The sequence below is a fragment of the Caretta caretta genome, chromosome 2 (assembly GCF_965140235.1).
Source record: "Caretta caretta isolate rCarCar2 chromosome 2, rCarCar1.hap1, whole genome shotgun sequence".
Taxonomy (NCBI): domain Eukaryota; kingdom Metazoa; phylum Chordata; order Testudines; family Cheloniidae; genus Caretta; species Caretta caretta.
The window spans coordinates 169,774,094-169,846,182 of record NC_134207.1 but is presented as its reverse complement, the minus strand read 5'-3'; the positions used below and the strand labels follow the sequence as shown (position 1 = coordinate 169,846,182).

The following is a 72,089-nucleotide window of genomic DNA, read 5'->3' as shown; positions in this document are numbered from 1 at the left end:
CTGCAGCAAATCCACTGTCTCTTCAGTCCTTGTGGAACTTAAACACACAGCCCTTTTTTCTTTACTGCACCATTAGGCCCATTGAAAAATTGCTGCTTGTCTTGCACATATTTTGAAAACAAAACAATACAAAGCAGCCATAGTCTATCATGTTATTTTGTCAAAATATTTAACAGATAGAACAAGCAGGGAGCTGGTAAAGCGGGCTCCAGTAAACAAAGCCACACTCAAATAAGGAACCATAGATGTTCTTTTAACTATCATGAAATTCACATGATTTGTGACTTGCTATTTATTTATTTTTAGTGTAACTGAACTATTTGTCTTTTCTTGAATTTATTCCAAAACTATACAGTGCTGTAGACGTGTGGATTTGCAGTTGCAAGCCAACTTTAGTGAGTGAAAGGGAGAACCACAAGCTGCCTCATGAGATTTCTAGTACTTTTTGCTTCCCATTGTGCCAGAAATGCCAGAAAACCTACATTAACATAGTATTTTGGCTCCTTCATATCTAGTCCCAGTTGGAACCTGAAAGTGCAGAGATGCACACAATGAAAAACAATGGGGCTGAAAAGTTCTGTTCATATTTTTGATGAAAGCTTGAGACAGGATTATATTTTTGTGAACCTATTCATCTTCGAGTACTAACCCCGCCCCCATACACACACCATTTTATACATTTCCCACTGCCTTTTGATAGATTTGAAAATGACCTGTAATAAATGATAAGTTAATTTTTCCATAGTAGGTTAAAAATATAATATAACCCACTTTCTGCATTACCAAAACATTATTATATGGGGGAAATAATATGTTTTTACACCATGGGCCAAATTCTTTCCACTTCACTACGGTGAGAAAAAGACAAGCAAGATTCACCTCATAACCTCATATGTACGTTTAATTAAACAAAGGCAATGATGTGCTTATATTTGACATATATTGATATATATTTTAAAAATATATTATGTGTTTATGCCAAAATGTTATAATTTTCCTTTAGACTGAGAACATTTCTTCCTTAATTGTTTTTTAACAATAAATGAAGAAAAATCAGTTGTTTATGTTTTATTGCTTTTATTTCTAAGAACCCTGTCACACTGGTGCTAGCTGTTAAAGGGTGCTGTTTCATGAAGCTGTTTTGTTCCAGTCTGTTGGCTGAAACTGTACACTGTATTGATTCACTAACAAGTTACAATATGCACTCAGAATATTTCAAATATACTTTATTTTATTTTTATGTGAATTTGGTGCTTATGGAAGTTGATGGACTGACAGCCTTGAGAATCAAAGTATTTTCTTTGGCCTCAATCCTAAGCCCACTGAAGTCAAAGGAAGTCCTTCCACTTAAGTTTCCTCATTGCCATCAATGGATGTTCGATCACGCCCTTTATGAAAAGAGCTGGTAGAGCATGGGCAGCAGCCGTAAAGGTTTCCCCCTACTATGCTGCTACCATGCATTAATCCTGACATGAAAGCATTACTGTGTGAGGCTCTCTCAGTCTCCAAAGCCAATTCAGTTAGTGGGCATTTCTACTAAATCTGTCATTGAGGTAGTCAAGTAGGAACAGTTGCAGTGATTATGTGTAATTTGAACTCTTGACTCAGACGCATTACCACTAGGCTCCCTCTTTTCTCAGAAACAACCAAAGAACCATCCAGATGGTAACAACTTTCAGCCACCTGGGCTTGAGTAGAACTATTGACATGGAAATAAAGGGACTAAATCCTGAAGAGCCAGTAAGTTTTGAATCAGTTGGAGTTTCACATGAGTAAAGCCTGACCAAAGACTATGCTATGGTCCAATACCCAAGAAGAAAGCAATAAATAAATCGATTTTTAAGATCAGAAGCAGCCATTATGATAATCCAGTCTGAACTCCAGCGTAACACAGACCGTAGAACCTCACTCATTAATGGCTGCATCATTCTCATTACTTCTGTTTGAACTGTTTTAGAAAGAGCCTCCCATCTTGATTTAAAGATGGAGAATCCACCATATTGTAGAGTTTCGAAAAAATTTTATAGAATACTGTCAAATGATGCAAAACACTAAACAACACAGGGTTAGCAAAGAAGCCATGTTCGAAATGTAATAGGTTTGCAAGGCTGGCAGTTAGAAAGATCACCCTTTGAATTGCATATTGGCAAATATAATATAGAAATTATTGAAAGAATCAGTATAGAAACACACAATGACATTCTTATACAGCAAGTTTTCTGAGGGAGTTTAAGAGGCAGATCTTCAAGTTGGTGTGTTAAAGATTTTCATTTTCCTTGATCTTAGTCCTGTAACCCAGGCAAAGAGGAATGAAGTAAAGGGTTCTCCAGAATAAGAGTCAAAGCAGCTGTTTCGTTCCTGACTAAGATACGGGTCAGCTTTAGTAAAAGTAATTAAATAAATACATAAATAAACAAACAAGAAAAGAAAGTCATCTTCTTGGACTTCAAATCAGCCTTCTGATTAGGGTGAAAAGGATAATGGTGGTTTTAATTCCACATGGTAACTAACAGTTGTTCATATCACTGACTTGAACTTATTTCCCCTTAAATCTCTTGTTGGCTACTGCTGTCTTCCCTCAAGTGTTTGCTGACTGTCTGACATAAGCATACAGGGATAACATAATCCATATCAATAATATTATCAATGTCTGGTTGAAATGTGTCTATTTTATTGCCACATTATCTATATAGCACCGAACCACCAACATTAACAATGTGGGTAATCCAGTTTTAGTTGGGAAACTGATCCAAACATAGTCCTAAACTTGACACTATGGGAGAACTGGACCATCTTCCCTCAATTAGTTAAAAAGCAATGAACTTTAGTCATTACCATGTTTGTGTGCTCATTTTAAGAGTGATTTTGTGCTTATGAAAGGTGGTGGATTGAAAGTGCAAACCTTCCCCTTCTTTGCTAATATACTTCAATTCTGACTTTGAGGAACTACTTCCAAAGGTGAAAGAGTAATTCATTCTACATGCCCATAGCCTTCTGTCTGCCAACAAAGGGTGCACATTGTGACGGTGCTTTTTGTGACTGGAATCTGTTCACCTGGACATGGACTGAGACCAGACTCCCATTTCATTTTGGCTTCAAACAGCCATCTAGCTGTATTGACTTGGCTCCACTACTGAGATTGGTTCAAAATCGAGCCTATGCCCTAGAAGCAAAAGGTGCTATCCCCTCAATGTTTCTATTTATAAATTAGGACTAACTGCTGCTCAATTCTTCGAAAGCTATTACTCTATAAGGTTTCTCTCCTGCATTTGAAAGCATGAACAATTTAACATGTAACATAGCCCATTAACCCTTTGAAAATATCACCACTGTCAAGATGTTTTATTAACAAAACAAAAACCAACCACCAGTTGTGTTTTAAATGTTGTTGGTCAAATTCAAACCTACCGTAAATGAGTGCAACTCCAGAGAAGTGGATGAGAGTTCAGACCACCGATATTGGGGGGAATATGACATTGTATGTTTCAAAAAGGTTGTAATAAGCTGTACTATGGCTTGGTGAATTAGTATTAAGAACCAAGTATAATCTCAAAAAAAGGTCAAGGTTCTCCCATTTCACCATCACTGGTATGTAGATTCATCAGCTCCTGTCTGAATCAGTAACACAAGCAATATGGAAAGACATGCATATGTAACAGAATATCAGAAAGAGAGATGAGCAAATAATTCCCTACAAATAATATATTATTCAAAATTAGTTTTCAAATAATATATGGAAATAATTATTTGTTCATAGATTGGATATTAAAAGCTTCCTGCCAGTATTTGATATCTGAGCTGTAACAATTTTTTAATTCTATACAAAGAAGAATTGGCAGGCCTATCATCAGACCGGATCCAGAGAAAAAGAATAGTGTTTTCTTTGCCAGGAGCAAGGATATGAAATGTGGACATGATGTTGAAAAGTATCCTGGTGGGAGCAGGGAAAAATCCATTGATTGTGCTGCATACTGGGACAAATGATATTGCTAGATTCCCACTGGAATGGATTAAGGATGATTACACACCGGACTAGGTAAGATGCTTAAAGAAATAGAAGCTCAGGTAATCCTCAGTGGAATATTTTGGTCCCTAGAGAAGGAGGGTGAAGGAGTAAGAAGATAATGAAGATCAACAGATGGATCAGGGATTGGTGCTCTATGGAAAGATTTGTAATGATCAACCATGGGACACATTTATGGAAAAAAACTCTTTCTCAACTGATGGACTCCACTTGAGTACCTGGGGTATTAACTTTCTGGAATCAAGGCTGACATGATTGATAAGAAGGGATTTAAACAAGGAGATGAGAAGAGTAAATTGAGAGAGACTCATGAAATCTCCAGTCCTTCAGTACACAGGGGGAGCAAAGTTTCAGAGTAGCAGAGGAGCAAAATCATCCAAATGACTATATAGTAAGGGATAAAAGAGCATCAGTAGGTAAGAGTATGGACAGTAAGGAGAAAGATAGTACAAATATTGATCAGTGTAGTAATCAGGTAGATGCTACAGTTAGTGAAAGGACTATATCCACTCTGGCTAGAAAACTGGGTGAAGTCTGAGAGAAACAACTGAAATGTTTGTTCATGAATGCAAAGAGTCTAGTATTAAATGGAGGAACTGGAACTACTGGTGCAGGGAGTCAAACCAAATATTACAGAAACATATACTACAAAAGATTTTCTCTCCCCCCAACCCACTCTCCTGCTGGTAATAGTTTATGTAAATTACATAAGCTATCCCCCACCCCAGTCTCCTGCTGGTAATAGCTTATATAAATTACATAAGCTATTACCAGCAGGAGACTGGGGTGGGGGGATAGAAAACCTTTTGTAGTGATAATCACTCATTTTTTCATGGTTTGTGTGTATAAAAACGTCTTCTGTACTTTCCACAGTATGCATCCGATGAAGTGAGCTGTAGCTCATGAAAGCTTATGCTCAAATAAATTGGTTAGTCTCTAAGGTGCCACAAGTACTCCTTTTCTTTTTGCAAATACAGACTAACACGGCTGTTACTCTGAAACCAGATATTGCAGTGTATATGCTCTTTAGAAGACATGGTTAAAGGAGGTTGGATAGTGTTGTATATCAATGATATGGTAAACTGTAAAGAAATAAGAAGGCATAGTATGGACTAAACAGATCTGTTTGGGGGGTCAAAATCACTTTCGGAAAGGATTGTAAAAGAGTTTCTGTTGGGATAGTGCTAGAGGTCTGCTATAGATCCTCAGAGTCAGATCTGGATATGGATAGAGATCTCTGTAATATTACTAGAGAGATAAGTACTACTGGGAATTGTGTCATAATCAAAGTCTTTAACTTCCCAGATATAGATTGGACAATAAATGCTATTAATACTGGCAGGGCCCAGTTATTCCTGGATGTGATAGACAACAGATTTCTTCATCAAATCATCACTGAACAAACAAGAGGAGATAGAGACTTGGTTTTATTAAGTAGTGAGATTATCATAGAAGAATTGATGTTTGGAAATAACCTTGGATTGAGTGATCATAAATTGATTCAGTTTATATTAAATAGAAGGAAAATCAAAACCCAGGTAACAATATATTTTATTTCAAAAGGCACACTCTAGGAAACTAATTGAATTAGTTAAAGAAATCAACTGGATTGAAAAGTTCATGGTGAAATGTGGAGGAGGCTTGGAATTTCTTTAAATCAACCATACAAAAACCATCTGCAATTTCCATATCAAACAAGGGGAAAAAAACTTGTAGAGAAAGGCTCCCAGACCCAGCTGAATGAATAACCACCACAAAAAGATGATTAGGAGTAAGCAGAGAGCCTATAGGGAATGGGAAAAGTAATTGATAAGCAAACAAAGCTACATCCTGGAGCTTAAGAAATGTAGGAATAAAGTGAGACTTGCTAAAAAACTGAAATAGCCAAAGAAATTAAAATACATAAGAATTTTTTTAGTTGTATAAATAAAAAGAGGTAAGGATGAGGTTGGGCAGCTATGCAGCATGGTTGGAGAGGAGATTAAAGTTAATTTAGGTATGGCACAAAAATGAAATGAATACTTTGCTTCAGTTTTCATTAAAGATGATAATGTGGAACATGGGCTTGGAGGCTGCTTGCTGATGGTAATGAGAATATAGAAATGGAAATTGCCATATCTGAAGTTGGAAAGAACCTCTCAAAGAGCGTGATTTGTTCAAATCAGGGGGACTGAATAATTTCCATCTAGGAATACTGAAAGAACCAGTAAAAGAGATTGCTAATCCAGTGGCAATGTTATTTCAATAAATCTGTCTATTCAGGGGTAATACTATATGATACGGACCTGTTAGTTTAACCTCAGTAGTATGCAAGACTGAAACAAATTGTGAAAGAAAGAATAATTAAATTAATGGAGGTAAATGGAAAAGAGGATGTAAAGCTGTCACGTTCCTTCCCCACTCTGAACTCTAGGGTACAGATGTGGGGACCTGCATGAAAACCCGCTAAGCTTATTTTTACCAGCTTAGGTTAAAACTTCCCCAAGGTACAAACTATTTTCCTTTTTCCCTTGGACTTTATTGCTGTCACCACCAAGCATCTAACAGATATATAACTGGGAAAGAGCCCACTTGGAAACGTTTTTTCCCCCCAAATCCTCCCCAAACCCTACACCCCCTTTCCTGGGGAAAGCTTGATAAAAATCCTCACCAATTTGCATAGGTGAACACAGACGCAAACCCTTGGATCTTAAGAACAATGCAAAAGCAATCAGGTTCTTAAAAGAAGAATTTTAATAGAAGAAAAAGTAAAAGAATCACCTCTGTAAAATCAGGATGGTAAATACCTTACAGGGTAATCAGATTCGAAACATAGAGAATCCCTCTAGGCAAAACCTTAAGTTACAAAAAGACACAAAAACAGGAATCTACATTCCATTCAGCACAGCTTATTTTATCAGCCATTTAAACAAAACAGAATCTAACACATATCTAGCTAGATTACTTACTAAGTTCTAAGACTCCATTCCTTTCTGTTCCCAGCAAAAGCATCACACAGACAGAGAGAGCCTTTGTTTCCCCCACCCTCCCCTCCAGCTTTGAAAATATTCTTGTCTCCTCATTGGTCATTTTGGTCAGGTGCCAGCGAGGTTATCCTAGCTTCTTAACCCTTTACAGGTGAAAGGGTTTTTCCTCTGGCCAGGAGGGATTTTAAAGGTGTTTACCCTTCCCTTTATATTTATGACAAAAGCAATATGGATTTACCAAAGGTAGATTATGCCAGACTTGCCTGTTTTCCTTTTTTGGGAAAATACCTGATTTTTTAGGTAATGAAAATGTGGTATATCTAATATTCTTGGACTTCAGTGATGAATTTGACACAGTACCACCTGGGACATTATTAGTTATATTAGAGAAGATGGGGATTAGTAGAAAACATGCATGATGGATAAGGACCTGGCTAAAGAGGAGAAAGCAGGTTGTGCTCAAGGGTGAGCTTTCAGACTTAGGGAGGTTATAAATGGAATTCTTCAAGGACTGGTCTTAGGAACAACTTTATTCAATATTTTAATTAATTATCTTGGCACAAAACATAGAAGTTTGCTAATGAAGTTTGCTGGTGATATTAAGTTGGGAGGTATCAGCAATACAGAGGAGGACTGGAACATTATACAAGGCCTGGATGACCTCGAAGACTGGAGTAAAATGTGCAGAAATTCAATAGTACACAATCTAAGTCAGGTCGAAGAATAAGAATTTCTGCTGCAAGCAGAGAGCCATCTGTTGATGATTGGGGAATACAGGGCCTATTTTATGAGAGGAGACTGGAAAAGTTTGGCTATTTTGGCCTAGAAAAAAAGGCAGCTGAGAAGGAATATGAATACGCTACATAAATACATGAGGATGTGAATACCAGGGAGGATGAAGAGTTATTTAAGCTAAAGGACAATGTTGGCACAAGAACAAATGGGTATAAAATGGCCAAGAACAAATTCAGGATGGAAATTAGAAGTTTTCTAACCATCAGAAGAATGAGGTTCTGGAACAGCTACCCAAGAGGACTTGTAGAGGCAAACTCATTTAGTTTAAGAAAGATCTGGACAATTTTTTGAGAGGGATTGCGTGGCAGGGTGGCTGGTGATGGGGGGGCAGGGAGGGGGTGGGGCGGAAGGCAGGGCTCAGCAGTCCTGGGAGTCCCTTGCAGTTTATGTCTCATGTTTCTAAAGCTCATGCTTTGGTAATTCAGCCAGACACCTGCAGTGGTCAGAATGGGACATTTCCCCCCAATTGTATTCTGTGTTTTGTTTTGTCTCCTTTGTCTGAAGCATCAGGGAAGGCCACAGCTGGAGTTGGCATAGTGGACGAGGCAGGCCAGGGCTCTGAGGTGGCACCGAGCATTCTCTCTCTCAAGTGCTTGGCTGGCTGGCTCGTTCTTGCTATACATTCAGGGTCTAACTAATCACAATATGTGGGAAGGAATTTTCACCCAGGTCAGATTGGCTGTGACCTTGGGTTTTTTCCCCTTCCTCTGCAGCATGGAGTGCAGGTCACTTGGTGGGATTATGTGGGTATATCTCACTTAATCAATTCCCTCCCATTGCAGGTTCCTCAGGGACTGATTCACCTCGGTCCCTCCTATTCTTGACCTGCGGCACATAATGGTTTAGTCTCCTGGGAGCAGTTATATTTTGGCCTAAGTTTGGTTGTTGGGTTTAGTGTGCAGTTGCTGGATGGTGTTGTGATATACAGGAGATCAGACTAGATGATCTGGTGGTCCTTCTGGCCTTAAACTTTATGACATGGTATTGTTTTTGTTTCCTGATTAGAAGAGTTTGATTCTTGGATTAAAATTTCTTATGTGAAGTTTTAGGATTACAAATTCAAAATTTTCCTTTAATTCACTGTGCCCCTTGTATCTTTTGTGCAAATGTGCAAAAACGGTGATTACAATTAAATGCGCAAAAATAGGAACTGCCAAAAAAAAAAAAAGACAAATGACAAGAGAAAAAGTTATCTTGCCATTAGTCACAAAGCTCACCACTGCAAAAAAGTTCAATTCTGTCACAAAGTAGTATCCTGATTTATATCAATATCATTTTAAGAATCAAAGTCTGAAAGTAAATTACAAATGTAAAAATCAAATCCTTTAATATAAATGTATCCTCATGGTGATCAGATAAGATTTTTTTTAATTAAGGAGTATCTAAAATAATTTAAAGAAAAAACATTTAAAAAATATTTCATACTTTGATTCTTAAAGCTAAATATATGGACGTAAAATAGAATCTTACTACTGACAATATTTTTTTGCATCTAACACACTGTCATGCCCTATCTCAAACATGAGTTTACTCCTTGCCCTGAAGGTCAACAAACTCAGCCTTTGTCAGACTAACCGCGGAATTGTGTTTCTCAGTTCAGTTTGAGTTCACGACTGAACCCAGTAGTGAGGGTCAAATCCAGTGACAGCTAATAACATTGTTGAATAAACACAGTCCTGTTAATTTCAGCCTGTATTTCAGACATACGGTGTGATTAATAATTGCCAAATGGAAAAGGACAAAAGGCTTGATCATGTACCATACATGGAACCCTCATCTCCCAATGACTTTAATGAGAATTGAAGGAGTTCAACTCCTTGTAAGGTTGGGCCCCAAATCAGTGAGACAACTATTTTCAAGGGCAGTTTTTTGAGAAGGCAATTTTCCTTTAATGCCTTCTCATGAAAAGATTCAGTAAATCCCCCTCTGCCTCTCTGCCCCAAATAAAACTTACTCATGATTTTTCTGGTAAAGGGTTGAAAATGTCGTCTTTGCGATGAGTCCCAAGATAGCTGAATTGAAATTTACTTGGATTTCAGAATTCCAATGGAAGGAGGTCAGGATGACATCCACCTTACACATAATGTGTTTGCCAAGATTATTATTTACAGCATTTTGCTGTTGCAGGAGTCATTCGGCCACAGAATAAAGAGAAGTTCCAACAAGTTGGAGGCTCTTGCTTCAGGTGGCAAGCTGTCTTCCAACCTAGAATTTTTCTAGCCTAACAAAACTTTCCTATGACATTTTCCAACATATTTTCAATGTTCCAGTTATCACAATGAAAAGTACATTATGAACAAGTTTCAGCAGCATGCTATTCAGAATTATAATTTAACAACCAGTTTTAATCCACTGTCTGATACAATTAACGTGGGTGAGGTTTTCTGCTTTTTAATCACTGTATGCCATATGTTTCTTGAAGAGAAGTGGGTGATTTTTTTTTTAAGAATATTTGCTTAAATGTAAAACTCAGTTTGCTTATTTTCCCTTTTTCTGTCTTTATTTCCTCATTATTTTCTATTCTATTATTGACTGGAATGTTTGTAGAAAGAGTGAGCCAGATGATTAGTTTATGTAAATTAGCACAAATGTGTTGATTTCAAGTCAGTTTATGCCAGCTGAGGATCTGCCAGTTTAAGCTTTGTCAGTTTATGCCAGCTGAGGATCTGGCCCAGTGAATTTAGAAAACTATTAGTAAAAAGCAAACTGTGAATATCTAATCCTAATTCCATTTTGTTTTAAATTTGGTAGATCAAATTCAGACTTGCTGTAAATGAACGTAACTCAAGTGAAGTAAATGGAGACCAGCCACATATTCTAATAGGAAACTTGATAGGGCTGGTGCTAAAACAAGAATTCTGTTTCACAAAACATTCTGAGGTTTCAAAATTTGTTGTTTTTTTCCCTTCATCCGAATAAAAGCAAGACCTTTCTAGATTTTACTTGGGAAAAAAAAACAAACCATAAGACAGGGAGCCCCCCCCACCACCACCAACAGAACAGTGAATAGCCCAGTGGTTAGAGCACTCATCTTGGATGGCAGAGACCCAAGATCAGTCCCTGCTCTGGATCAGACCCCAGTCAAGTGCCCTGATCACTGGAGTAGCTCTCTCTTGTGAAATTTCATCCCAGACCTGAGAAACTTTTAAAAAATTTCCAGACCAGATCTAAAATGTGACCTTGCATGTTTAGAAATGGTAGTAATAAGCTTTAAGATGGCCTGGTAAATTTACATTGGGGAGCAAGGTTTTTAAGCGTGTGTCTAACTCAAGCACGTAAGTCATTCTGCTGCAATCAATGGTATTACTCACATGCTTAAAGTTGTGCAGGTGTTTAAACTATATTACTGAATCAGGGTCAGCGAGAATTTCACTTAAACTGGACTATTCATGTGCTCAAATTTTTCTGGGATCAGGACCTACGACCCCTCACACTAAAATATTCTGGGGTCAGTACTGAAGATTACTCTTTTTGCTTTCTGGTCTATTCTATCCTCCTCATTGAACACAACACATTCTAGGATTTTTAAACCTTGACATAATCTGCTTTAAATTTTATACAATTTATTATTTTTAACACATAAAGAATTTTTTAAAAATTGATATACCTACTTTTGTTTTTTTTTGTTTGAACGCTTCTGTGGAAACACATATTCAAAACTATGGAATGAATGCCAGCGTACAATAAATCATAGTAAGTACTTAAATCATGTCTGGCATGAAGTATTTAATGTAAAATTTTTGGAAGATTAATTTCTATCACTGAGGATATAAATTAATTCAAATAGCAGGCATGGCACATATTCAGTAGATGTGCTTTTATCCCTCCAGAATTTATCACCTTGCCCAAACATAAGGCATACACTTTGAAGTAGCTTGCTCTGGCATCCCTGTAGATGACCAGCTGTGCTGGAAAAAAACAAATGAAATACATGGTATTTAGGGATTCAAAAGGCATATTTTGGTCATTCATGTGTGTAACACTAGGTTGCTTGCCAGCTTCAAGGAGTTAAAGCAAATAGGAACTGGTGACATAAAAGAATATCCACAACTGTCAAAGAGAATAATCAAAGACCTGCTACTTTTATAAAAAAAAGAAAAAACAAGATGTATGAAAATTCTCTCACTGGCAATGCAAATATTGTATAAGCAACAAATGCACACTTTGGACCCAATCCACTACATGGATTTCTTTCACTTGCACCAGTCGAAGTCAGACTCTGAAAGAAATGGGGTCTGGAACACCCACTCCACTCTAGAGCTCAGAGCTGGCTGGTACAGCTCCAAAACAAGGTGTGGCTAACATGGGAAGGAGAGAGGGCCACCCAGCTATCCTCCTCTTCTCCCCAGACACCCCAACTTCCTACCCAAGTGTTCAATTCTCCCCAGAAACCTCCCCCCTCCCCAGCTCCCATAAAGCCCCTCTCCCCAGCAAGCCCCATCTTCTCTCAGCCCTCACACCCAGTTTCCACACAGACAAGCCAACAAAGCTAGCTGACCCAGTTTCCCACAACCCAAAACTCTGAAAAACCTTCAGTGTCCACCTATGGGGAACAGTACCTTTAAGAAGCTCATGTTATGTAACTCAGAGGGCAGCTCCATGTTCTACTCCCATCACTGTTTGGGACGGAGTGTATCAACCTTAAGCAGATGTTTATACCAATATAAAAATGATCTGCAACTATGCACATTATTCAGTGAACTTATTTGCACATTTTAAAATACAGTAATTTTCATAAAATGACAGAGTTGTACAAAGTGACAAATACATGCACTTCCTGATTACATTTAAGTGAGACTGGTCCATATAACTGAACTAATCAAATACTGCAGTCCCTATGCAATTTTTTAAGTTTCTAGAAATCATGTTGGATGCCTATACTTTCCCTCACCCTCTGCTGTTATTTATTATATTTACTATATATATTTATGTATTATTTATATCTCAGGAGAATTGGAAGATAGTGTTTGGGAAGCCTTTTGAGATCCAAAGATGAAAGAAACCACATACAAGAAAAGTAATAATATTTGCTCTGTAATTATATATAACTTTGTAACACTTTTTAAGAAACATTTTGTGTATAAATGAGAAGTCCTTGTGGCACCTTAGAGACTAACAAATTTATTTGGGCATCAGCTTTCATGGGCTAGAACCCACTTCATCAGATGCATGGAGTGGAAAATACAGGAGCAGGTATAAATACATGAAAAGATGGGAGTTGCCTTACCAAGTCTGAGGTCAGTCTAACAAGACAATTCAATTAACAGTAGGATACCAAGGGAGGAAATATAACTTTTGAAGTAGTAATGAGAGTGGCCCATTTGAAACAGACGGTGTGAGTAACAGTAGGCGGAAATTAAGTTTAGGTTTTGTAATGACCCAAGCACTCCCAGTCTTTATTGAGGCCTAATTTGATGCTGTCTAGTTTGCAAATTAATTCCAGTTCTGCAGTTTCATGTTGGAGTCTGTTTTTGACAATTTTTGGTTGAAGAATTGCCACTTTTAGGTCTGTTATTGAGTGACCAGGGAGATTGAAGTGTTCTCCTACTGGTTTTTGAATATTATAATTCCTGATGTCAGATTTGTGTCCATTTACTCTTGTGCGTAGAGACTGTCCAGTTTGGCCAATGTACATGGCAGAGGGGCATTGCTGGCACATGATGGCATATATCACATTGGTAGACGTGCAGTTGAATGAGCCCCTGATGGTGTAGCTGATGTAGTTAGGTCCTATGATGGTGTCCATTGAATAGATATGTGGACAGAGTTGGCATCAGAGTTTATTCCCTGGGTTGGTGTTTTTGTTGTGAGGTGTGTAGTTACTGGTGAGTATTTACTTCAGGTTGTGGGGCTGTCTGTAAGCGAGGACCGGCTTGTCTCCCAAGGTCTGTGAGAGTAAGGGATCGTCCTTCAGGATAGGTTGTAGATCCTTGATGATGTGCTGGAGAGGTTTTAGTTGGGGGCTGTAAGTGATGGCTAGTGGCGTTCTGTTACTTTGTTTGTTGGCCTGTTTTGTAGTAGGTGACTTCTGGGTACCCTTCTGGCTCTGTCAATCTGTTTCTTCACTTCACAAGGTGGGTATTATAGTTTTAAGAATGCTTGATAGAGATCCTGTAGGTGTTTGTCTCTGTCTGAGAGACCGGAGCAAATGCAGTTGTATCTTAGAGCTTGGCTGTAGACAATGGATTGTGTGATGTGGTCTGGATGAAAGATGGAGGCAGGTAGGTAAGTATAGCGGTCAGTAGGTTTCCAGTACAGAGTTGTGTTTATGTGACCATCGCTTATTAGCACTGTAGTGTCTAGGAAGTGGACCTCTTGTGTGGTCCAGGCTGAGGATGATGGTGGGGTGGAAACTATTGAAATTCTGGTGGAATTCCTCAAGGGCCACCTTCCCATGGGTCCAGATGATGAAGAAGTCATCTATGTAGTGCAAGTAGAGTGGGGACATTAGGGAACGATAGCTGTATAGTGTATTTCATGCAAATTCAGTCCCTCATCCTGCAATTAGATCCACAAGGAAAGACCCACATGCCCATCTGCAGTCCTGCTGACTTCAGTGGGACTTTGCACAGACATAAGGATGAACAAGCATGGGTTCACTTGCAGGATGAGTGCCTGGTGTAATATTCATGTCCTTGGAAAGACTTGAATTTTCTGTGAAAAGATTCCTGTCTCTTTTCCTCTGCCATGCCACCCCACCAATATTCCTGACTTTAAAATAACCAAAGCACAGATAGCTCTGAGATTTTAGTTAGAGCCATGTAGCCTTTCTGTCAAAAATGATGTATTTTAATAACTATGACAGCTCTTCACATCTTATACTTACTGTTATTGTATTAATTCCAGGCTACAAGAATTCAAACATACAATAGGAAGGAAAAATGACAGTGAATCACTCTAAATCATGATGCAATGCTTAGGCCATTTGGCAAAAACAAACAGTGAAACATACCCATTTCTAGTGTATATATTACACTACAAAAGCTGTTCAACTAAAATGCTGCACTAAAGCACCACAAATGTAGAATAAAGTCTGAGAACTGCTGATTTATATAGAGATTCTCCAGGTCTCACCAAGCAGAACCTGTTCATGAGGCATGTCCCATCAGAAACCAATGACACAGAGGAAAAAAGACCCACTAACTTAGGATCATGCAAGTACCGCATGAGCTTTGATGAAAAAAGACTACCTTACATTTCCTCATATCTTTCCAGCAGCTGCAGTTTTGCCAGGACACTATGAATGAAGAGTGCATTAGTTAATAACAGCTATTTCACTATTTATTAACATTCACACTTTTGAACACCACGTAACTAAAGCTGTGCACTTCTTTGCTAAAATGTAACCAGCATGCACCAGCTCAGAAGACAGGGGCCCTTAGCTACTACATGACACTGCAACTCTGTCAGATGCTTTGTACAAACTATACTACACTGTGGTTACAGCACTTCTTTTTAATACTCAGAACACTTAATGTTCATAGTGGGCATGGCTTTTGAAAACCGACATGCTCTGAATTCAGTTAAACCAATTATTTATTCTACTTCTCAATGTGTCCAGCGCTAGCATTCTGATTCCCCTGCTCATGAACACACACTCTCACTAGCTCTCCTTGAGCGAGTGTGAGTATCAATAGCAGTGTAGCCATAGCAACAGAACGGAGGCATGGCTGCGCTATCCTGAGTACAAACCAGCCCGAAACCGGTGAGCATATTCTCAGCATCGCTCAGCTGTGCCTCCGTTGCCGTTATTTGTGCTACCGCAGCTAAACAGATATTGTCACTTGTGCTAGGTTGGTGAGATCTACATGAGCAGAGGAATTACACTGCCAGCACATACTGCAGACATAGCCTTTGCTAGAGGGGAACTGGAAAGGGTGATCCAGAAAATATTCAGCTAATAAAAAGTATTCCACTAATTCTTGAGGGATAGAAAAAAGTTTAATTATGAGCTCAAATTATTGCTCAACACAGACATTTGTTTTGTTTTGTTACATAGCAACAGTTTTCACATCGATAGCACCTTCCTTCAGAAAATTTCAATATGGTCAATCTCAAGTATTCAAAAATCATGAGTCAGGCTCAAACAATCATAAATTTTTTAATTTGTGTATTCTGCTTTCTGGTGTTTAAGCCATTAAGTATTCATGTTTTGAAGCTTTTCTCTGTGAACATGAGGATTAGAAACGTACTTTTTAAAAAAGAGCTGATGCTTTAAGAAGAACACAAAATAATATGGGACTCATGATAAAACTACAACAGTTGGCAACCATGGGATTTCTAAGTTATTTAGGCCATTAGTGAGATAGAGGAAGTGTTATTCCCTTTTTACTAATAGGGAAAATGAGGCGTCAAGAGGTCAAATGTGACTCTGGGCAAGTCAAAGTTAATATCTGAAAAACAAACAAACAAACAGGAATTAGACACCTTGTCTCTTCACTTCAACTCCTTTGCTTTAGCTACAAGATCATCATGATGCTTTGTTGTATGCCACTCAAAGTAATTTTATATGTACTGTGGCTAGCAAATAATTATGTGAGTCAAACTTGTAAATAAAGACTTTATTTGCCCCTCATCAAGTGATTTTTTTTATAATCCCAATAAGACAAGTAAAATAGATAGACACCATCAGTATTGCAAAGTACTGTACATCAGCTAAGCATTTGGTAATATAATATACTTTAACAGTCAACAGTTAATTGTTATCTACCAATGAACTTTTCCATGAACCACCTTACACTTGAGATAAAAATGAGTTAGTGGGTTTAAGAGAAGCTTGTTCAGTTTGGCTTCCCCTCTGTGAATATAGGATGCAGGAAAATATGGGGGGGTGGGGAGAGACAGTGTATGTGCAGAGTCGGATTGAACTCTGTGTGTGTTGATTCAGGTGAGCAGTGGTACTAAAAAGTCAGACAACCATAGATGCTGGAACTATGGGTGCTGAGTGCTCTGCCGTACCCCCTGGCTTCAAGTAGATTCCATTATATACAGGGTTTATAATTTGGTTCATTGGCTCTCAGCACCCCCACTATAAAAATTGTTCCAGCACCCCTACGGACAACACAAGGTGAGGATCCTATGACTAGGAGGTGGAGGAATTAGGAACTAATTTTTCCTTCTTATGGCTGCTTTACGTGATTCTGCTCTGGTTGGTATCCTAAACCAGAAAGAGCTTGTTTTTTAGATTTGGTTGAATTTGTTCAAGAACAGCCGCTTTTCCTTTTGATCTCACGCCACAATCCTGGAGCATATTTTCATTAGAAAAACTTGTGAGAATTTGGCACTGGTGAATTCAAAGCCAAACACGAGCCTTGATTAGACCTTAAACCTAAACTCTAGTTGAAATCTAATGTAATGTGCCTGGAGATCCAACCACTGCTTTTGTCAGCCAATCTATGATAAAGACTGGCTTGATTTGTAAATCCTGTTTTATCTACTTTAATGGTAAACTTATAAAGCTTAATCCTTTAAGATCTTCATTTGGGTATTTTATTATGAAGATGAATAGATATTGTCACAAAAATTATTTCCATGATGCTGTGATTAAATTCCATATGCTTGGGCTTTACTGTAGAACTATAAGATGGATGACCATGGACTATAGCAGAGAGCTGGAAGTGTAAGTTATTGCATGCAGCTTTTTCTTTGAAAACAAAGGTAGCTTTGTTCGCCAGTATCCCTTCAACTCAATTTCTACATATGTGTTAAAAAACCAGCACTACTTCCAAAGTTACAACTATAAAACCATTTCCAATGGCACAGAGGCCTCACAGACTTTCCTTGAGCCCTGTTGGTCAATGAAAATGAAACTTTACTATGTTGAAAGAGTTGAGTTTACCAGCTGAACAACACCTTGCTATTGTCTCTCTTCTTCCCACAAAACACATGCAAAATTACTTTAAAAATGTAACCACAACATAATTTCTTAACACACCTTCCATCTCATTAATATCATGTTTCAATGGCCAAGGATGGTGGGGAAAAAAGTTGTATAAATGATGACAAAGTTTCTCCCAAAAAAGCCAAAATGATACAACATTGTTGAAAGCTGGCTGACAGAAAACCTTTTTTCCTCCCAAATATGTAACTACTTTCGAATTGCTGTAGGGCACACTTATTAAAGTGCCTGTTTCTTATGTACTTTTCTATAATAATAGAACAGAAAAGTTCAGACTAAAACAGAAAAATGTCACTGCTCTGGCAAGATCTTCACAATTTTTATACTATTCAGGAGCAAGAAGAAATATTTTCCAGCTTTTGTGGTGCAGAAGCACACCTGAGGTTGAGGAAGGTGTAAAAATGGGCTCTACTCCTGGCTTCTGAGTCAGCAAGAAATAGATATGCCCTTATGGAAGTCTTTCTTCTCCTTCTCATGTGGCTGAATGTAATGCTAAGATGCAAAAAGTTATGGACTAGGCTAGCAGATAGAGAGACTGTGCTAACGAGCTTTCCTTCTGCCCCACACCTCATACATCTAGATATTTAATTATCCTTTCAGATTCATGCTATTCATTATTTCTGAGCCTAACATGAGGATTAGGAAAGGGACTCTGGGAATGGAGTCAGCTACTGTTATTTTGCTGTTTCCAGAATTATGCAAGCCTCAGCATTCCTATTGATTCAAGTTAATATTTAAAGTCTGTTTCTGTCCCTCATGAATTAATTTAATACATTTTATTATTTGAATAGTATTTTGGGGGGGATCATCCTTTCCCGTTCCAGTCTATCAAAGGCTATATTTACATGACAAGCTAGGTCTATGATTCCCTGTTCATTGAACTAGCACGACCATAAATAGCAGTGTAGCCACTGTAGCATGGATTGCAGCAGTGGGGGCATGGCTGAGCTGTGCCAAATACATATTCACTGGTTCCAGGCAGGTTTTTAACTCATCACAGCTCAGCCATGCCTCCACTACTGCTAACCATGCTCTTTGAGGATGAAATGCAGCCCTGTGCACAGAGCCAGCATAAGACCTATGCCCCACATAAATTCCACTTAAGCCCTATTTTGATGCCTTAAGTATGATTTAAGTAGTACATAGGCTTTGTGCTATAGGCCTTAATGCATTTCTTGTCCCTTTCAGATAATTCATACATTATAACACATACATCACGTTTCAATTTTATTTCTCAAAAGTGAATGGATACACTGGGTCAAGACCCCATCAGAATGAGTGAATATTGTAATAAACCCAGTGTTGTTCCCCTTTGCTACCTCTCCTTTCTTTACACCTTCCCCCACCCCTTCCTTCCAGCTGTTCTAATTTTAACTTTGTTGGTCACAGTTCACTTGTGCTTACTTCCAGGTCACCTACTCTACACTGAGTCTGTGCAAACTCAAGCTTTGTGCAACTCCATGTGTAATTTTTTTTTTGAAAATTACTTTAATTATTCAAATACAAAGGGCAGAGTTAAATTTACAAAAAGAAAAGGAGTACTTGTGGCACCTTAGAGACTAACCAATTTATTTGAGCATAAGCTTTTGTGAGCTACAGCTCACTTCATCGGATGCATACTGTGGAAAATACAGCAGCTGTTTCACAAATCATGAAAAAATGGGTATTTATCACTACAAAAGGTTTTCTCTCCCCCCACCCCACTCTCCTGCTGGTAATAGCTTATGTAAAATGATCACTCTCCTTATAATGTGTATGATAATCAAGGTGGGCCATTTCCAGCACAAATCCAGGTTTTCTCTCCCCCTTCCCCCCACAAACCCACTCTCCTGTTGGTAATAGCTTATCTAAAGTGATCACACTCCTTACAATGCATATGATAATCAAGGTGGGCCATTTCCAGCACAAATCCAGGGTTTAACAAGAACGTCTGAGGAGGGGGGAGGGAGGGTTAGGAAAACAAGGGGAAATAGGTTACCTTACATAATGACTTAGCCACTCCCAGTCTCTATTCAAGCCTAAGTTAATTGTATCCAATTTGCAAATGAATTCCAATTCAGCAGTCTCTCGCTGGAGTCTGGTTTTGAAGTTTTTCTGTTGTAATATCGCAACTTTCATGTCTGTAATCGCGTGACCAGAGAGATTGAAGTGTTCTCCGACTGGTTTATGAATGTTATAATTCTTGACATCTGATTTGTGTCCATTTATTCTTTTACGTAGAGACTGTCCAGTTTGACCAATGTACATGGCAGAGGGGCATTGCTGGCACATGATGGCATATATCACATTGGTAGATGTGCAGGTGAACGAGCCTCTGATAGCGTGGCTGATGTTATTAGGCCCTGTGATGGTGTCCCCTGAATAGATATGTGGGCACAGTTGGCAACGGGCTTTGTTGCAAGGAGAGGTTCCTGGGTTAGTGATTTTGTTGTGTGGTATGTGGTTGCTGGTGAGTATTTGCTTCAGGTTGGGGGGCTGTCTGTAAGCAAGGACTGGCCTGTCTCCCAAGATTTGTGAGAGTGTTGGGTCATCCTTCAGGATAGGTTGTAGATCCTTAATAATGCATTGGAGGGGTTTTAGTTGGGGGCTGAAGGTGACGGCTAGTGGCGTTCTGTTATTTTCTTTGTTAGGCCTGTCCTGTAGTAGGTGACTTCTGGGAACTCTTCTGGCTCTATCAATCTGTTTCTTCACTTCTGCAGGTGGGTATTGTAGTTGTAAGAATGCTTTCAACCTTACCATTGTTTCTCTACTTTTCAGTGCTTGACTTAACCCCCACACTTCATCTCATGAAATATATCAGTTATTGAATGGTAACTGATTCAATGTGTGATCTGGGGCAAATCACAGTCTTTCTGTGCCTGTTTCTCATCTGTAAAATTGGGAAAATAATACAGACCTAGGGCTGTCTTGTACAAATTGCACAACCCCCCATGTAGCATCTCATAGGGATGTTGTTAGGGTCAGTTACAGCCAAAATTCTGCTCTCAATTACACAGACACAACTTCCACTAGCACAGTGGTTCTCAAACTATGGGTCGGGACCCCAAAGTGGGTCACAACCCCATTTAGTGGGGTCACAAAGGACTGGTGTTAGACTTGGTGGGGCCCAGGGCTGAAGCCAAAGCCTGGGAGCTTCAGCTGTAGGTGGTGGGGATCAGGTTATAGGCCCCCCTGCCTGGGATGGCAGGGCTCGTGCTCCCCCCATCACCACCAAGTGTGGCGGGGCTAAAGTGGCCTCAGGCTTGGGTCCTCCCTCCTAAGGTCATGTAGTAATTTTTGTTGTAAGAAGGGGTCTTGGTGCAATGAAGTTTGAGAACCCCTGCACTAGCAGGTAGATACAAGATAACAGCAGAAATTAAAACTGGAAAATGGACTTTGATAAGAAGAAGAAATTAGCGTGTGGTTTGCGGCATAGTGTAAAAAGACTCCTGTATAGCTCGGCTATATTTAAAGGTAATTATTATTACCTTAACCAAAAGACATTTGTCATGGTATATCAACCTCAGTCAAACAATGTAGATTTAGCAATGCTCTGAAAGTATATAAGTGCTCACAAAGTTCAGCTATAATCTCAACAAGACAACAAGCCTGGACGGATTATCAATTTAGTTCCGTAAAACCGCTGAAATACGCCATGCCTCTGCTATGCAAAGTTGTCACGTTGGTGCTATTGACTAGGTCTTCTCCTGAACAGTTTATGTTATGTAATCTCAGCATTATGTCACGATGGGAGTAAGAGCAACAAGGTGGGTGAGGTAATATCTTTTATTGGACAAACTCCATTGTTGAGAGCCCCACGCTTTTGAGTTTACACAGAGCTCTTCTTCAGATCCGACCTGGAGAAACAGACCTGAAGAAGAGTTGGGTGTAAGCTCGGAAGCTTGTCTTTCTCACCAACTGAAGTTGGTCCAATAAAAGATATTACCTCACCCACCTTGTATCTCTAATATTCTTGGACTGACACAGCTACAAAAAACACAGCATATAACTATGGGAGTAAGTCACTTAATGAGTGTTCAAACTATAGCCAATACTTTTCAGTCATAGATAAAAAAAATATTAGCCACGTTAGCAGCAAACAGACATGGAATGAATGTATATGCCCTAATTAAAGTGACTGAATAAGGCCAGGTGGATAATGTTTGTTATGAACTAAATGTAGTTACTTCACATGGCATAGGTGCGGGTAACTCCATCATGACTCTGTCATTAGATATTAAAAAGGCCTTTGAGTGCAACAAATGGGCATTCTTATTTGAGACTATGTGGAGTATGAGATCCAAAGTAAGATCATGAATAGGAAAATGACTTTTTGTAATCATCCACATGTATCCAATTGTATAAACAGAGAGATTTAATACATCCTCTACCACTCCCAATGTTGATCCTACTCTGAAAGACTCACTGGACTGAAATTTATAGTTAAAACACATCCTTTTGTGTCTTCTGGATAGCAGATATGGACAACAAAAATTAAAAAGCACATATAGTTCTCACATTCTTTCTATTAGATTGTCATGAATGGCACCGAATTGCAATCAATGTGCTTAAACTCTGTTTAGTTATTTTAAAACAAATCTCTTCTGTTAAAGGGCCCAGTTATTTATAGAAAAGCAATTCTGAAATATTGAACTTCTCCATTAGCTTAAGAAAAATCAGCTCTCCATTTTCCAGAACACAAAACATTTAGTGTGCAATCCAATAAATAAATACGTTTAATTTTAATTAGTATTGCTTGCTTTATTGAGGTGGTAGCTCTAACATCCAGCATTCAGAAGGGATACTCAAAAAACAAACACGGAATAGCACATGACAGGCAAATGGATCTGATCATCTGTCCTGGAGTCTTTAAATATGTCATCACCGATGCTTGTTTAAATAAAATATAATACCTATAGTTTGTTTTCTACAAGGCAGAGGTAGACGTGTCTATGTCAAGAATAGATTAAAGTTACTTATTTCAAAACTACACTGTAAACTGTATATATACAAAATACTACAGATTATGTAGAACAGCAGAGCACAAGTTTGCTTATGTGCATACAGGCTAATTAGGCTTTGGTCCAAGCCATTTTGTAAGCTTTGGTTTGAGTCATGCCATATCTCCTGATTTACACTTTAAAAAACAGTTACATCAGTGTTGTCGCATGACCGTTCAGGTACATTTACTTTATTGTACAGTGCCTCACAGGAAAAAGCAGATGTACCACAATTCATTGAAAGAGGAAAAACAGGCAAGGCCAAAGAGTGGTGATGGAAACTGGGGCACAGTTACCGTAAAAGGGGGTCAGGATGCCTTAAGGCTGTATTTTCATAGAGCAAAGTATCAAATTAATCTAGAGTGTGCTAGTCTAAAATTCTAGTATGGTTTTATTTTCTTAAGTTACTGATATGAGCTTACCATTTAACTCCAGCCAAGCAAAGGGTCTCCCACCCACACGCACCCTGCAGCCACTTTTGGTCTGGAAATGTAATCAGAATGGTTTGTACAGAAAAAGACACATTCTTTGGCCAACAGAGCCCGTTATAAAATCTAAAGCGTGGTGGTTTTTATTAATAGTTCAAAGCAAAATAAGCTTGTTGCACCTGCTAACATTATTTAATGCTTTTTCAGTCAGATCTATTTGCAGGAAACCAAAGTCCCAGAGCCAACCTGGCAGCAGAATGTGTTATAAAACTTCAAACTCACAGTGTGTCTTTAAACAGAAGATTAAATATAAGAGGAAATCCATTTTTTTCAGAGGTCAAAACTTGCCTTTGGCCCGTACTTGGCACAGAAGAGCAACGTCTATATACGTAGGTCCAGTGACTTTTCCTCTTCTATCTTGTATTGTCTCCATGCACAATCTCAGACTCTGATCTCCCTGGGTACCAAAAAAAAAAAGCAAAAAAAAAAAAGCAAAAAAAAAAAAAGCAGCTAGCTTCCATTTTCTGAAGAAAGCCAAAAGATGGCAAAATAGAATCAGAAAAATATCTTTTTTAAATGTTTGTCTAAAATTCATATACAGAAAATGTTTGCTTTAAACACCTTTCCAAAAATGACTTAAAGTATGCTTAGGCATCAGCCAGCTGACTTGATTAGCTCCACTGTATCTCTGACATAAATAAAACTTGTGTGCAACATCCATTCTTACTCTTAAGCAATCACCTCAAACCCCATCCCTGTTTGGCCTGTAGCCCTGTCTTTGATTGGGCACTGAGGTTCAGCCCTGAAGAAGGGTCATGTCACTATCTCGACTGCTGCAGGAGAAGCCCAGGAGGTATTGTGACATAGAGATACCTCCTCTGAAGCACAATTACTCTAGAAAGCCTGTCTCCCATTGGAAAGTTGGAGGCAGGATATGTTTTTACAGAGCACAGTTCATCTCCTTACAACCTCCTTTGGGCCTAGTCAGCTCCACTGGCTGATGCACACAGAGAGGGAAATGGAGCCATGCCTCTACCGCGTTCTACTCCCTCCCTGAAAACTTACTCAATAAGGGTGGAGGTGAAAATACTGGGCAAGCAAGACCCTGCTCTTCCCCACAGTCCCAACATTCAAAATCTATGTGGTTCTGCTTCACAAGTAGGCAGGATGCAGAGACCTCCTTCTCAGCTGGGATGCAAGGTATTATGGCAGATGATCAATAAATCCATAACTATGCAGCTCCACCAGCTAATTCCCACAAAATTGCACAGCTGCTGAAGAAGAGCTTTGTGGCCTGAAGAGATTCCAGTCCACACACAATTTCTTTGTGTACATCCACTTTATTCATTTCATGCACAGAAACCAGAATTTGGTCCTATGGAAAGATTTCAGCCGCACGACTCAAGTTCTGATGGGTTATACTGTTGTAACTCATTGTATAGTTGATAGTGACACTACTTAACTAACATGAAATATTTCAGCTCTTCCCATCTTCCACATTCAGGGCAAGTCTACACTATAAAATTAAGTCAATCTAAGTCATGTTGATGTACAGCCACCACAGTAATTAATTTGCTTTCGCATGTCCACACTATACGCCTTGTGTCGGCTCAAATGAAAGAAACAAGCAACAAAAACAGAACATTATTTTTAAAATATCAAGGCCACCACAAAGAAAAACATCTGTCGTGCAATTCTTTAGAAAGTTTCTTCTTTTATGATTTCTTTCTAGGAAATGCATAACCCAAACAATGTTTTATTATGTGGGAATAATTGGTTTCACATTACAGTGAAGTGAGAAAATGGTCTAGAACTGTTTGGTTCAGTAAAAAAGTGATCTTTCCAATGTGGGAAATACACTGCTTAAAAAAACGTCAAACCCAGTTAAGTCAACATGTAATGACTTGTTTTTGGAAAATGGTTAACGTATAAGGATATCGCCATCACTGTAACTCAGGTTGCTTCTATCTTCCCTCCTGTGCCTTAAACACACACATTATATCAAGTGTAAATGTTTAGGACCACATTTTACCACCCTTACTCAAGCTGGGTAGTATCTTAATCTTCAAGTAGTCCCATTGAAATGAAATATTGTTATCCTTTTTTGACCCAAGCAGTAAGCCAGTTTTCAGGGTCTAGTGGGTTGTTTTCATTAACACAAGAAATACAGGATAGTCAGGTATTTTTGATGCACAGAAATGTACAAAGTCCTGCAAACAGCAGGAATCAGACAATAGGAGATAGCTTCTTTGCTCACAGTGCCAATCCTCTTTCAAATCAACACTTTACTCCAAAGTTCTCTCTCTCTCAGCTTTTTTTCTTCAGAGTCACGCCACCAGGGCTTCTCTGGCTGTTTCTGGGGCTTCTTTGCTCCTCTGTTTGTTTCTGCTGCTACTCTCCCACACATAGCACCACCAATCAACACCCCAGCCCCTGCATTTGCTATGTCAGTCTCATGAGGGCCACATCATTCAGCTTCTCCTCATGCCATGTCATATGCCTGTAGTTTGGTCCTTCCTAAAGTTGCAGATATCTGATTAAATGTTTCTTATATTTATCCTAAATGAAGGGCAGCAGTTATGTCCACCACCTTCAATGAGGTTTCCCCCAGCATAACATTATTTATATTAGAGTAGTGCCTAGAGGCCCCACTTAAGATCTAGGCCCCAGTGTGCTGGGCATTGTATAAAGACATAGTAAGAGACAGTCCCTGCCCTGAAAAACTTATAGTCAAATTACACAAGACAGTGTGGGAAGGGATAGCAGAGACTTGGAAAGATGAGGAGACTTGCCCAAGGTCATACAACAGTTCAGTGGCAGAGCCAGGAAAAGAACTAGATCTCCTGATTCTTAGGCTATGTCTACACTGGCACTCATACTCAAGTACTGGACCATGTACTTGCTCCCACATGTTCCCTGTACTAACACTAAGTGTCCATGTTATGCTGTGCTGGACATGTGTTCCTACATCCACGCTGCCGCTGTTGTTACATGACATTAGCACTATCATTTCAGAGGCGGTATCCCTGGGTTCTGTTTGTCCCAGCGAGACTCTATATACCACTTTGCTGTGTTTTGCTTCCTTCACACATTTGTTGATGGCATTTCCTGATCATGTCTCCCACCTAGCTGTTATTCCCTGCAAAAGTAGGTGGAAGACCGGTAACAATGGGATGATGATCTGGTTCTGGATCTGCTTCTGCTCCTTATTGTGGGACAAATGGTCATGTAGTGGAGTAAGTGAGATGTTGGATGGAATTTGGGCACAATTTTCTGATACATTGAAGGTGGCTGACCTTGAGACTCAAAGACAATTCATTCAGCTCCCATGATACAGATATGGTGAATGCAAGTATTGCCATGGTATGTCCTTGTGTGGACCACTGCTTCCGGCGCAGGATACCCAGCAAAGCATGGTGAGATCACATCATTTTGGAAACCTGGGATGACCGGCAGTGGCTTCAGAACTTCTGAATGAGGAAACAGGCCTTCACGGAACTGTGTGAGGAGTCTGCAACAAACCTCCAGTGTCAGAGCACTCGATTCAGGGAAGTCATAAGTGGTGCATAAGTGGGTTGTTTGTCAGAGCTCCTTCTCTGCCTCCATGGGTTCCGCGCTTCCTCTTAGTGGCGTGTTGGGGGGGATTCCTCTCTCCCTGAGAATTTCCCCAAAGCCCTGGGTTTACTGTCCCCACCTTGTCGGAGCGAGGGTTCCTCCCAGCCTCCCTGACAGGGGAGGGGGAGGGGAGCCTCTTAGTCTCTGGTAACTCCTCCGGGCATAGTGGCGGCAGGCCAGACACCCAGTTCAGTCTCTCCCTTATGGCAGGGTCTCTTCTCCCAAATCTCTGGGGCCAGGAGGGCTGTATGGCCTGTTGGGCAGGGCTTCCCCTGCTCTTCACCTCTAGCATCTGGGTGATCCCTCCTGGCATTTGTCAATGTCTGCCCTGTCCAGCTCTCCAGTAGCATGGCTGCTCCCCACAGCTCCTATTGCGCGCACCTATCTGAGTGGAGGAGAGGCTTTCAACAGGTTCTGGCAGGTCCTTGATTAGCCACAGGTGTCCTAATTAACCGGGAGTAACCCCTTTTCAATTCCCAGGGGAAAAGGGACCTGCTTATCCTGCGGCTAATATACCTGCCTTCTGTCACTCTCCTACAGGCATCTGGCCTGACCCAATCACAGTTGCTAGTGCCCTGTGGAAGCTGGCAACACCAGACAGCTAGACATCCATTGCAAACACCTTTGGAGTCGAAAAGGTCACTGTCAGGGTCAGGGTTGTGCAGGTCTGCAAGGCAATAAACACTGTAATTTACCCACAGGTGGTTGCCATAAGAAAAGTTTCTGAACTGTGCCGGGGTCATCAATGGTATTTATGTCCCAATACTTTGCCCACCACAAAGGGCAGGTGAGTATGTGAACAGAAAAGGTTCCTATTCACTCATTCTGAGAGGCTCAGCCACTGAGGTAGATTCATGAATACAAATGTGTGGCCAGCCATGTGCATCTAGACATTTGTGTAGGTTATATAGCTAAGAAATAAGTATTAAGGCTGTAAAGCACAAGTGAAAGAACCAGCATGCCTGAGACCTGTAAAAAAAGTTACCTTAGCCAAAATAGCTGAGGCCTAAGGTTTAGGTTGACAGGAGTAGCTAACCTTTAAGTAAACTTAAATTACAAGATAAAGTGCTGTAGTAAAACAATGTGCTGAAACCTGAAGGAGGTGAAGTAAGAAACCGCAAAGCTCAAAATGGTGATATTTTGAGAGGTTCCTAAAAATTATTTGTTGAAATGCAGATGTTCAACTGCAGAAATATTATAGCAACCAACTGACATGAATACTAATGAGAGTGATGCCAATGGTTATTTAGCCTATGGCAATTGAGGACCCAACATTAGTAAGGTGTGGAAGTATAGATAAGGAAAATAAGGCTGAACTCAGTATGAATATGCATGAGGCAGAGTAGGTGTTAGCAAGGCACACTATAAAGGTGGTTGCCTGACATAAGTACAGTGGGATGCACTGGAACATGCTACCCTGAAGACTACCTGTTGAACATCTCACCTACTTTGGGTTTCTCCATGAGAGATGAGTAAATAATTCAAGTACTGGACACATTGTATTATGTATCCCTCCTTTGTTATATTGCAGCGTTGGCCGGTTGGTTTGCTTTATTCATAAGATTATTATTGAAACTAAAAGTAATCAGCATGAGTTGTTTCTCATGAAAGCTCTCATTGATACTGGGGCTGCTCTGGAGGCTGAACCTTCTCAGACCACTGCATGCTGATTAGTGATTCAAAAGTTAATACTTACCTGCAGAATAGGCTACAAATGTGGGAAACACTGGAAAGGTTAATGACGCCAGGGTGTTGAGGCGATCAGGACTGCACTTGGATAGGGAAGGACTTTATTCCCCAGAAACAATACTGTTTTGTATGGTGTGCCTGTTCCAACTGTTATTTTGGGGGACCCTGCATACCTGCCATTGCCTTGGCTGATGAAACAGTACCCCGGCATCACTTAACCCAGGAAAAAGGACTTCGGTTACAAATTGAGTAAGTGCAGAATAGCCATGGTGTGTGTATGGGCAAGCTGAAATCTTGTTGGCACCATTCTCTGTTTGTGAGGGGATGGTAAGATAAAGGGGTAGGAGAAGAACTGAACCTGTGTTGTCTTCCAAGGGACAAAAAAGATAGCTGTTACTAACTTTAGACAAACAACTAAAAGTTTTCTACAACTGTCCCATCCACAACTGGGACCTTTCTAACCCTTTACTTTCCTTCTTCATCTGCACCGACTTGGGACCGTCACTACAGCCTGACTGTTGGCTGAGAAATGCACAGGCATGGAGGCCCAGTGATTTTGCCTTAAAAATCTCCTCTTAAGAAATAGGTTTAGAAACTATTTTCTAGAGCACGAGTGCATATTGGTGGAGAGGGTACAAGTCCATTGTAACTTACCAGCCTCAAATTCTGGTTCCTGCCATGGCTCAGGATCATCCTCAGGTTCATCTGGGGGTTTCCTCAACCAGCTTCTCCAGGTACAGGTACAGAATCACACACTCTTCATACTCCTGGTCTTTTGTGGCATCCCTCCATGGTCCCTGCTGCCTTCTTGCTCTGGCCCACATCAGTATCCCATCAGACAATGAAGCTGACAGGGTTGAGCTGGGGATTGTGAACCACTTCAGGGTCTGTACTGGGAGCCCTTGACACCACCTGATTAAGCTCCGCGTAAAAGGGCCATGTATGACAAGCCCACCCAGAGCAACTGTTTGAGTCTGTGGCTTTCCTGTACAGGAACCTCTGGTGCTTTATGCACTGCCAGAATTGTCTGCTGAATTCCCACCTGCTCCAGCCTCCATGAAATTTCCTGGAAAAGGTGAAAGATCCTCCTGTTCTGGGAGAAGTTGTGGAGGATAACACCCACACTGATTAGCCCCCGGGTGTGGTTGGCAAACCAAACAGCTGCTCTCAGAACAGAACCCATGCTCACTTGTTCTGATGTGATCAGCGCAGCATGCTACTGCTGATGAAAACGGGAGGACCTGTATAGATTAGTGTCAGGAAGAAAAGGGCTCGATGCATTGTGGGGATGAGGGTGGAAGCCTATTGAAACTCAAGACCTGATAAATGTTCCTTACCACTGCCACATTGCAAACTTGTACAGGGCCATACCAGAGCCCAAGGTGGGTACTTACCCATACTCCGATGGCGTGCCAGCTTATTCACCCTCACCTCGCCTTCAGACCTGTGTTTCTGGGGTTTAGATGTGGAGAACAGGGGGGGTTATGGCACATGTACACATGAATGTACACAGGACTAGTCACCAGTCACCAGGACCAGTATACATATCTGTAGATGTACCTTCAGTCCTTTGCTATTTCCACTGCACTATGCTGCTTGGTAATGGAAAATAGGCTCTTGGGAGATTAAAATACAAAATATTGAACAAGTGTATCTTAAATACTTTTATTTTTTCACTGGTCCGGCAAGCTATTGTCTACTCATTTATACCCATTTTGAAAAAACTCACTTCTAAGATACCCAGACGTTAATTAATAGTAACTGTCATGAGCTTTGATCTTTAATGATGTTGTTTTATATATTAAAAATACAAGTTCCGGAGACCCAAAAATACTTTCCTAGAATGAGTAACCACAAGATCTTATTGCTGGTCCTCCTTGCCACAAACTCTCCCATCATTTTGAAAGTTGGATAATAAATTTAACTGGGGAAGAGAAAATTTCTCTCTCTGTCTTCTGTGCAGCAACTCTCACACTCTTCCTTCTCCTGTTAATACATCAAGACCTTTATATCTGAACATTTGTAAGGGGAGGAATCCTTTCTGAATTGGTTGCACTATGCATCCAGAAATTACAAGTGATGCGTGGACTAAGGAATTTTTAAAAAATATGGTGTATATATTCATAAGAAAACCAATTTTATTTCCGCAAGTTAATCATGCAAGTAGTCAGATTTATAAAACAGAATAGGCCTAATGTTTTGATGTATTTAAGTTTTGGGTTCTTGGGGTCTTTTTCTTAAATTATCCTGGAAATACAAACTTTACAAACACATCTTAATAAAAATTTAAAGAAAATCAATTGCTGGAACTTTTAGGGTCTGGAAAGATGGTCTCTTTAGTCCTCCAATATATCTTTTCAGTGTTCAGCCTTTAAATGGCAAAAACCAAGATCTCTTCCTTTGCAAATCGTTGAAACTGCACTTTGTACCATGCAGGAAGAATTGCGGACAGGCACTGAGATCCGCTTATATGGCTCTCAGTGAATGAAACAGGGCCCTAGTACGTGTTTGTCCAGAGACAACATGAACAACAAAAATAAATACCTGCATGCTTCAGAAAGGCAGAATGTCAAGATACACATGACACAATCTTCATACAGCTCAAATAAGACCTGTAAATATAAGACCTTTAGGCACAGCATGACCACATCATGCACAGGGCATCACAAGCTTCACACAAATATATTGTATGATGTGTCGGTGTAGAAAGGAAGAACTTATATAAAGTAAATAAGGCCTATACATTCATTGCAAAGAAAAGATAAAGTTTTTTTTTTCTTGCCTTTTTTGTTTGTTTGTTTTCTTTTCTCTTTCTATGCAGCATGATGCATGGGCCACTTCTCACAGTGGGAGATATGGTCCAATGATCTTATTCATTATGACAAATCTGTATTCAAAAACTGTCCAATAATAAACAAATGCCAGATATTGTAGTTTGATTTTTATTTCAGAAAGCTCAGATTTATGATAATTAGAACTTATTCAAATAATACTATGCTTCTATAGGATTAAGAATTTTAATGTCTGCTTTATAAAAATGTTTCTATTTTGGATCATTCAAATCAAGTCCTATAATTACTGCACATTCTGGCCTTTGCTTTCAAACCATGACCCTTTTGTTTTTTGTTTTTTTTTAAGGCTAACAAAGGTGTTTGGTGTCTGACTTTCTTGTGACTCCATTTTTATTGCCCCCTTTTTTACTTCTCACTTCATCACTGTAGTTTTCTTCCCTAAGCTGAATACCTACCATACTTCTTGTCTTTCCTAAAACCATACAGAAGAGAAGAAAACCATGTCTCTATATTCTCAGAATACACTGTGGGTTTTCCCTATAAACATCTACTGTCAGGAATGTGCAATATATATAACTTGCACGTGGAACAGTAAAGATGGTTAAAGCTTTGCTGGAGAGGCATGAAAAGCTCCATAAATGTAATTCAATGCTTAAATGATTGTTCTTGTAATTTGCTCCTAACTGGGGAGTGGGGGGGACAAATAATGGCTGCCCTAATGAGGGAATTTCATACTAGACTCATAGATTTATATTTTTAAGGCCAAACAGGACCATTAGATCATCTACTCTGACCTTCTGTATGTTACAGTCCATAGAATTGCACCCATTTACCCCTATACTGAGCCTAATAACATGTGTTTGACAAAATCATATCTTCCAGAAAGGCACCCAGTTGATTAGAAGACACCAAGGGAGGGATAATCCACCACTTGCCTTGGTAGTTTGTTCCTTATTTCTCAAAATGTGTGCCTTATTTCTAATTTGAATTTGCATAGTTTTAATTTCAAGCCACTGGTTCTTTCTCCACTAGTTAAAGAGTCATTTAATAACCAGTACATTCTCCCCAAGAAGATATCTATATACCATAATCAAGTCACCTCTCAGTCCTATTTTATATAAGCTAAACAAGATTGAACTCTTTAAATCTCTCATTATAAGGCATTTTCCTCTAGCCCTTGAATCATTTTTGCAGTTCTTTTCTGCACCCTCTCCACTTTTTCATCAATTTTTTTAAAATTGCGGACACCAGAACTGGATGCTGTATTCTGGTCTCACCAAATGTCATATATAGAAGTAAATCACCTCCCTACTCCTACTTTCATGTTTAAACCAAGAATTACATTAGCCACAGCATCGTACTGGGAGCTCATGCTGAGATCCTTGTCCCCTTTGGCACCTAAATCCTTTTCAGAATCACTGCTGTCCAGAATACAATCTCCCATTCTCCCAGGCACTGCTGGAAGACAAGACACCACCAGGATTGTGGGTTAACTAGGCCACAACACATCTGAGATTTATCCACCAATAACTTGTGATGTGCAGGTTGTGCTTCCTTCTTTAATTGTTTCCATGTGGTAGAGGACTGTCATCAGCCCCTTATATTGGTCCCAGTACCATTCCTGGGACTCCATCACTTTTTCCTCATATGATGGTAAAGTGGGGAGGGAAAAGGGGTTGTTTCCTCTCTGTACCAGACATTAGGAACCCCAGACACATTTCCCACCTTCTTTGGGAGATGCCTTCTCCTAATTCATTTACAGTTACAGTTTATCAGGGAGCCAGTACCCTCAAAGTAGAAGTGAATTAAACTAAACTAAATTGAGGCCACTTGAACTCTAAATAACAGCATCCACAAAGGGATTTAATGAGGTTTAACCAATCCATTTCAAATTCACGTTTAGTTAATTCAGATGAATTTTTCTGGATGTCCCTGTGAAGACAAGCCTTTATCATGAATCCCACAGCAAGTCCCAGAAACGTAGGCCTACTCAAATCTCAAAGGGGAGGAGGGTACAACTTTTCTTCTGAGCTTTGAAATAGCACAAAGGAAGTGGTTACAAAGCCCTCTCCTTGTGTGTGCAGGAGCGAAAAGGCTTATGCTTCGTTCTTCTGTGCAACCAGTAAGCCAGAGAGTCCTTCCCACCTCAAGACCCATGAAGAATGGAAGAGTGTTTGTATGTGAAATCCTTAAGGGGGCCAAGGGTTTTATTTATTCTACTGACCCAGCCAAATCCCCCACATCATTTTTTGGGGGGGAGGGGGCATTCTGTAGGTATGACCTGCATTCTTTGTTCCTAGACATATTACCTCACAGTTGGTTGCATTAAAATATTTTTCATTTTAATTGTCCCAACTTACCAAGTGATCCATATCATTCTGTATGACTGCTCTGGCCTGTCCTCAACATCATTTTAAAAAGGGAAGACAGGGATCCGGGGAACTATAGTCCAGTCAGCCTCACCTCAGTCCCTGGAAAAATCATCCTCAAGGAATCAATTCTGAAGCACTTAGAGAAGAGAAGAGTGATCAGAAACAGTCAGCATGGATTCACCAAGGGCAAGTCATACCTGATTAACCTAATTGCCTTCTATGATGAGATAACTGGCTCTTTGCATGAGGGGAAAGCAGTGGATGTGTTATTCCTTGGCTTTAGCAAAGCTTTTGATATGGTCTCCCACAGTATTTTTGCCTCAAGTTAAAGAATTACAGGCTAGATGAATGGACTATAAGGTGGATAGAAAGCTGGCTAGATTGTCGGGCTTAATGGGTAGTGATCAATGGCTCCATGTCTAGTTGGCAGCTGGTATCAAGTGGAGTGCTCCAACGGTCAGTCTTGGGGGCAGTTTTGTTCCATATCTTCATTAACGAACTGGAGGATGGCGTGGATCACCAAGTTTGCAGATGACACTAAACTGGGAGGAGTGGTAGATACGTTGGAGGGTAGGGATAGGATACAGAGGGACCTAGACAAATTAGAGGATTGGGCCAAAAAAATCTGATGAGGTTCAACAAGGACAAGTGCGGAGTCCTGCACTTAGGACGGAAGAATCCCATGCACCGCTACAGACTAGGGACCGAATGGCTCGGCAGCAGTTCTGCAGAAAAGGACCTAGGGGTTACAGTGGATGAGAAGCTGGATATGAGTCAACAGTGTCCCCTTGTTGCCAAGAAGGCTAATGGCATTTTGTACTGTATACGTAGGAGCATTGTCAGCAGATCAAGGGATGTGATCATTCCCCTCTATTTGGCATTGGTAAGGCCTCATCTGGAGTACTGTGTCCAGTTTTGGGCCCCACACTACAAGAAGGATGTGGAAAAATTGGAAAGAGTCCAGCGGAGGGCAACAAAAATGATTCGTTTCAGAGTAGCAGCCGTGTTAGTCTGCATCCACAAAAAGAAAAGGAGTACTTGTGGCACCTTAGAGACTAACATAGCATAAGCATAAGCTTTTGTGAGCTACCGCTCACTTCATTGGATAGATCCGATGAAGTGAGCTGTCGCTTAAAAAATGATTAGGGGGCTGGACCACATGATTTATGAGGAGAGGCTGAGGGGGCTGGGATTATTTAGTCTGCAGAAGAGAAGAATGAGGAGGGATTTGATAGCTGCTTTCAACTATCTGAAAGGAGGATCCAAAGATGATGGAGCTAGACTGTTCTCAGGGGTAGCAGATGACAGAGCGAGGAGTAATGGTCTCAAGTTACAGTGGGGGAGGTTTAGGTTGGATATTAGGAAAAACTTTTTCACTAGCAGGGTGGTGAAGCACTGGCATGGGTTACCTAGGGCGGTGGTAGAAACTACTTCCTTTGAGGTTTTAAAGGTCAGGCTTGACAAAGCCCTTGCTGGGATGATTTAGTTGGCGTTGGTCCTGCTTTGAGCAGGGGGTTGGACTAGATGACCTCCTGCGGTCCCTTCCAACACTGATATCTATGATTATTACTCCACCGATCTTTGTGTCATATACAATTTTTATCAGCAAAGACTTTATATCTACTTCCTGATCAGTAATAAAAACATTAAACAATATTGGGCCTCATACCAATGATTGCAGAACCCCACTAGAAACATCCCCTTCATTGGCAATTCCTCATTGATAACTCTTTTTTCACATCAGTTACCCAGTTCTCAATCCATTAGACATGTTCTTTATTGATACTGTAGAGTGCTAATTTCTAAATCAGAATGTCATGCGGCACTAACTCAAATGCCTTATAAAAGTCTAAATATATTACATCTATGCAGCTACCTTTATCAAGCAAACTTGTAACCTCGCCATAATACTAAATCAGGTTTGACAAGACATCCAAGTACTAACTGGGATTAATTATATTCCCGTATTTTAATTCTTTATTAATTGAATCTCATATCACCTTTACTATTATTTTCTCCAAGATTGATGTCTGGCTCCTGTGGTTGAAGTACTAACTATATCAGAGTAAATGTGTAACTCCACCTTCCTTTTACCATTCCCCCCCACCCCCCTTTCTACTTGGTATTTGAGCTATTGGAACCAAATTCATGCCTACTCCACCAGTAACTGAACTGCCTTCCATAGAGTTGCAGCAGCATTCAATATGACCCTGTGGAGAATGAGGGAGTTTTCTGTATTTCTTTATCATATGCAGCTCTGTTTATATGCTTGATATTATCCTGCTTGACTGCAAAGAAATCAGATAAGGCTGTTGGGGGAAACAAATGGGAAACAAAGTAATGACAAAGATAAAATGCCACCCAAGAGAATACCGAGGGTCTTTGAGGAAATAAATCTAAAAATAAACAAAGAGGAAGCTATTAATTTGGGAATGCCCACCTGCCTGGCTCCAACTAGATTAGCACAGTGGCAGGGCAGAGTGCAGTTTACACAAAACTTACATAAACTTTATTCTTTCCTTGCAAGACCCAGGCATATAAACTTTTTGTTGTTTTATCCCTTTTCTCTGCTAGCTGTATTCTCTTGGGCTAATAAACAGCACTTTGCTTTGAAGATGCTGTTTTGGAGTCACTTTAGTCAGCTGCTGATCACATGCCCCTGTAGGAAAAGGGCAAACACAGGTGAGCCTGTCTTGTTAATACAGTTATGAAATATGGGGGCTACCACCCAGAGATTCACATGTGTTGAACCACAAGATGCCACACTTGAGAGAGGTTCAGGAACCCCGGTCAGTCACCTGAGGGCTGCACTCAACAGGGACTAAAAGCAACCTAAAGCGTAGCTCATCCTGTAATGATGACAAACCCATGCAAAATCTCCTTTGTCCACCATCCAGTTTCTCTTCCTTTATCTGAGCCTGCATCAAAGTCAAAGGGTCTGAATCTTCCTGAAGTCCAGAGTTACTCACACCAGTGTCAAACTAATCAGAGAGTGGAGTTAGGCCTTTAATGTTCAAATGTAGCCACATAATAATTTCTCTGTCAACTGACTCTGATTGACACAACTGTGAAAACATTAAATGATCAAAGCTCTGAGGAAGAAAGGGTCTCATATTAAAAACAAAAACAACAAACAAACAAAAAACAAGACAGAGCCCAGATAACCAAAGAGCTATATTTCTTTTTGCATAAGTCCCCTCTTTTCAAAGCTGTGTTAGCATAGAAATCTATAGGCTGGTCAGATTGAAGTCAATTGGGAACACTCATAGACTAACATGCGATTCGAAATGGGAAAATCTGGCTCAAATAAAAATTTTCTGAGAGCTGCAGAGAATTGTACCGTGTAAAAAGTTTCCACCTAGAAATGATCTTGTAGCTTCTTTTTAAACTTAACCCTTTCAGATGAACTAGGGCCCTAAACGCTAGTATAATTAGTGCCCTACCAATTTCATTACCATGAAAAATGCCTTATGGGCCATGAAATAAGCCCTCCCCATAAAATATGATGTCTCCTTCTTCCTAGGAGCGCCCCAGAAAATGGGGCTCCTAGCTCTGGCTGGGCTGGGGAGGGACAGGATTTGTCCATTCCTTGCACAGCCACTCTGAGGAGAAGAGGCCAGACCCACCTCCAGGAGCCTCCCCATGCTGCAGGATGTGCTGGGACTTGGTAGCAGCCCCAGAGATTGCTGCAGCTGGAGGAGACTTGTGGAGTTGGGTCAGATCTTCTCTGTGCTGCTGGGAGTGCCCCAGCAAAGGGGGCTCCTAACTCTGGCTGGGCTGGGGAGGGATAGGACTTGTCCATCCCCTGCATAGCCGCTCTTTGTTGGGGGCAGAGATCAGACACACCTCTACCTCCAAGAACCTCCTGCAGCTGCAAGAAGCTGCAGTTGCTGCCTTTAGAGTCCAACTCTGAAAGCAGCACAGGAGTTAGGGTGGCAATCCCAAGCCCCCTCTCCCCCGCAATAGGTTTGCGACCCCCTCACAATCCCCTTTTGGGTCGGGACCCCCACAGTTACAACACCATGACATTTCAGATTTAAACATCTGAAAACAAGAAATTTACCAATTTTCAAATCCAATGGCCATGAAATTGACCATAATGGACCCTGAATTTGGTAGGGCCCTAAGTATAAAACACACACTTTTCAGTGCTCATTGTGTAAGACTGAGATTTCAAAATGAATCTCTATGAAGTGAGACTCCAGGGAAACAGAAATGTTGTATAACATATATAAATATTTATTCCCACACATAATGTGTGTGCTCTCAATGCTGATCTAACATGGTCCTTCAAAATGTATTCATATTATAGGCCAAATTATATTTTCTGCTTCATGAGTGCGCTCGTGAGGGCAAAGAGAACCTTTCCCCACCAAGCAATGCCTGTGAAGGAGGAAGGAATAATCTGCTAGCAGATGTGGGCAGGGCCAAAACTAGGCAAGGTGTGAAGGGAAGGACAACGAGCTAGAATGCGCGGTGAAAAAGCTCAGGAAGCCCTTGTTAGCATTGATAGATGGGGATGATGTGGTCAGAGCAAGAGGCGAGGAAGATGACTTTGACAGTATCCTAAAACGTGCTGATTTTTTAAATTATGTTTAGTGGTGGAAAGGTCTTCAGATTAAATAATCCACAGAAAATAAGGGGACATTTATAGCTTTAAACATAATCTATTATTTTTGAAAGAAAATGAAGATTTATGTTCTGGGGTCTTAAAATATTCAATTGAATGAAGCAGCACAGTAATAAAATGCACTGAAAGCTTGTAACCCATAAATCAGCAGAAATAATGCTTCGAGCTGCCATTGTTTTTCATATCTGTCTAACAAGGACCAACTCTTCCACTTACTAACATATATATAAACAGCTTGTGGCAGCACAATTACCTTTTAACAGGCTTATTTTTTAATAGTGATGAACCACACTGGAAATAATGAACATCCACTTTTACCTGTAGGAAGAAAATAAGCATCTATTTCTCCACAGTCCCCAGTTACCTCAAAAATGTAGGTCATATATAAGTTATCATCACCAAAACGCTCCGGCACCAACAAAACGACTGTAGTAAAGAGGGATCCGGTGGACCCAGATTCCAGCACATACTGTGGATTCTGATTTTTATTTCAACTGGTTTTACAGCTGTAACCGAAGTCCCAGGGGAGCCAACTGAGGTCACTCAATTAGGGTAACCTGCAAATGGTGGGGCAGACAATCCCCAAACTGGTGGATATTCCAATACTTAGATTTACCAAGCCAGCACAAAACAGCTTCTACAATACCTTGCTGGCCACCCAGAAGCCATCAACATAGTTCCCTTAAAGTAACCCAGCCTCAGGCCTCCCCCAGATACCCAAGTCAAATATGATGAGGATTACTGAAAATCTTATTCATCGTATAAGAAAGTTCTACCAATCCCAGAGGATCAGACACATTACTTCCCAGGTTAATGAATATTCCAGATCTTACCCAAATACACACTTACAGCCAATTCTTATTAACTAAACTAAGATTTATTAAAAAAGAAAAGGGAGAGAGAATTGGTTAAAAGATCAGTATACATACAAACATACAATCTTGAGATTCAGATTCATAGCAGAGATGGTGAGCTTTGTGGATGCAAAGCGTTCTATCAGAAAAGTCCATAGGTTATAGTCCAATGTTTGTATTGAGGGTGGTCCAGTCAGAACTGGGATCTCATTCCTGATGGCTTAGGCTTTCCCTGCATGAAGTCTCAAGCAGATCCGAGATGACAGGCTCAGTACCCAAGCCATTTTTATACAGTTTCAGGCCTTCTTTGACAGCAAGGAGTCCCTCGGTGAACAATAGGCACTCATGAGGATTTTGAAGTGGACCCATTTCCAAAGCATCTCCGGTAAATATCCACACAGATTAATATAAGGCAATTGCCTGTTTTTCCATCATTCGCAGATGATTTGCTATACACTTCAAAGAGAGATGAATACAGCCACATCCTATGTTCACAGTTCATTTAAATGTTAAGATGTTCTTTTGATCTCTGAATTAACAGAATACAGCATAGACAGGGACTGTTTGATTACATTGTTGACCTCTACCAATATATATGTAAACACACAAAAACACCAACATTATCTCCCCCTATATCTTTAAGGGTTGAATTTGAGTCATTTATCTTGTAGGATGCTTAACCCTTTCTGGCCATGTGTCACAACACCCATGAAAACCATTCATTTACCTGGATTTACTCCTCATTTACTATTGTGTAAGAGGAGAATCAAGCCCTGAGACTTCATTAACAGAAGCATTTAACATATATTCTGTAATTCTTACCGCCCTTAGACATAACAAGGATTTGTTTTTTTTGTCTGGCCTTGCTGTCTTGAAAAGAAAGTATATGTTTCTGTCTAGTAATAGTAATTTGACTGAAAGGACCAATTACACTCTATAATACACTAATTGCACTGTAGTTGCAATTATAGGCTCTGATTCAGGAAAGTTTTCCTATTCAGGAATCACATTCAAGCACCTACGTAAATGCTTTTCTGAATCAAGTAACCAGACTGCAATAGTTAATTAATTAACAGATTTTATTCCATTCAGCCAAACATTAATGAAAATAACGCAACATGAGGAGAGATGTAGGCAACGCTCCTCTGTTCCCTGGTTAGAGCTTCACCCAGAGGTTATTATGCAGATTTTAAAACTGGGACTGAACGCAGAGCACAGTTACTAGGTAACAACAAACAGAGTAAACAAGGATGCATGGTCGATGGTGACCAGTAAACTTAAAGACATGATCAGGGTGTATTATATATGGAATATTATTAGATGTGCAATTCTGTCTAAAAAAACAATGCAATACCATAGAATAATATTTCTCTCCAAACTGTGACCACACCTCTCCCAACCAAGATTGCATATATACACCCATGCTGCAATACTAATTTGTTTCTGACAATACACGGTATGAATAGATGACTAATAGTAGTAGATGACAGAAAATTATAGACCTATAAATTTGGTAATTGTTCTTGATTAGTCTAGGGTAATATTGTTGTACAATGCTTACTAACTCAACAAGCAGAGACTATTCTCAAAAGCATAGGTGAGAACCCCTAGAACTAATCAAGTTAAACAAGATGGTTAAGGCTATATGACTCCATGGCTAGGATCGCACAAAATCCCTGGCCAGATCCCTGGCACAAAGACAATTAAATAAAGCAGACAAAGATCTGGGCTTACCCTTTGCAGCTTGGACCATGAGTGTATATGCCATGCTGAATTACTATGTGCAGATATAGGAGAAAGTTAATTTTAAATCTAGTATCTGAAAGATGTGAAGGACAAGTTATTTGATCACACCCACCTCAACTCCTTCTTTATTGCAGTTACAGTCATCCAGCCAGAGAACAGAAAATATACCACATATAATAATAGAATATCAGGGTTAGAAGGGACCTCAGGAGGTCATCTAGTCCAACCCCTGCTCAAAGCAGGACCAACACCAACTAAATCATCCCAGGCAGGACTTTGTCAAGACTGACCTTTAAAACCTCTAAGGAAGGAGATTCGACAACCTCCTTAGATAACCCATTCCAGTGCTTCGCCACCCTCCTAGTGAAAAAGTTTTTCCTAATATCCAACCTAAACCTCCCCCACTGCAACTTGAGACCATTACTCCTTGTTCTGTCATCTGGTACCACTGAGAATAGTGTAGATCCATCCTCTTTGGAACCCCCCTTCAGGTAGTTGAAAGCAGCTATCGAATCCCCCCTCATTCTTCTCTTCTGCAGACTAAACAATCCCAGTCCCCTCAGCCTCTCCTCATAAATCATGTGCTCCAGCCCCCTAATAATTTTTGTTGCCCTCCGCTGGACACTTTTCAATTTTTCCACATCCTTTTTGTAGTGTGGGGCCCAAAACTGGACACAGTACTCCAGATGAGGCCTCACCAATGTTGACTAGAGGGGAATGATCATGTCCCTCGATCTGCTGGCAATGCCTTTACTTATACAGCCCAAAATGCTGTTAGCCTTCTTAAATAAGAAATAAGAAAATACATAAATAAATAAATAACCCTACATAAATAAGAAAGCACTTGAGCAATTATATTTTCAAATATTTTAAATTAAACATTCATTGATTAATTTAAGTAGTGGAAAATGCATAAAAATTCAATGTTCACAAACTATTTGACACTAGTAAAAAAGATGAAATTCACTAAATATCTTGCTCACTATGAATAGTTCACCCAGCTCTTAATTGAGTCTTATTGTTAGGGTTGGTTAATGTTCATTGTTTAAGATCTTCTTGATTATGTTGTGTATTCATTTCTGGTTTTCTTATCTGTTTAATGTAATGAGAACTTAATCAGACAACTGTCAACTTAAGCTATTTATTTTTAAAGCTAAGGAACATTTCTCAATAAACGTGGAAATATTTCATAATCCTAAAATAATCGCTGTCCTTTTCACAATAACTAAATCTAGAGACCTTCATAAAATATAACCAGGAAAATTACCAGACTCCAGAACTAGATTATTTTCGGTTAATGACCTGTTTACCAATAACTAATAATAATTTAATTTGGAAATTTAAAACGTGAATTGGATGGGAGCCAGACTAATTGTAAACACAAGGAATACAATGGATTTCTCAGGATCACTTACAGACTAACAACTCATGGACAAACCTGATCTCCTATATTACTAGTGGGACAAATGGGGATATATCAGCTTGGACACCAGCTTCCCCCTAAACTTAACAAATTGAATTCCTGATCAAATAACAGAAATAAACTTGATGGCTATTTTTGAATGAAGAGACTTATTGACTTCTTGCATATTTCAGTCAAAATACAAATAGTTTTTTTCTACTTTCATTTCCCAACTCGTCCGATCCTTTTCTGTACCAATGTCTCTCTCACATCTACTGCTTTCTCCTCTGCCTTTTTACAATTTTCTCTCTTCCTTCCTTGCAAAGCATAATTTCTTTCCTTCTCATTCTCTCTTTCCTCTTTGCCTCATTCTCCCTCATCCAACCCATTCCTCTGACCCAGTCTGCAAAGTCCCTCCCTCTTGCTCCTTTTCTTTTGTTGCCTCATTGCTCTGCATTCCGTCACCTCTACAGTTCACTCAATCTCTCCACATTTTCCATGGGGTCACTGCTTCTCTTGCCTCCAACAGCCCAGAATCACACACCTTCTCCCTCTTTTTTTTCTCACTCCTGTGAGCACACAGACACATGCCTTCTTTCTCCATTGCTCTTCAAGGAGGTTTCCTCCATCACTAGCCTCCCAGACAAGTCTTCTGCGGTCAGCCAGCTAAATACTGCCTCCTCTCTCCTTCCTAAATACCTTGGCAGCTGCTGATACAACTGAAGGCTAAGTAGATGCTGGTACCCTTTTGCTCTGCCTGTTGTCAGTAGCCAGTTTCTTCACTGATCTGTCTTCACTGTTTGTAGCTGGAAGCCACACTGAAGCTTGAAGAACATCTTCCTTATATTGTAAGCCTTATGAGAATGTCCACACTTTGAGCTGGAGGTTTAAATTCCAGCTTGAGGAGACATACCCGCTAGTGCACTAGAAATAGAGTGTAGACACCAGGGCGCAAGTGGCAGGAGAGGTCAGCCACTCTGAATGTATACCCATCTGAGACACTAGACACATACACGAGGTGACTAACTCATCCCACCTCCATAACTACACTCTATTTTTAGCACACTATCTCGATCAGAGCTAGAGTGGGTATGTGTTCTCAAGCTGGAAATTACACCTCTAGCTTCAAGTGCAGACATACCCCGTGGTGGTGGCAGCAATAAGGTCCAGGGACAAAAGGTAAAATAGTTTGTACCTTGGGGAAGTTTTAACCTAAGCTGGTAAAAATAAGCTTAGGGTTTTTTTCATGCAGGTCCCCACATCTGTACCCTAGAGTTCAGAGTGGGGAAGGAACCTTGACGTGTGTTCACAACACAGTGCTTACCTAGCACAATGGGTGCCTGGCCTCTAGGCATTACAATAACAACAACGAGGAGGAGGAGGAACTGGATCAACTACAGGCATCTAGCCAGCCTTGAGATAACGCTGAGAAACCCTGGCACCATCAGTGAAGCAAAGGCATCTCTTGCAATCATCACTTAGGATTTTCTCACATGTAAGATTGTATCTAAAAACAGGAGTTAGCAGTCATGGGCTTCATGGACTGCCTCTGGACAAGTGTTGAGGACAGTGAATAATTAATTATTTTTAGTGAAGACACTTTCAACTCTAAGGAGACTGGTTTACATTGTGAAGTTTAATCTTTTTTCAAAATAGGGATTACAGATTTTTTAAAATGAAAGCTGAGATAAACGCTGGGACCTGAAAATTTCTGCAACAGCAATGTCTGCATTTTTATGGGTCTGTCTTTTCTCTGCTGCATCCCAGTGTTCATGGTGCATCTTCACACTCCATCTAATTGACATCAAAATGACCTTTTATTAAAAGACTGCCAAAACACAAGCAAGGTCCAACAGCCCTGAAAAGGGGTTACAGGATATGAAGTAAATTCAGCCAACCTTGAAGAACAGTTTATTCTGGATTGTGACATGTGAGAATGCCAGACTGACAAAATGATATACAAAGTTCTTGGTTACATGCCAATGTTATAAAAGGTTAAGAACTCAGGACACTGTTTATAAATAAAGTGAGGGCAGGGGGTGGGAGTTTTGAGTGTTGTGTGTTTTGGTCGCATATTTTGTGGACAAATCAGAATGAATAATACAGAAACAAACTGTAAGGGGATAAAATGGATTATGCATAATGCATTCATGTTAGAACCTGGATGGGTTTTATGCATGTAGACTTTTTATGTGCAATTAGATAGGCAAAACTTGTATTTCACCATTTGGGATAGATAGAATTTGGTAATTAACAACTGGAAGTCCATATTTATTAAGATAGTTAGAGATGGAGATGATCCAGGTGTGTGAAATGCATGAAAAGTTAAGCAATAACAGTTTATATTTTTGGACATGTAATCCTAGCAAACCAAAATTATACTGAAATTACATAGATTAATATTTTCTGTTTCTAACATTTTGTTGTCTCTCACTAGCAGGCATAGTCATATATATAGCTGGTTGAACAGTAAAAGAAAACTGATTCATGAATACTTTTGAAAATGAAATCACTTATCTTGGTTTGCATTATTCAGAGGGTCATCTTATTATTTGCCAGTATTTTGATTACTATCTGATTAGAACACTTTCATAATCCCACAGGATCCACAAAGAATTATTTAAACCATAATTTACTGTGAAAGTTTGATATTTGTTTAAAATAGTTTTTACACCCACATTGCATTGGTGCAAATGACTACATTTGGTGCAAGCTAATGTATATGAGGCTACACACACACACACACACAGTGTAGGTTTGAAAATGCATACACACAGTAAAATAAGATGGTCATATCTGGAAAAAGTATTAGTCAAATAATATTCCATACATTTTGCAACTATTCCTCAAATAAATCATATCACTAATATCTGACCACATGAGCAATAGCATGAATTTAGCAAAGTTCTAATAACTGCAGTATCCATTCCTAATGACCAAGCTTTGTGAATTAGCAAGAAAGTTAACTTACATAACAAAAAGACTGGGAAAATACATTGTGAACACAAGAAAGTAATTGATTTTGACAACTGTAGATCAAGCTTTTCTTTTGTAAGCTATTTGATACAGAAGCCATTGCTTACCATATGTCTGTACAGTTGGTAGAACAGGGCCATGATCTAGATGAGGCATCAAGGTGCAATCCTAATACAAATGCTAAATAAGAACAATTTTAATTATTTGTAATACTGTGTGGTATTAAGTATGCAATATGTTTTGTTAAAAAATAAAGTAATAGAAATAAGGGACCTCACTACATTTCTATAGTGTTAAATCTTTCTGAAAGTTAGGATAAGACTTCCAGAGGTGGTGGTTTTTTTTTCTTCATATTACCTTATGAGGTATATGTATAAAGTTATGTACACATAGCTCCACACAAACATACATACATGTGCTTGTGCACACAAAAACAGCGGGGGTATTTGCACTGAAAGTGGTATGTTTCACTGGATGGGCCATAGCAAAGAGACACAGTTCCCAAACCCATCTCTCTCAGCATGCCAACGTCCAAATGTGGGACACAATAGTTTATTCATGCAGACAACTTAAAATGATGTAGAATTCCTTCCTTTGGTATAAATGACTCTATAACTTCAGTTTCATGATTCTCTATTTCTGAGATAAGTAATTTGTAATAATAAAAAAGTGAGGGACACCAGATTTGTAGGTAATATGGCGACTAAAATGAGTGACATCCATCAAAAGGGGGAAATTGATGAGGTATACAAAAAAGTCCTCAATACAGTTATGGGGAACAGATACAACTAAACTATCCATACAAGGACCCGACCAGACCCTTCACAATTAGTACAGTGCATTCTCTTATGTTTATGTGACTATGGCAAGAAAATTTGATTTAAAACTCTGTAACAAGAGAATAATTTTACTTAAATTGTCTTACCTGTTTTGATGGGATGTGTACCACATACAGGCCCTGACTAACACAAGGCCAGTTGTGTTACCTGGCTGCACCAGAAAGGACAGTATGGAGCCCCGTTCGGCAAGAACAGGATGGTTGATATAAAGAGAGGAAGTTTGTAACAGAATAGGACTGCAGGGAGAGAGTCTACAGCTGCTATCTGGGCACTAGAAGGTGGAGATATCTGGAAAGCACAGGATTGGAGCAAGCTCCTGTGGCAGACCTGACAAAAGGGCAGGAACCCGACCTCTGGGGAGAGCCCAGGGAGTGGTATGGTACAGACCTTGGCTGCTGGCTGCAGGTCCCCTGGATTGGTACCCACTTCACAGGGAGGGCCTGGGTTTCCCTACCAGCCACTGAGAAGGTAGAATAAAGACCCCTAACATAAGGGGATAAGGATAATTCAGAGCCTGTAGGGATGCAATGACCACTGGGCCCAGAGTCAGGGCTGGAGACCTGACAAAAAGGTCTGGGAATTATTCATTGGACTTTGTTGAACTTTGTTACCCTGAAACGGGAGGACATAAATATTGTGACCTGGCTGGAGGGCCACTTACAGCAAGAGACCCCACAGCAGTGGCAGAGGCAGGGAGTACCAGACTGAACGACTGCTGCTATACCACATTTGGACAGAAGGTGGATTCTAGGGTGAGTGAACCTCCTTCACACCTACTTTTGCCACTTGAGCAGGGCTCGGTCGCTTGGAAAGAGAAAGCAAGGCTTAACATTTTCTAAACATGCATAATTTCTACCGGTTTGAAATCAAAGCCCCAATGGTTTTGTTAAGGCAACATCCTGATTAAAAGAGTTACACTTGTCCTATAAGTGACCAAAATCAATATCATGAGACCCCATGGACATTCATAATGAACCAACACTGCTGAAATATCACGCAGCAAATACTACTAGCAAACGGTTTGAGATAAATTCACAGAGAAAAAAAAGAGAAAAAAACCCAAACCTAGTGATAAAATTAAGAGTAAATTTGAATGGCGAATAAATCTGAGGAAATTGCAAGCTGCTCGTACACATACGTCACTGATAACTATGTCCCACTCTCTTTCAGTCTATCCTGGAAAAAGCAGGCAAAATACCAACTGAAGTCAATAGGTGTTTTACCAGCATGAGGAGTTTAAAGTTTGGGCTGTCAGTCTCTTGGCACTCAAGCCTTGGCACATGCATCAATGCAGACTCACTCTCTGTCCCCACACACATACTTCAAAACATAAATGATTAAGAACATTACCCTGATGCTGTGATTTTCATCAGCTTATAATTTTCGCACATGTCCCGACAACCATGCAAACTTTTCACCAGGAGGCTTCTAGACAAATGGCAGCCAGCTGGGAGGGGTTTTGCTGCCAACATTTAATTCTCTAGTTTACTGATTATAGCCTGACACTGTACTATTTAAGCACACTCATTATAGAACTCCCATTTGTTCTAGCAGAGTTCCACGTATGGGAGGACTGAAGAATGTGATGTCCAAGTTAATTAGTGTCCAAGTAGTACAAAGAGCATTGACGATACAGATTATACATATTCTTTCAGTGAAGTGGGATATGGGTAATTATACACCGCATCTGATTTACAATTAAGAAAAATAGAACTATATTGCTACAAAAAGGCACATGTACCGTAGATTGCAAAACAGATACTCAATTTAGAAAAATGCAAGTAAGTGGTAAAGAGAGAGTTTTCTGAGAAATATTAGTTAGTTTTCAAAAGTTACCATGGAGGACTTTGCTAGGAAATCCTATCCAATATGAGATGCATTAAATTCATGAAAACCACAGTAGCTGCTAATTTGAATTTATGCAAGCTATTTATGAGATACTGTGAATAAACTGTTTACAAAAAAAAATAAGGAGAATGCTAATCAATATTTCAACTAAATTTAAAGCATTCCTGGATGCCCCAAGAGATTCTTATATGCCAGAAACATTTTACTGCTAGTCTCTGAATTCTTATGCCCACTAAATTGTCTTTTCCAGTATTTTTTTTCTGCAGTTGAAGAACAGAGTTGATCTAAGAGAGGACACTGATTTTTGTGGCACTGTCCTCTGAGGCAAGAGTAGAATAGACAGCACCATAAGTTTACTTGGACCCATCAATAAATGTTATTCTAAAAGACAAAATAAAAGTGAAAGGAACACTCAAACCTCGATCAGAACCATTGAGACAATTAATAAAATATAGAAGCCAGATCCCTTTCTGTGCAGAAGGGGATGGGGAAGAGATGCTATCTACAGACTACTTGGCCTAATAATGTGTGGAAACAACAAGAAGAATGAGCAGAATCTAAAACCTTGTTTGCTCAGTTAACAAAGACGTTTTCTTGGTAACACTTGGGTTACGGTTGCCAGCTTGGTAACATTTAAAAACCGGGCACTCCACAGGAGGGCCAGAATGTCCCTTGACCCACCTCTCCCCTCCTGAGACCCCACCCATGTCCCACCTCTACCCCTCAAAGCCCTGCTCCTGCCCCACCATCTTCCCTCGAATGTCAAACCCACCTCCTCCTCTGAGGCCCCATCCCATCCACTCCTCTTCCTCTCTCCCCTCCGTCGCTCACTGCTTTCCCACTCGCAGCCCCTGCTGCCTGGGTCAGGAGGGACTTACCTGCGGAGCTGGGGCTGGGAGCTGACACAGGTAGGAGGTGGCCGTGGATGAGTAGGGGCTGGAGTGGGTGATGACGCAGCGACTTCTTGCCTGCCCTGCCCACAGTAAACAGACTTTGGGTGTCCTGTCAGTTGATATGACCAGACCCTGTCAGGTCCCCTTTTCACCCAGAGTTTCCTGTCAAAAACCAGGCACCTGGCCACCCTAACATGGGTAGATAGGAATTAAATTGGCAGATAAAACAACAAAAGCAAAGGGATTAACATGACAGCTTGCAGAGAAAAAGAAACTGAAGAGACAGTGATTAAAGAGATGGAAAGATGCAGGTATGAAAGGATGGAGTGTAAGTGATGCAGGGCCTGAGCCAAACACTGTTAAAATCAACGGAATTTATTCCACTGACTTCAGAGGGGTTTGGATCAGGTCCTTAAAGAGACAACAAAAATAGCACCTCCAAACCTTCATTAAATTTCTGCAAAATTTCTGCTAGCAACTGTGCATCAGGATAATCGAGTGGCCCAATGCGTGTCCAATCTCCTTTTCTCAACTGAAGTTCTGTGAAAGGCAACTTTGCTTTTTCAAACATAGTTGACTAAATTCTTCCTGCAGATGACTGCTTGCAGCTGCTATGGACTTCTGTGAGAGCCATACACAGAATTGCAAGTGCAGAATATGGCTTAAATTGTCTTCAAATTAAAAAAAAAAACACCATAAAACAATTAACCATGGTGTGATGCTCATGTCACTCACACCGGTTATAATAAGGAGTAATTCCAGTAGAGTTTTTGGAATGATATTGGTGTAAAAACAGTATGAGAGAAGAATCAGTGCCATGTGCACAAAAGTGGCATTATACAAATAGATAGGCTGAGCAAAGGTTTTGAAGGACCAAGCTCCTCATGGCCTAATTTTCTTTGGGTTTAAAATGTGTTTGCTCTTTGTTCTATTGACAATGGACAGACATGTTCAGTTCACAGCTGCTGTTGTTTTCTCAGCAAGGCAAAAAGAGACAAATACAGACTTGCTGAAAGCTCAAATTAAAATGAGAGAGAGAGAGAGAGAGAGATCTACTTTTAGATAAAACTATTTTGGCGTATTTACTTACCTACTAAAGGAAAAGTTCACTGTAAATGATTTGGAAGTAAATGTTTTTAAATATTTGGTGTTTTTTTTCCTCTGTATTGACTCTTTAACAAGTTGTTAGACAAAATGTAAACAGATAAATTAGGTAGATAATTCCACAAGTAAAGAAAATACCAAGATAATGACATAATATGAATGAGTGACTCCTGGAGTGGGGCAGGGTTGCTGGCTGGGTTCCCCCCAAACCAGTTATGAGTGGATGGCCCCCTGGAAAGGCAGAGAGACTGGCTAGGGTCCCCACCTCACTCCCCACCACAGAGCAAAAGATTGTGAGGTGAGGGGCGGGAGGTGGGGGATGGTCCAGAGGTGGTAGCAGTAGCAAGAAGAATGTGGCCAGTGAAAAACCAAACCAAACAATAACCCACAATTAAGAGTTGGCAAGATGAGCCCTTGTATAGCAAGAGGGTATGGAGGCTGGGATTTGCCCAGTCAAAACAGCACAGACATGCCTAGTGTCAAGGCACTGGACACACAGAGGCCTTGACACTAAGTTGGCCGGGCAAGAGGGGCATGCTCTGGGACCAGCTGATGCTTCTCTTGCATTCTTTGGTGTCCAGGAAGCAGCCACCTGAAATGATTATTGTACAGGTGGGTAGAAACTAATTGGGATTTCGTAAGGGGTTAAAAAGAGAGTTATAGGACAAATCCAGGACCTTTTTCTGGGAGTTATTCTCAAATGCTAAAGTGGAGGGTATGGTGAGAAGGCGCCAGACATCCACGGGTTTACAAGGCCATAAGATATGTGAATCACTAAAAATGGGGAAGATTGGTAATTACTCACAAAATGTAACATATTTGAGTTATTCAGAGATGATGGAGTACAACTCCCTGATTATGGAGAAGATATATTTTAGCCAGTGTTAGGATGGGAATTGTTAAATACGTGGGGACCCAGCTGCGGGGTGGGAGTGAGGGCAGCCAACATAGTTGCTGGTGCCTCCTGGTGGCAGGCGTCCAGTGCAGTACTAATTCCATAGGAGGGGTAGTTTCCTGATAAATCAGAATTGGAAATGGACTTAGGGAAGAGCATCCTCTAAAGAAGCTAGGGAAAGGGCTGGGACCTCATCACCCTCTCCTCATATAAGAGCTAAGGGGCCAGAGGAAGGGACATTATGAGCCCCAAGCCCTTTCCTTAGCTTTTTTAATGGACTGTGTGGAGGAGTGAGGAAAGGATTAAGGAAGGAATCATATCCTGCACTGTATGAGTTATTGCCAGATGGTTCCAGATAATTTCATAAAGTTGCATCCTAATAAAGCCACATCCCTTGCATCTTGTATTTCTTCCCATGTATCTGGGACAACAGATAATGGGAGAGAGTGAATATTCAACTGCTGGATAGAAATGGGTAAAACAGTTTTGAAAATTTATCAATTCCCCCCCAAAATATAGACAATTTTTAGAACTGAATTCAAATCCAGGAAAGCAAAAAAATCAGTTATTTGCATAGCTCTACTCTAGAGCTTTCATCTTATCATCTACAAGTTCCCATCCCTTCTGACAAGGTTGACATATCCTACAATATTTTGCTTGTGAGGACACTGGAGGGAGATGGTAGACATCAGACCAGAGACAAAGAGGACAGGACAGTGGGACTGCCGGAGTATGCTTTCTACATAAGCACCTGGATCTCTGGCCCCACTCAGGAAGAACAGAACTGTGAAAGGATCTGGATAACAACCAAATAAAATTTAAAGTAATCTCCATAGCCTCACTTTTAGTTAGAGATTCAATAGTTCCTGAAAGAGCCCCACCCTGTTGTTCCTTTACCCAGACACTCTTACCCCCTCTCTGGACTCCGTTACCTTTGGCAACAAGTCCCTCTGTCCACAGGCTAGCCAAAATTTGTTTTTAGAAACAGAATATTTAGTAGCCTTGTGGCACTCAATCTGCAAGGAAGCTAGGTCCCTTTGGGATATACCTTGATGATGTTGAAGATGATGATTCAGTAATCTTAGCTAACACGTGATATATGTTAGAGATTAGTCTTTGTGCAAGGGGATGTATGCAGTGGGGTGCTTAGTGTGTGTGGGGGGGAGGGATTTCGAAGTTGACTGTATAAAGGGAAGACTCTGCAGAAATTATTTTGAGATTTCAATATCTAAAACAGAATATACACATAAATAACTTGCTACATTTTCAAGTCTCTCTTTCTCTCCTTGTGGATATTTTCCAGCAACTCACAATTTCCTTGGAATTATTAGAATATTTTAAAAGACTATATGCTATAGTTTTTTTATGCCTTGAATTGCTCATAAATATTGGAAATTCAAGCTATGCTGACAACTTTTGATTGATCAGATAAATCACAAGAGCTGGACAAAATATTTTTGACAGTTTTCCAATGGAAAATGAAGTTTCATCGAAGTACAAATGTTTTACAGGAACATGTTGATTTCAAAAACATTTTGGATGGGAAAGAGTTGTAACAAATTGTTTTGACTTTCTCATTTCATTTCATTTCCACTTTTCTATTATATTAAAATATTAATGTTAATGCCATATTATACTTATATTAAATAGCAAATAATTTTATTACTATATAATTTTATATTACTGTATAATATTACCATAATAATTTATTATATTGTGTAAAACATTATCCAAATGAAACAATTGGAGAGTCTCAAATAGAAAAAAATTAATTCTGCAGGAAACGTTGGCTTTTCACTCTGATTTGTAATGAAGAAAAGTTTGAAGTGTTGGAATTTCAAAGGGAATGGAAATCACCTCTTTTTTTCTGTTTTTCTGAATAGATACACATGTAAAGCACTTCCAGTGCAAATACACATATACATTTAACATTTGTTTTCAATAATATTGAGGTATGTGACATCGAAATTTACTGTCTATTGGCGTTTTTGCCAGTAAAGAAGTTTTCTCCAATATTCATATTCACAGAATATTCAAAGGGGGAGCAAGCATGGCTGGATGTAAATTCATTTTAAGAACATTAAATAGTTACTCAACAACTTCTGTTCTAAACTGGATTCTTTTTCAGGTTCATTGATAAGACTAGGCCCTGGTCTACACTAGGAGTTGAGGTCGAATTTAGCAGCATTAAATCAATTTAACCCTGCACCTATCCACACGACAAAGCCCTTTTTTTTCGACTTAAAGGGCTCTTAAAATCGATTTCCTTACTCCACCCCCGACAAGGGGATTAGCACTGAAATCGGCCTTGCTGGGTCAAATTTGGGGTACTGTGGACACAATTAGACGGTATTGGCCTCCGGGAGCTATCCCAGAGTGCTCCATTGTGACTGCTCTGGACAGCACTCTCAACTCAGATGCACTGGCCAGGTAGAAAGGAAACGCCCTGCAAACTTTTGAATTTCATTTTCTGTTTAGCCAGCGTGGCAAGCTGATAGGCACAGGTGACCGTGCAGATCTCATCAGCAGAGGTGACCATGGAGTCCCAGAACTGCAAAAGAGCTCCAGCATGGACCGAACGGGAGGTACTGGATCTGATCACTGTATGGGGAGATGAATCCGTGCTACCAGAACTCTGTTCCAAAAGACGAAATGCCAAAATATTTGAAAAAATCTCCAAGGGCATGAAGGACAGAGGCTATAACAGGGACCCGCAGCAGTGCCACATGAAACTTAAGGAGCTTAGGCAAGCCTACCAAAACACCAAAGAGGCAAACGCCTGCTCGGGGTCAGACCTGCAGACATGCCACTTCTATGATGAGCTGCATGCAATTCTAGGGGGTGCCCCTACAACTACCCCACACCTGTACCACTCTTGCAAGGGAGCCTCATGCAACAGGGATGAGGATTTTGGGGATGAGGAAGATGATGATGAGGAGGAGGTTGAAGATAGTGCACACCAGGCAAGTGGAGAAACCATTCTCCCAGACAGCCAGGAACTGTTGATCACTCTGGAGACAGTACCCTCCCAACCTGGGCTCCTGGACCTTGAAGGTGGAGAAGGCACCTCTGCTGAGTGTACCTTTGTAAATATAATACACGGTTTAAAAGCAAGCATGTTTAATGATTAATTTGCCCTGTACCGCCAGTACAGCTACTGGAAAAGTCTGTTAACATGTCTGGGGATGGAGAGGAAATCCTCCAGGGACATCTCAATGAAGCTCTCCTGGATGTACTCCCAAAGCCTTTGCAAAAGATTTCTGGCGAGGGCAGCCTTATTGCGTCCTCCATGGTAGGACACTTTACCACTCCAGGCCAGTAGCACGTAGTCTGGAATCATTGTATAAGAAAGAATGGCAGCGTATGGTCCTGGTGTTTGCTGGTATTCAAGTAACATCCGTTTTTATCTCTCTGTGTTATCCTCAGAAGAGTGATATCATTCATGGTCAACTGGTTGAAATAGAGGAATTCTATTAAGGGGAGATTCAGAGTTGGCGGTTCCTGCTGGATTGTTTGCCTGTGGCTGAACAGAAATCATCCCCACTGTTACCCACACGGTGGGGGAAGGGGTCAAGCGATCATCCCAGAGAATTGTGTGTGTGTGTGTGTGGGGGGGGGTTAGTTGGGTTTGTGTTGCACGTGAACCCAAAAACATCAGCCCCTCCTTTTAAATGGCCAGTGTGTCTTTTGAAATACGACTCTCCCTTTTTTCCTCCTGCAGCTGCAAATGTTTCAATGCTGCCACTAGCATCTCCATCCCAGAGGCTAGCACAGATAAGAAGGCGAAAAAAATGCACTCGCGATGAAATGTTCTCTGAGCTCATGCAGTCCTCCCGCACTGAAAGAGCCCAGCAGAATGCGTGGAGGCAGACAATGTCAGAGTCTAGGAAAGCACAAAATGAATGCAAGGACAGGAGGGATGAGCGAGAGGAGAGGTGGTGACATCATGATGAGAGGAGGCAGGATGCAATGCTAAGGCTACTGGAGGATCAAACTGATATGCTCCAGTGTATGGTTGAGGTGCAGAAAAGGCATAGACTTCCACTGCAGCCCCTGTGTAACCAACCGTCCTCCTCCCCAGGTTCCATAGCCTCCTCACCCAGATGCCCAAGAACACATGGGGTGGGGAGGGCCTCTGGGCACCCAACCACTCCACCCCAGAGGACTGCCCAAGCAACAGAAGGCTAGCATTCAATAAGTTTTGAAGTGCAGTGTGGCCTTATCCTTTCCTCCTCCCCTCCTCCCCCACCCCACCCTGTGCTTCCCTCCTCCCCCACCCCTGTCAGGTTACCTTGGCAGTTATCCCCCCATTTGTGTGACAAATTAATAAAGAATGCATGAATTTGAAACAACAATGACTTTATTGCCTCTTGAAGCGGTGATCGAAGGGGGGAGGGGAGGAGGGCCGTTGGCTTAGAGGGAAGTAGAGTGAACCAAGGGGGCAGGTCTTCATCAAGGAGAAACAAACAGAACTGTCACACCGTAGCCTGGCCAGCCATGAAACTGGTTTTCAAAGCTTCTCTGATGCGCAGTGCGCCCTGATGTGCTCTTTTAACCGCCCTGGTGTCTGGCTGCACGTAATCAGCGACCAGGCGATTTGCCTCAACCACCCACCCCGCCATAAACATCTCCCCCTTACTCTCACAGATACTGTGGAGCACACAGCAAGCAGTAATAACAATGGGAATATTGGTTTTGCTGAGGTCTAACCGAGTCAGTAAACTGCGCCAGCGTGCTTTTAAATGTCCAAATGCACATTCTACCACCATTCTGCACTTGCTCAGCCTACAGTTGAACAGCTCCTGACTACTGTCCAGGGTGCCTGTGTATGGCTTCATGAGCCATGACATTAAGGGGTAGGCTGGTTCCCCAAGGATAACTATAGGCATTTCAACATCCCCAATGGTTCTTTACTGGTCTGGAAAGTAAGTCCTTTGCTGCAGCTCTTCAGACAGACCAGAGTTCCTGAAGATGCGAGCATCAGGTACCTTTCCCGGACACCCCATGTTGATGTTGGTGAAATGTCCCTTGTGATCCACTAGTGCTTGCAGCACCATCGAAAAGTACCCCTTTTGGTTTATGTACTGGCTGCCTTCGTGGTCCGGTCCCAAGATAGGGATATGTGTTCCGTCTATCATCCCACCACCATTAGGGAATCCCAATGCAGCAAAGCCATCCACTATGACCTGCACATTTCCCAGAGTCACTACCCTTGATAGCAGCAGCTCAGTGATTGTGTTAGCTACTTGGATCACAGCAGCCCCCACAGTAGATTTACCCACTCCAAATTAATTCCCGACTGACTCGTAGCTGTCTGGCATTGCAAGCTTCCAGAGGGCTATTGCCACTCACTTCTGAACTGTGAGGGCTGCTCTCATCTTGGTATTCTTGCACTTCAGGGAAGGGGAAAGCAAGTCATAAAGTTCCATGAACGTGCCCTTACGCCTGCGAAAGTTTCGCAGCCACTGTGAATCATCCCATACCTGCAACACTATGCTGTCCCACCAGTCTGTGCTTGTTTCCCAGGCCCAGAATTGGCATTCCGCAGCATGAACCTGCCCCATTACCACCATGATGTCCAAACTGCCAGGGCCCGTGCTTTGAGAGAAGTCTATGTCCATGTCCTCATCACTCTTGTCACTGCACTGCTGTCACCTCCTTGGCTGTTTTTGCAGGTTCTGGTTCTGCATATACTGCATGATAATGCGCGAGGGGTTTAGAATGCTCATAACTGCTGTGGTGATCTAAGCGGGCTCCATGCTTGCCATGGTATGGCGTCTGCAGGAGAGCAGGAGAGCAGAGTTGCAGGGTAAGCGGTGGTTGGATGACGAGTTTTGCAGACCTACTGCACTATCTGCTGCCAGGACACAACAGCTGAGCAGGCTACACACTTGCCGTAGTATGGTGAGACAAGAGCAGGAGAGCAGAGTTGCAGTTGAAGCGGCGGATGACGACAGTAATATAGAGGACCTGCAAGACCACCAGGAGAGCAGGAGAGCAGAGTGACAGTGGAAGCGGTGGTCGGAAGACCAGTTTTTCCGACCTACTGCACTGTCTGCTGCCAGAGCAGGAGAGCAGAGTGGCAGCGGAAGTGGTCGTTCGATTACGATGGTTAGCAGTCCTACTACACCGTCTGCTGAAAGCAGTATGGTGCCTGCACGGAAAAAAGGTGCAAAACGATTGTCTGCTGTTGCTTTCATGGAGGGAGGGGTGACTGACGACATGTACCCAAAACCACCCACTACAATGTTTTTGCCTCATCAGGCATTGGGAGCTCAACCCAGAATTCCAATGGGCGGTGGAGACTGCAGGAACTGTGGGATAGCTACCCACAATGCAATGCTCCGAAAGTCGATGCTAGCCTCAGTACTGTGGATGCACTCCGCCGCCTTAATGCGCTTAGTGGGGACACACACAATCAACTGTATAAAATTGCTTTCTAAAAAATCGACTTCTATAAATTCAATCTAATTTCGTAGTGTAGACATATCCTAGAAGATGGAAAGGGGAATTATTTAGTCCCACCCAAGTTCATGACTCCAAACTACAGCCTCAGACCTCCCCTCTCTCTGATGAATAAAGATATAATGATTGAAAAATGCCTTCCATTCCATACCTTTTGAATACACAAATGCTTTTATTTGAAAATAAAATCTTTATAGGGAAAACAGTGACACATCATGCTAGGTAATTGTAAAATGCAACATTATTCCTCAGTCATCGTATTATCAGACATAATAGCCATATTATTTTGAAAATACCATATAAAACAAGGTATCCTACAGATAATGGAGATGGTTGAGAAAATTTTAATCCAATCTCAATCTTAAAGACAACTATCTCTATAATTTATCAGCATGTTACTTATTTTCTACCCTTCAGTCACTCAGTTTAATATCCATAAATCGGTCGTTCCATTTCCCGACATGGCTTCTGCCAAAACCTGTCATTTCTCCCTAACCATTTACTTTAAATTGTGTCATTTATTGCATAGGAAATGAGCTGTGCTGCAACAGGAGACAGAAAAGTAGGTGGAACAAAATCTTCCCTTCATTGAAGATCCTCCCCATGCTGAATTTTCTGTCTGTTGCCAATTTCATAGCGTTTACTATCCGCATTCCTTTCATTTTTACTGACTCCATAAGTTAGCCATTTTCAAATTCTATGAAAATAATTTCCTGGATGTAAATAACTCCAGTGAAGATATTTCTTTGTAAATTAATATCACACAGACACACACCACTGCCAACTTATTAATATGTATTCCATCCAAAAACCTGTATAATAATATTAGTGCATGATTAACAAGTCTAGAGCTCAGGGAATTATTTTAAGGTTGTAGGACCCCTTACATAATGAGTTATGGTAGAGTTTTGAATCATATGATCACACGCTGTGTGTCAAATACATTACCAACAGTTCTTCTATAGTCTTAGGGCCCTGTTTGATCAGTACCTTACTTTACATGTAGTCCCACTGGACTCAATATAAGGGTTGCAAAATCATGTTCTTAGATGCACATTTGGCCTTCTTTAGTGTTGTGACAGAAGTTACATATTTTACAGAAAAACATATTTTATAATTTTAGGCCCAGATCCTGCTAAGATATGCACCCGAGTAACTATATAGATGTGCATTGCCCTGCTGAACTCAATAGCATAAGTTGTATGAAAATTGGTCAGGTACATTTCATAAGTGTTTGCAGGATAGTGGCTTTTACCAGCAGACATGAATGAAAATGTAGTAGCATATATAGTGTAGGCTAAGTCTGCAGCTATATGAGCTTCATAGTTAACTTCCCAGAAAATTGAACTTTCAGGATTGGCTTCTGCTTGAAAATAACCTATACTGTATTACCCATTATTACACTTACTCTGTAGTATATTGTATAAGAATATGTATACTGTATATGCAAGTGACTTTAATGAACTTTCTGGCATATACAGGGTAAGTAGTACATAGCACAAGATACCACACATACGAATCTAAGAATGTGAAAGAACTGTATATTTTGTGAAGTATATTATTTGAGAAATAGTAGGTGGCCCTGTGATTGAATACTCCATTATAATGCATATGCACAAGGGCAAAATTAAGGTTGCCCTTGTCACCCGAATGTGTGATTTCCTGAAAATTTTGAGGGCTTTACTCACAATTTTAAAGTTCTCTTTATGGTTTTTTTTTTAATGTTATTCCCTAGGTATAGGTTTAGAAGAGATTGAGGGGTTTGGGGGTCGGGGGAGGGGAGTGCTTGAGTCGGTGGAGGAAGCGATGGAATTTCCTACAATAGATTTTATTATGTGAAAAAAAAATCCATTGTGTGAACCTATTTGGGTGCACACTGCTGGAATCCTGTCTCCCACACAACTTACCATTCCTATAGGACCAAGGGTCCCTTTAGTACAGTGGATCTCAACATTTCCAGATGACTACCGTTTTCAGGAGTCTGATTTGTCTTGAGTACCTCCAGTTTCACATCACTTAAAAACTAGCTGCTTACAAAATCAGACATAAAAATGCAGAAGTGTCACAGCACACTGTTACTGAAAAACTGCTTGCTTTCTCATTTTTACCATATAATTATAAAACAAATAAATTGGAATATAAGTATTGTACTTATGTTTCACTGTGATACTAAGCCTTATATAAGTTTTTCACTTGTGAGCCTTGTCTGAAGCTCAAGCCCTACCACCAAGGGCTGAAACATGTAACTTAGCTTTGTGGGGGGGCCCTACGGCATGGGACCCCAGGCAGTTGCCCTGCTTTCCCCTCTTAATGCCAGCCCTGCATTTGTGACTCCCCCTCCCCCGCAAATCCATCCCATGACCACCCTCGGGGTTGGAAGCCCCAGACTGAGAAACACTGATCTAGATGAGTTGAGTACCCTCTGGAAGACCTCAGTACACGTACCCCTGTTTGACAACCAATGCTTTAGTGTAGCTTAGGAAGTATGTTGCAAACCTTAGGCAGCTTTTAGGTTACAAGGTATGCAATAAGGGCAGTCCTGACTTACTCACTGCTCAATTTTTTTAACGATGTGGTCAAGATAGCCATATACATACACATTTACATTGTACTTACTTGCATTTCTAATTATGCTAAAAAGTAATTAAAAATAATTTCAATGACCTATTCATACATGAAGTGTGATTTTCAAGCATTGAAAAGTCAAATCAAAACCGATCTCTCTGGAACACGCAAAGGCATTTCTCCTAAATGAGATCTATTTCCATGACACATTTCATCTTCTACTCTACCTTGTTTTGAGGCTAGAACTCTTTTTAAAAGATCACAATCTTCTAATAAACTGCAAAGTTGTACAGTATTTTTTTCACTTTTCACATATTCCAGAATGTCTATATTATGTTTGGTTTCAGAGTAGCAGCCGTGTTAGTCTGTATTCGCAAAAAGAAAAGGAGGACTTGTGGCACCTTAGAGACTAACCAATTTATTTGAGCATAAGCTTTTGTGAGCTACAGCTCAGCTTATGCTCAAATAAATTGGTTAGTCTCTAAGGTGCCACAAGTACTCCTTTTATATTATGTTTGATGAAACATAAATAGAGAAAAAAATCATTTTCAGGCAGTGATCAAGCCAAGAAGATCATTATCTTATCAGTGAAAGTTATAAGGGTTAGATTGGGAACGTTTATGCCGCTTTAAGAATAGCAAAAGCAGCAACATTGATTCTGTAGGAGAGTCTGAACTACATTGTTTGAAGAAGCTTTGCTGAGCAAATGAATATTTAACTAGTAATGTTTTCTCGGGCTCTTTACTCTTGAAGTGATGATGTATACTGATCCAGCCTGTGTGTGTTCAGGAACATGGTAAGAATGTATTTGAGTAACTAAAGGAAAGCAGTAGTTGAAAAAGAGTAATGATAAGCATTTAAATTTAAAAAAATACAAAGAATTGTATTTCTTCAACTATTTAAATTATCCTCCGAGTTGTCATCTGTCTGAATTATACTTAGCTCTTTGGGGCTAGAGGGCGCATATGTGTTATGTGCACATGACTAATAACAGTAATTATACTATATTTTACTGTTAGAATTAGGTTTAGGCCATTTCAAATTTTAATATTTTAATTGTTCACCCATTGTGTCAATTTAGGGTTTTTTATGTTACCTTAGGCTCTACCCAAAACTGTGGCTCAGTCTAAAAAAACAGAGGTGAAGAAATATTCCTTCTGCTCTACAATGTACCTCATTTCAAATAGGCATGAAAAGTGTCTTTAGTGTCTCAGGCCATGTCTATACGTACACCACTGTTCCACTGCAGTGCGTGTGGTATGCTCTCCCGACAGGAGAGAGCTCTTCCATCAGCATAAAAATCCCACATCCGCGAGTGGCATTAGCTATGTCAGCAGGAGAATCTCTCCCATCGACATAGTGCTATGCACATGAATGCTAATATTGCTATAACTTATGTCGCTCACGAGGGGTGAAATATTCACACCACTGAGCGACTTAAGTTTTTCCTGACATAGGCTATCGTGTAGACACAGCCTCGGGGAAGGTCATAGTGAGTTGTAAGGCTTTCTCAAAGAAGATATCAGACGAAGGAGATGTGAGAGTAGCACCAAGAAAATCAAGGCCTGATTTTCAGAACTTTGGTTATAGGTAGACATTAAAATCAGTGGCAAAAACCTCGGTGATGTCCAAAGGTCTGATTTCCTGTGGAGCCTTGCCCAAGGAAATACACAAAACCAGACTCAGAGAAGAGAAAAATACAAAAAAGAACAAACCTAAAAGCAAAGGCAGAAAGAAAACAAACGACAGAAACAAAACGCAGTTGCACAGTAGATGCACTGTCGCCGAAAGTTGCTCTCCTTGTTCCTGAACTGAAGTTACAAGCCAGATTATAAGGCGAAACTGTATTAAACTGCAGCAACTTTTTTCTCACAGCGCAAATAGTACCTGACATTGCACTGAAATCAAAAGTGTCCCGAGTTCCCTCTTAATGCAAAAAAAAATCATAGTTTGTGCCTCTGGCCATATTTTCCCCTTGAAATGGAGGAATAAAGGCTACATACCTGACCACTGATGCTCATTTTATTGAGATTTTATTGACTTTACTTTCCCCGGAACAATAGGGTGATACACTTATAGGTTTGTTTAATGCCTATGCTGCAAAAATAAAAGCTTATTCCTTGAACATGCCAACACCTTTCTTTAGGCTTTGCTAAGACTTCAGAGAAGCAAACGTGAAGTACAGTGAAAAGATTCAGTCGAGAATGAGGTGTCCTGGAAGGAGTGCCAATTCAAATTTATTTATCCCAGAAAATTATAGTAATTTTAAAATCATAAGTTTACTTGACATGTCTGTTTTCTGTTCTTTATGTAAGTCTGATAATACCTTTGAAGATAACCTGTCTGTGCCATTAACTACTAGGTATCAACATGCACCACCAGTTAACTCATTTAAGAAATATTTGTGAATAGGGATTATACACGGCACTGTCAGAGACAGGATACTGGGTTAGATGGATCATTCCTGTGTTCTTATGTACTTTGTGTTAAATAGAACTGCATAAATCATTTGTACCAGGTAGAGTCATGCAAGTATCAGGTCCCCAGGGAGCACAGGTGAAAAAGAAATGGGTTTCATAGGGTGCTCATATTTCCCTATGCTGAATACGACGCCTGGTAATCAATCATACAAACGTTCAAATTAACATCAAATTGACTGAGCCCGTTAAAAAGAAATTCTGTGTAGTTGGATTCTTTTTATTTACCTTCTTATCTTTAAGGCTTTAGTGTTCACATGGGGAAGGGTGACACATACACAGTCCCATATAGCTCTCTCACAAAAAGGGGGTGGCTGACTGACCCCACCCTCCCTGCCCAAAGCTCTCAGCCCTCCATGCCTGTCTGGGCCCTCAGGATGGACCCGCCTCTCCTAGTTTCTGACACTCCATCTTTCTGAGGCAACATATGGGGGGCATGCAGGGTTCCATGCCCCCCCCAGATTTCTGCCTGGGTTCACACCAGAATGTGACCAGCAGCAGCCTTTCAGCACTGTACAGTAGGGAAGGAACAGGAGCTGCTTCCAGCTGCAAGGGAGGAAGCACAGGAGGGATGACCTGGCCTGTGTATTTGCAGAGCTCATCTCTTTCCCCCTCATCCCCACCACCTCCCCCGTGTGGCTGGAAGCAGCTTGTCCCTTCCTGTCAAAAGGCAGCTAACACCTCCAGGCTGCTGCTGGCCACCAAAATAACCCAGCTGCCTTCTCTTCTGTCTCCTGGCTATATCATGAACAGGAAGGGGTTAAGCATTGTGCATTGTGGATGCATAGTGCACCAGGGCCCAAGGAACCTGACTGCAGGGGCTTCAGCGAATGCCACCAGAGAGGTGGCTCAGCAGAGAGGGTGCCTAGAGGACACAGCAATCCCTGGTGGCAGTACCCAGGATGGGAGGCGGGTGGAGAGGGTGCTAAGTCCTTACCCAGGGGGTGCTGTGAAGCCTCCAGGAGCGAAGCACGAACAGGCTGGAAATTGCTTTCCCCGCCCTGCCGCTCCAGAGCTTAGCTGAGAGGCAGAGAGGTTTCCCCATGCCAGCACTGTGTGAGGCTTTGGCACACGCAGGGCTTGGCTCTTCCTGGCCAGTGCCCCGGGCCTGAGCATCTTGGCTTTCCCAGTGTGCCAGCCCAGCCAGAGGCAGTGCGGGAAAGAAGGAGCCTGCCGGCCAGGCAGCTGAGCACTCTGACCAGGGGCTGGTTCTCCACACAGCACTGGGAGTGGGACGCGCACCCCGGCAGAAGGGATATGGAGGAGCAGTGGGACTTGGGGGGGGGGAAGGGGCAAAGCAGGGAGAGGACAACGAGAGGGAAGCACGTAAATAACTGATGGGTGGGCAGCAGAGGTGACATGTAACCGGCCTCTGCCTGGCACCTGCCTGAACTCGCCAGCTACTGCAGTTTACAGCCAGTGCCAACTGGGAAAGTGATGGTGGCAGGGCCCTGCTGGCCGAGAGCCGGCACGCAATGGGGGCTATGCTGATGGACCAGCAGGGGGAGCAGCCCGGCCCCACATGCTGCAACTTCACCCTGACACCAGTCTTATACACCCACCCCCATTGCCGGCTCCCACACTCGCCTCTGGTGGATGGGCAGCTGGCGAGCAGGGATCTAGCCAACAGCAGGACCCGCCGGTAGTGAAGGGAGGGAGACAGAAAATACGAGGCAATTTGCCTGTTTTTAAGAAAAAGTCAGGACACCTGCAGGAGGACTTAAATACAGGACTGTCCCTTTAAAAACGGGACATCTGGTCATCCTAGGGTTTCATCGAGTTTTAAATTATGATGGCCTAAGCAAAGTGCACAGCTTGGTTCCTTATCATCATCATGTTCCCGTTACACCTTTGGCGTTCAGGGCAGTGACAAAGCTTCTCCACTCCTGTCTGTTCCTGGTAAGTCTTTGAATGGTTCCCCAGCTGTGCCCCAGGTATTTCAGCTCGGTTTCCACAGCTCTTCATTGTTTTCGGGTGGCCTCGTTTTCGTTTGCCTTCAGGTTTCCATCTTATTGCTAGTCTGGTGATAGAATCAGTTTCCATCCGAAGCACATGGTTAATCCATCTCCAATGCCTGCTGGCAATGATGGTGCTCATATCCTCTTGGCTGCACTGTGTCAATAGATCTTGGTTTGAGATCGTTCTGGGCCAAAAAATACAGAGGAATTTTTTAAAGGAGGTTGTATGGAATGAAGACAGTTTGGACATGTCATACTTTCTCATTCCCCAGCATTCATCACTCTAAAGTAATGTTGAAAGTACGCAGCTCTGATAAATCTTGGTTTTGGTTTTGGTGTTGTATTTTGATGATTTCCAGATTGTATTTGAGCTCCTGAAGGTGTTCCTGGCTTTATTGATTTTGTTTCGGATGTCCTGGCTTGTTCCACTGTCCTGGCTGATGGTGTTGCCCAAGTATGTGAATGTTTCTACGTTGGTGAGAACATAATCCTCTATCTGTACTGATGATGGTGAGGCAATATTTAAGGTCATGATATCTGTCTTATTGCGGTTGATTTTCAGACCAATTTGATGGCTGAATGCATTGAGTCAAGTTGTTTTTTCTTGTATATGGTGTTGGGTATGTGATAGAAGAGCGAGATCATCTGTGAAGTCCAGGTCTTCAAGGGATGAGGCATTTAATGCCTCTTGCCACGTCTTCTGTTTTACACTGCATTACCCAGTCAATGGCAATGTTGAAGAGTATTGTAGACATGACACACCCCTGATGTACTCCTGTTTTGACTTCAAAACTGAGCTCTCTGTGATCAATACTGCATGTAAAGTTGAAATAAAAGCTTTTGATGATGTTGATTATACAAAGAAGGATTCCATATGCCCACAGAATGTGCCATAGGCTGGCCCTGTGAATGCTATCAAAAGCCTTCTCAAAGTATGAAGTTTATGTAGAGTTGCTGTTGCCATTCTAAACACTGTTCTATTATATTTTGTAGAGTGACAATCTGGTCTGTGCATCCATGTCCTTTCCAAAAAACAGCTTGCTCTTTTCTGAGAATGCTATCAACTACCTCTGATATACGCTGGACTATGATCTTACACAGTATTTTGCTTGGCACAAATAAAAGTGGGATACCACACCAGTTATTACAACCACAGAGGTCCTTTCTTTGGTATCTTCACTATAACCCCATTGGACCACTCATCTGGCACTTTTTTCCTTTCCCAGACTGATGTAAATAGAGGGGCCAGGATAGATGCTGATAATTCAGGATTTAGCTTGAACAATTCTGAACTCAAGTTATCCTTTCCCATTTTTAAGGATTTGATTGCTTGAATGATCTCTCTTTGTTGATATCAAGATTTTCTCCTGCCTCTCGAATGTTTGCTTCCTCTTTAGCTGGTTCTCTGTTCAGCAATTATTTGTTCTTTTTCTGTTGTTAGTACATGGCCTCATTTGTCCCTGATGAGAGTCTTTGTTGGTGTCTGCCGCCGTTTTGTAGACAGTTCCTTGTTCACCATGAGCAGCTGCATCCTCTGCTTGTGTTGCCAGATTATCAATACAATGTAATTTGTCAACTCTCAAAAGGCGTTTGACCTCCCAGTGTGCCTTGCTATACTGCTCACGATATTTGTCTTCTGGGATTTTGTGTCTAAAACTTTTTTCTTCAGAGCTCGTCTGGTTTCTATGGTGTTCCAGGTCCTAGGTGTAACCCACTCCTTCCTTCTCTTCTGCCTGTAGCCTAGACAGGCTTCACTGCTCTGTTTATAAATTGCTGTTACTTTGTCCCACTTGTTGTTGATCTCCTCATCTGCATTCTTCTCATCTTGATCACGGTCTGCAAGTGACTGAAACCTGTTCTTTAACTGTTTTTTTAGTACAAAGGCTTTCTGTATTTCAGGGGACTTTAGCTTGTCAATGTTATAACGTCTATGTCCCTTGTTTGGTGGACCCACACTTCTCAATTTTAGCTGGATGGAGGCTGTTACAAGGTGGTGATCACTGCCAACATCTGCACCCCTTCTGACTTTTGCATCTGTCAGTGAGGGTTACCATTTGCCATTGATCATGATATGGTCAATCTGGTTCTTATCTCTACCACTGGGAGAACACCATGTCAACTTGTGAATTTCATGATGTTGAAATTCCGCCGATGACTAGGTCATTCATATTACAGAAATCAACAAGCCTCTCTCTGTTTTCATTTATAGTGCCACACCCATGTCTTCCCACTGCTCTGTCGTTGCTTGTGTTGTCTTTATTGACCTTGGCATGCAGGTCTCCCATGACGATAGCTAGGTTGTGGCGTGGCACTCTCACTAATTCCACCTGTAACGTAAGGTAGAATTTGTCCTTTACTTCTTCACCACTGTCATTTGTAGGAGCATAGCACTGGATCAGGGTGATAGTATTATGTTTCCCTTTCAGTCTGGCTCTCATAAGTCTGCTGCTGATAGACTTCCATTCAAGCAGGGAATGCTCCATTCCCTTCTTCAGAAGGATTGCAGCACCCTCATGGTGTTGTCCATCATCCCATCCAGAATACAGCACAGTTTCTCCGAAGGCTGTTGTTAATCTTCCTGATCCTGTCCATCTGCTCTCGCTGACACCCAGGAAGTGAATAAGTATGGTCCCTTAGGTAACTGTAAAAGTACAAAGAAAGAAAGTTGAAAAGGAACAGAGTCACTGGGGTGAGCTTTTTACTGGCCTCTGCTCCCCTAGCACTGACTGCCTTCTTGTCTCAAGACTTATTGCTAGAGGACACAGAGGGACTGAGTTATCATTCCAGCCTACAGTTTGAAATAAAGGCCGCAGGGGCTGAACTGCAGACCATCCACTGCAGTCCAGAGGTTGGAGAGTGTGTCAATGTCATTGTCTCATCCCCACACAGTCTCTCATTCAGCAGTCCATACTTATTCAGCAAAGCGGTTAAGCGAGTGCTGAAAGTCACAGTACTTTGCTGAACAGAAATGGACATAAGTCCACACTTAAATACTTCGCTGAATTGGGGCCTTAGCGTAAAGCTGATTACATTGATATTGGTTCCTCCCCTGAAAAATTCCTATCTAAATGAATAAGATAGTGAGAATATGAGTAAGGGAATGAGCACACTGCAGACAGCACATTAACATAAATATAGAAAAAAATACAAATTATAATATTCAGGGTAAAGAGTAAAACATTGATTATGGATCAAAATATCAGTAACAGAATCAGTGCAAAGGATAAAACAACAGTGATCTCCAACCTGTATTCCCAAAGCTCTCAGTGAAGTCAATTCAAATGTTGGGTGTTCAAGGATAACTAAGATCAGACCTCTTAGAGTTAGTCATTTATACCAGTGTAAGGGAAAGGAGAATCAGGCCTCATTTCTCCATTCACCACATTCATGTTTTCAGATGAATTTCATATTGGTTGTATAGATGTGTTTTTTTAAACATACAGCTATTGTGATTTTTTTTAATTGATCTATATTATAAATCTGTCTGGTCAGAGGGGAAAGGGGGCAGTGATGGACACACAGATATCCCAGCATGGTGACAAAGCAATAAGAAGGCATAGTAACATATAGGAAAACAATGCAATTAAACCACTGATACCATGAGAACTTAGAAGTATGTTTATTACTCTCCAAATAAAAATTATTTCAACACTCAATTACAGGCTTGGAAAGGTTCTTATTAACATCTTAATTGATGAAATATACAAATAACTCATTGTAACTACATCTTATTACAGAGTACATGACAGATATGTACAGAAGCAAAGTATAACATACATATTTATAACTCATTTATGTAGGAATTTGTAATAGTGTTATAAAACTGTCAGCCAAAAGCCAAACATGGCAATAAAGTATTAGCGTGGCAGACTTACAATTGACAGTAAATATTCCAAGTGATCTTTAGATGAGAATGAAAGCTCTTCCAGGAAGGCATGTCACAAGCTATGGTCAGGTACCCAAAGCAAAAGCAGATGCTGAAAAATTACCTGCTTGAAATACCCAAAATTTTCAAGGGTATCTACCTGCACTCCCCTCCCCCTTACATTATACAATATATTAACAGGTTTGCAGAAGTAGGCCTGTACTCATGAGATTAGTTGCATGAGTAAAGCTTGCAGGATAAGACCCTACATCCTGATATTGCACAAACGTTGCCAACTTTGTTGTAACAGAGTTTGCATTCTTTCCATAATTGGTTTTTTGACTCCATGTGGAATTTCTTTGCCTGATGGCTTGAAACCTTATAACCAAGTTCTGGAGTTTGCTAGTCAAAAGGTCACATATAGATGAAGAGTATAGGAGCTTGCCAATGACCTAATGTGGTGTTCTTCTTCTAGCTCAGCATTGTTTTTGAAAGGTCTTTCTGAATAATTAATGTCACTTGCTTACCACCCAACCTGATCGTCTGCCTCAAAATAATAGAGGGAAGAAACTAGATGCAATATTGTGTTCTCTCTCTTGCCAGGCAGTGGAGTCTCTCCAATAACATGCTCAGCTCACTTTCATTTTTATTACTGAAATAATAAACAGAGATATCTGAAAATTACACGCCACTCTCCCAGTTGGAAAAAAAAACACAGGATATTTTGCTGAGTCTTAAGAAACTTAAAAGCAGAAAAGGAGCAGGTTTGGCAGGGCACACAAACTTTAAAGGGTTGAAGTTTATTTCTAAATTGCTTTAAAAAAAAACAATTGATAAATGTTGCATTCACCAACCACAACACTTTTTTTTAAAAATGTCATCCCGCTGTCAGGGTGTGAACCTGATTGGTAGTAGCCTTAAAAAGAGCGTAGGGATTGTGTAACTGCTGACTGGTTCATATTTATTTTATTACAACAAGCAGTATTAAAACTCACTAAAAACTTCTGGGTGGTAGAGCAGAGATACATCCTGCAAGATTCATAGCTTTGCTTCTTAAATTCATACCACTAGACAATAAATAAACTACAAGCCTAATCCAGCCTAATTGTCAAACTATGAAAACTGCCCAATGACTCAGAAATAATCTATATACTATACCTTGACCCTGACAGCTATCCACTAACATGTAGCTGTGAATGATAAACACTTTGGGTATGTCTACACTACAAAGTTAAGTCAATTTTATGCAAGTTTGCATCAAGCCTCCAATATCAGCAAGTCAATCTTGCGTGTCCCCACTATGATCATTGTGTCATCGGAGTGCATCCTCACTAGCAGGGCTTGCATTGACTCACGGAGTGCTGTCCTGTGGGTAGCTATCCCACAGTGCATGAAGCCAAGTGGAATGTTGGGTTGGGCTTGCAATGCCTCATGGGACGAAAACATTTGCGCGGGTCGTTATGGGAACAAGGTATTAGACTCCCATGATGCACTTACCTCCCTCCCTCCCTGAAATCCACGGCAAAGAAACCAAGCCTTTTTCACGCCTTTTTTCCTAAGTCTGGGTTACCCCTGCAGACCCTATAGCACAGCAAGCATGGACCCTGCTCAGCTGTACATTGTTGTTGTGAGCATTACAAACACCTCACACCTTATCTTGCAATATTTGCTCAGCCAAAGCAGGAGCTGCCGCGTGGAACAATGTGATGCCACACAAGCAGCCCTGCTGGAAGCCATGGAGCGGAGCAATTCACAGTTGCTGGCGACAGTCGTGCATTACCTTGACATGGTGGAGCGCCGCTTCTGGGCCCAGGAAACAAGCACTGACTGGTTGGACCACATCGTTATGCAGCTATGGGATGACAAGTCTGGGCTGCAGAACTTTCAGATGTGTGAGGCCACTTTCATGGAACAGTGTGAAGAGCTTTCCCCAGCCCTGAAGTGCAGCAATACTAAAGTGAGAGCTGCTCTGACAGTTGAGAAGCAAGTGGTGATAGCTCTGTGGAAACTTGCAATGCCAGACTGCTACCGATCAGTGAGGAATGAATTTGGAGTGGGTAAATCTACCGTGGGGTCTGTCGTGATCCAAGTTGCCAGGGCAATCAATAGACGTCTGCTAAGAAGGGTTGTGACTATGGGAAATGTGCAGGACATAGGGGATGGTTTTTCCACAATGGGGTTCCCTAACTGTGGTGGGGTGATAGATGGTATGCATATTCCCATCTTGGCACCAGGCCACCTTGCCAAAGAGTACATAAACCAACAGGGGTACTTCTCAATGGGGTTGCAAGCGCTGGTGAATCACAGGGGCCATTTCACCAACATCAATGCGGGATGGTCGGGAAAGGGGCATGACACGTGCATTGTTAGGAACTCCGGTCTGTTCAGAAAGCTGAAAGCAGGGACTTTATTTCCAGACTGAAAAATAACCATTGGTGATGCTGAAATGCCAATCATGATCTTGGGAGACCCAGCCTATCCCTTGCTCCCATGGCTCATGAAGCCGTACACAGGCAGCCTGGACAGCAGTAAGGACTAGTTCAACATAGGCTGAGCAAGCGCAGAATGGTGGTGGAATGTGCCTTTGGATGTTTAAAACCCTGCTGGCATAGTTTGCTTACTAGGTTAGACCTCAGTGAAAGCAATATCCCCATTGTTGCTGCGGGCTGTGTGCTCCATAATATCTGTGAAACAAAGGGAGAAAAGTTTCCGGAGGGGTGGAGGGTTGACCCAGATTGCCTGGCAGCCAATTCTGAGCAGCCAGACACCAGGCCAATAAGAAGAGCACATTGAGGGGCACTGCATCTCCGTGAGGCTTCGAAAACTTGCTTAATCAATGATCCACAGTAATGTGACACTTTTGTGTGTTGTTCCTTACCAAGCTATCCCCTCATTGCATGTACTCCCCTGTAAACTAAACACCTGCTAACCACAGTGTGTTGAATGAATAAAGAGCCTTTTCTCCTCAATCCGTTAAGTTTTATTATGCTCACAAACACTGAGATATAGCAAAGAAAAGTAAGATAACCTGTGCGGTCCTTGTGCAGGCTGTAGGACAGTGCAATCCTACATGTGCTGAGCTCCATCTTGTCACTCTCAAAGGCACGCATTAACTCACTGAACACATCCTCATGAGTCTTCTTTTTCCACCTTCTAATCTGGAAATGTCTCTGTCCCGGTGTGGAGGATGCACCGACACACAAGGTTTCAGCTGCAAATAACACAAAGCACAAGGGTAGCATTGACAGTGCATACGTTGTTTCTAGTGCAAGGTTAATTCTTTTTATAAAACAAACACCCCTAAATGCACTTCCTTGCAAGACACATTGTAATCAGAACCACTTGCTGCTCCAGCCATGGTGAGTAAGGCCAGGAGACATCGGCGAGAGGTCTTGTGCTGCAGATTTTGTGAAGACATCTTTGGGGTCAGTGGTTCCAACCTCAGGAAAAAAACCCTTTCCCCTAGCAACCTGGATGGTGCTTGAGGACAGGAACCAGCGAAAAGCCCCACAAATAGTTTGATTGTTACAAAAGTGGTACTGGGTTGGGTGGAAGGGAGACAAACAGGAAGCATCATCACCACCATCCCCCTTTTTAAAGTGCCGTTGCGATACGTGGTGATCCCTTCCAACCACAACCAGGGCGTGCTTGGGAAAACGCGGTTGTGTGAACCAGAATTCGCCAAACAGGGGTGGATCACTTGCTGAATTGCTTGCAGTTTAAGGGCTAGCATTTAAAACTCCCTCCCGTTTCTCCCATATGCGATATCATTCTCCCAGAATAACAGAGGCAGAAAGGGAGCAGATGCTGCAAGCATCTGGGTACAGACCTGGTCCTTATGCTGCAATGCTGTGTGCCACAATGATGCCAGAAGAGTTAATACTGCAGTGGCTTGGGAAAGTGTCCTACCGTAGTGGACAAAATAAGGCAGCCCTTCCCAGAAACTTTCTGCAAAGGATTGCAGAGTACCTCCATGAAAGCTTCCTAGAGATCTCCATGGAGGATTCCAGGACC

The 72,089-nt window shown here is 41.1% G+C and overlaps 1 long non-coding RNA gene across 2 annotated transcripts; it reads right to left on the bottom strand.

Moving 5' to 3' along the window:
* Window positions 1-39,135: 39,135 nt before the first annotated feature.
* On the bottom strand, window positions 39,136-49,359 carry LOC125631861 (uncharacterized). 2 transcript variants are annotated; one of them, XR_007355086.2, is made up of 4 exons: window positions 49,191-49,359; window positions 48,732-48,935; window positions 45,274-45,346; window positions 39,136-43,984 (listed from the first exon to the last, which is right to left on the bottom strand). It is a non-coding gene; the product is annotated as an uncharacterized LOC125631861 (long non-coding RNA). The 2 variants fall into 2 exon arrangements; XR_007355087.2 differs by lacking the exons at window positions 48,732-48,935; window positions 49,191-49,359 and adding an exon at window positions 47,356-47,503.
* Window positions 49,360-72,089: the final 22,730 nt, after the last annotated feature.